General features: G+C 41.4%; 1 protein-coding gene across 2 annotated transcripts; it reads left to right on the top strand.

Annotated features, from left to right (window-relative positions):
* Window positions 1-34,295: 34,295 nt before the first annotated feature.
* On the top strand, window positions 34,296-57,702 carry CBY2 (chibby family member 2). 2 transcript variants are annotated; one of them, XM_037147359.2, is made up of 3 exons: window positions 34,296-34,370; window positions 34,642-34,722; window positions 56,476-57,702. In XM_037147359.2, the coding sequence occupies exons 1-3, from the start codon at window positions 34,296-34,298 to the stop codon at window positions 57,700-57,702; spliced, it is 1,383 nt and encodes a 460-aa protein (XP_037003254.2). The 2 variants fall into 2 exon arrangements, with proteins under 2 accessions (XP_037003254.2, XP_037003255.2); XM_037147360.2 differs by lacking the exon at window positions 34,642-34,722.
* The last annotated feature ends 14,387 nt before the right edge of the window (window positions 57,703-72,089 follow it).

Raw genomic sequence — 72,089 nt, 5'->3', positions numbered from 1 at the left:
CTCAGACAAAGGTTTAATCTCCAAAATATACAAAGAACTTACACGACTCCACTCTAAGAAGACACCCAACTCAATTAAAAATGGGAAAAGGACTTGAACAGACACTTCTCCAAGGAGGACATACAGAACATTCAGAGACCCATGAAGAGATGCTCAATATCGTTAGCTATCAGAGAGATGCAAATTAAAACCACAATGAGATACCACTTTACACCAGTCAGGATGGCTATCATAAACAAAGCAACAAACAACAAATGGAGAGGTTGTGGAGAAAAGGGGACCCTAGTTCACTGTTGGTGGGATTGCAGGCTGGTACAACCATTATGGAAAACAGTATGGAATTTTCTCAGAAAAATAAAAATCGACCTGCCTTTTGACCCAGCAATTCCACTGCTAGGATTGTACCCCAAGAATCCTAAAACATCAATATCAAAGAACCTATGCACCACAATGTTCATAGCAGCACAATTTACAATAGCCAAGAGTTGGAAGCAACCTAGGTGCCCATCAGTAAATGAATGGATCAAAAAATGGTGGTACATATACACAATGGAATTCTATGCAGTAGAGAGAAAGAAGAAGCTCCTACCCTTTGCAACGACATGGATGGAACTGGAAAGCATTATGCTGAGTGAAATAGGCCAGGTGCTGAAAGACAAATACCATATGGTCTCACCTTTAACAGGAAGCTAAACAACAAAACAAACAAGCAAGCAGAATAAAAACAAAGACACTGAAATAGAGAACAAGGGGACAGTGACCAGAGGGGAGAGGGAAGGGAATTTAAGGGGAAAAAGGGGGAGGGATTTGGAGGAACTAGTATGAAAGACACAAGGACAAGAACTAAGGGGGGTGGAAATTGGAGGGAGGTGGAGAGCACGGGGCAGGTTGGGCTGGGATGGGAGAAATAGAAAACTGTACTTGAAAAATAACTAAATAAAAATTTTTTAAATAAAATAAATATTTGCAAATCAGTAAATGTAATATATCGCATAAACAAAATGAAAGACAAAAATCATATGATCATAGCAACAGATGCACAAAAAAAACATTTGATAAGGTGAGCACCCATCCGCAATAAGAACCTTAGTAAAGTGGGAATAGAGGGAGCATTCCTCGACATAATAAAAGCCATATAGGAGAGACCTACAGGCAACATCATACTCCATGGGCAAAAACTTAGAGCTTTCCCACTAAGATCAAGAACAAGACAAGGATCTGCTTTCACCACTTCTATTCAACATAGCATTGGAAGTCCAAGCCACAACAATCAGACAAGAAAAAGAAATAAAAGCCATCCAAATTGGAAAGGAGGAAGCAAAACTGTCATTGTTTGCAAATGAGATGATAGTTTACACAGAAATCCTACAGACTCTATCAAAAAACTACTCAGAGCCCTGGCTGGCATAGCTCAGTGGATTGAGCACGGGCCTGCGAACCAGAGTATCGAGGTTCGATTCCCAGTCAGGGCACATGCCTGGGTTGCAGGCCAGTTCCCGGTAGGGGATGCATGAGAGGCAACCATACATTGATGTTTCTCTCCCACTCTAGGCTTATGGGAAGATCACTTCGTAAACTATATAAATTTCTAACCACTATGCTGTATACCTAAAACTAATATAAAGTGAAATTTGCTATCGACTGTAATTAAAATATAAAAATAAATAATAAATTAAAATAAAATAAATACTGAAAACATAAATTTTCTAGAACCACTCCCCACTAAAAAAAAGCAAAAAACAAAACAAACAACCCCCCACCCCCACAAACCCACAGGGAGTATATTGGGGGTGGAACCTAAATAAGGTTTTCTTCTTAAAATTAAAAAAAATTATTACAATGTACAGCCAAATTTGGAATTCCTGACTTTATAAGACACATAAATGACCTTGAAGATTTCAAAGCAGGTCACACATCCCTTCTCACCCAAGCCCACCAGCACCAAGTTACTTTAAGAATCTCTATAAAGGGACTGCTTTTTGTATTATTACAGTGTCCTGTCTAGGGTAGCACTTAACAGTCAAAAAATATTATGCAATTTCTATCCTCACTAGTAATCCTTAGTATAGCAGAGCTTAGGGGTAAGTTTTGTACACTTGAACATTATTGTCCTTTTACCCTCTGAGTAGAAAATATATGTAATAGTTCTAAAAGAAAGATCTGATTCCTTGGAAACTCTTCAATGAATCCAGACTCTCAACTTTAAATGGTAGCAGGCTTGAGTGTCTAAAGGGATTTTATTTCCACAAGGATGATCCATTGGCAAGGCACATTATTCAGAAGGTTCACTTAAAGATGATTTGTTTTCATTAAAACTGAAGTGAAGTTAAAAGGGGAAAAATTGACAGTCTGAACTCTAGAATGTTGGTTTCAGAAATGCCATACAATGAAACTTACAAATTTCCTGTAATCCTCAAAGTGCTCTTAAAACTGAAATTGATTTTTGGAAACTGCTCTCACCTACATCATTCAGGAAAATGCCACTTTTAACTCAACTCTCAATAGGGAGGACATGAAGTATGCCCAGGAATACAGAATGTTAGGAACAGCAGGAGTGGAAGAGAAACAGAAGGTGTACTCCCAATCCAGACCTAGCGTTTGTCTGCTACTGTAGGTTCTGGGCCTAGCAACCGCTTTTTTTTTGTAGTGAATTTAATGGAGGAAATAGATACCTCATAATATCCAATCACACAACACAGTTAAATGGCAAGCTGTTTTCCACAAAAGTAGTTTTATAGTAAATGAAACAATAAAAGAAACTTGGACCTGTTCTGGGGGAAGGGGAAGACATTTATTTTCTTACATGGCCAGAATAACAAAAGACTTCATTTAACTGATGAAATTGGAGATGCAAAGTGTAGTTGGGTTCATCCATATAGTAAAATGGGTCACAAGGACCATGGTTGGAATTGCTAGACTCCTGGATCCTGTTCCCTGACTGTCTGCCATGCAATCTTGAGCCAAATCTCTTAAGAGTCTTCTATCAATTTCTCAACATAATAAATGGAAATAAAAATAAGCCTACCTTATAAAGCCTATCAGGGTCAAAATTCATTTTTCTATAGGTGTGTGTTACTATACCCAATAGTTATGTTCCAAACTGCATGAAATCCTTACAATGAATGAGAAATTAAATGGTTGTCAAGTGGTTTTTAATTACTCTCAGAGAACTGACTTTAAAAGAACTTACTTATGAGAGTGGCTAAAAGGCCATGCAAGGGACAAACAGCTCTGTCTTCCTACTATAGCAAGAACACATTTCTGCTGGATTACCAACATTTCTTCTTTCCCTCTAATTTCTGTTATTCCACAGCCTTCTCCATATGTCAAGACCTTCAACGTTTACTACTTGTGTGAATGACAGCTAGTCGATCACTTGTAAAAGCACCAAAAATAAAATGTGCTTCCAGCCCTCCATGGAGCAAAGATGTCACTGGGAAGTGATTGCTCACCCATGGACTGTATTTCCTAGTCCTCCTTGAGCTTGTTTAAGGCCATGTGACTGAGTTTTGCTTAAAAGAATGTAGGTAGAAATGACACATGCTACTTCAGGAACATCTCTGCCTGGTTTCTAGAAAGATGAGGAACAGAATAGGTTGCCCACTCAGGTGGGGAGTTTCCTTAAGTTCGTTCAAGAAAACAGATGTACACTGCTTTTCTGTGAGTGCTTCAGTGTCACATACTTCCCTGAGGATCAATGCAGCTGACTTCTTAGCCCAGACCTGCCACATGCTTCTTTAAAAATCAGACCAAGAACCTATTAAATTTCTATGATATGCCAAGATTTTTCACATACAATCACAAAACCTCATTTCAGAGAAGATGCTTGATATAATTTCAAACTTAAATTTATTTAGACTTGTTTTCTGCCATGACATGTGGTCTATCTTAGAAAACGTTCCATGTGCACTTAAAAAGTATGTATATTCTGCTGTTTTGGGGTGAAATGCTCTGAAGATATCAATTAAATCTGTTTGATTTAGTGTGTTGTTTAAGGCCACTGTCTCTTTGTTGATATTCTGCCTGGGAAATATATTCACTGAAGTCAGTGGGGTGTTAAAATCCCTGACTATGAATTCATTAACAGGTCTAATAGTTTTCATGTGGCATCTTTAGGGTTCTTTAAATAATGAATGTTTTATTTCTTCCTTTTTAATTTGGATGCCTTTTATTTCTTTTTCTTGTCTGATTGCTGTAACTAGCACTTTCAATACTATATTGAATAAGTATGATGAAAGTGGACATTCTTGTTAGATTTTAGATTTTGGATTTTCCTCACTGCTTTTAGGTTTTCCTCATTGAGTATGATGTTAACTGTGGGTTTCTTGTATATTACCTTTATTATACTGAGGTGCATTCCCTTTATTCCCACTTTTCTGAGAGTTTTTATCATAAATGGATGCTGGATTTTGCCAGGTGCTTTTTCTGCATCTATTGGTATAATGATATAGTCTTCAATCCTTTATTTTGTTTATGTGGAATGTCATGTTAATTGACTTGAGAATATTGAATCGACCTTGTATCCCAGTAATAAATCTCACTTGAACCTGGTGTGTGGTCTTTTTAATGTATTGCTGAAAATTATTTGCTAAAACCATTGAGAATTTTTGCAACTATGAGAAGGGATTCCCCCCAAACCAGAATTATCTTCTGAGGGTAGGTCCCAGCTTGTAGTACCAGCTTCCTCACTAGGTGAGTGTTCTAGGAACCCATCTGGGTGGTGGTGTGAGAAGCTGTGTTCAGCTTCAGTGAATTTTTTTTGAAGACTCCGCATGTTTGCTCATTTTTTGATGGGTGATTTACAAGCACACCTGCCCACACTGTGCAGAGTATTCAGCAGTATTTGAACAAAAATAGCTGAACAACATGCCTTATACTCACTATTTACCCGATCTTGTCCTGAGTGACTTTTCTTTGTTTCCCTCAGGTGAAAAAAGTCCTTAAATGGAAATGTTTTGCTGATGTGGAAGAGGTGAAACAAAAAACAGCAGAAGCACTAAAGGCATAAAAATCAATGAGTTCAAAACTGTTTTGAGCAGTGAAAAAAAAAAGCCTCAGTAGGTGTATTGCAACAAAAGGAGAGTACTTTGAAGGTGACTGGAGTTTAAACATGTAAGAATAAATACACATTTTTTAATACATAAGTTCCATTTTTTTAAATCTCCTCTCATATGTTCACCAATGATATTGGTTTCAAATATTCTTTTTTTCTAATGTCTTTGTCTGGTTTTGGAATCAGGTTAGTGGTAGACTTTTAAAATAATCTAGAGAACCTTCCTCTTCTTCAATTTTGTGGAATAGTTTGAGAGGAATAGGTATTAATTCTTCAAACATTTAGTAAAATTCACCTATGAAGTCATTTGGTCCAGAATTTTGTATGTTGGGGGTTCACTACTGATTTGATTTTATTGGTAGTAATCTGTCTGGTCAGATTTTCTGTTTCTTCTTGATTTGGTCTTGGAAGATTGTTTCCAGGAATTTATTTCTTCCAGGTTGCTTAATTATTTGGCATATAATTATTCATAGTATTTTCTTATAATCCTTTATTTCTGTGGTGTCAGTTGTCACTTCTCCCCTTTTATTTCTGATTTTACTTATTTTGCTCCTCTTTCTTTTTTTTAAAAAAATTAGTTTCATTATATATATATGTATATATATATATAATTTTATTATGTTATTACAGTTGTCCCATTTCCTCCCTTTATTCCCCTCCACCCTGCACACCCTCTACTTTCCACATTCCCCTCCTTCAGTTCATGTCCATGTGTCTTAAGTCTTCAGCTTTTACATTTCCCATACTATTCTTGTTCTCCCCCTGTGTATTTTCTGCCTGCCATCTATGCTACTTATTCTCTGTACCTTTCCCCCTCTCCTCCTCCCACTCCCCTTTTATTTTTTTTATTTATTTATTTTTTAATTTTATTTGGTTACTTTTCAAGTACATTTTTTTTTCTCTTCCCCCCCCGCCCGGTCTCCCCCCTCCCTCCCATTCCCCCCCCCCCCAGTCCTCATCTCTGTGTCATTCATACTTGTTCCTCGACATCCCTCCCCCTTTTTCCCCTTAAGTTCCCTTCCCTCTCCCCTCTGGTCGCTGCCCACTTGTTCTCTATTTCAGCGTCTTTGTTTTTATTCTGTTTGCTTGTTTGTTTTATTCTTTAGCTTCCTGTCAAAGGTGAGATCATATGGTATTTGTCCTTCAATGCCTGGCCTATTTCACTCAGCATAATGCTTTCCAGTTCCATCCATGGTGTTGCAAAAGGTAGTAGCTCCTTCTTTCTCTCTGCTGCATAAAATTCCATGGTGTATATGTACCACAATTTTTGGATCCATTCATTTACTGATGGGCACCTAGGTTGCTTCCAACTCTTGGCTATTGTAAATTGTGCTGCTATGAACATTGTGGTGCATAGGTTCTTTGAAATTGATGTTTTAGGATTCTTGGGGTATAATCCTAGCAGTGGAATTGCTGGGTCAAAAGGCAGGTCAATTTTTATTTTTCTGAGAAAATTCCATACTGTTTTCCATAATGGTTGTACCAGTCTACAATCCCACCAACAGTGAACTAAGGTCCCCTTTTCCCCACACCCTCTCCAACATTTGTTGTTTGTTGCTTTGTCTATTATAGCCATCCTGACTGGTGTAAAGTGGTATCTCATTGTGGTTTTAATTTGCATCTCTCTGATAGCTAATGATATTGAGCATCTCTTCATGTGTCTCTGGATATTCTGTATGTCCTCTTTAGAGAAGTGTCTGTTCAAGTCCTTTTCCCATTTTTTAATTGGGTTCGATGTCTTCCTAGAGTGGAGTCGTGTAAGTTCTTTGTATATTTTGGAGATTAAACCTTTGTCTGAGGTATCATTGGCAAATAGGTTTTCCCATACAGTTGGTTGTCTTTTTAATTTAATACTGTTTTCTTTAGCCATGCAGAAGCTTTTTATTTTGATGAGATCCCATTTGTTTATTCTTTCCTTTATATTCCTTGCTCTAGGGGACATATCCGTAAAAATGTTGCTGCGTGGAATATCTGAGATTTTCTTGCCAATGTTCTCCTCTAGGACTTTAATGGTGTCATGGCTTATATTTAAGTCTTTTATCCACCTTGAATTTATTTTGGTGTATGGTGTAAGTTGGTGCTCAAGTTTCATTTTTTTGCACGTAGCTGTCCAGTTCTCCCAACACCATTTGCTGAAGAGGCTATCTTTACTCCATTTTATGTTACTGCCCCCTTTGTCGAATATTAATTGACTGTAGAGAGTTGGGTTGATTTCTGGGCTCTCTGTTCTGTTCCATTGGTCTATGTGCCTGTTTTTATGCCAGTACCAGGCTGTTTTGATTACAGTGGCTTTGTAATACAGTTTGATATCAGGTATTGTGATCCCTCCTACTTTGTTCTTCTTTCTCAAAAGAGCAGCTGCTATTTGGGCTCGTTTATGATTCCATATAAATTTTCGAAGTGTTTGTTCTATGTCTCTGAAATACGCCATTGGTACTTTAATAGGTATTGCATTGAATCTGTATATTGCTTTGGGTAGTATGGACATTTTGATGATGTTAATTCTTCCAATCCATGAACACGGTATATGTTTCCATTTGTTTGTGTCTTCCTTGATTTCTTTCTTCAGTGCTGTGTAGTTTTCTGCATACAGGTCTTTTACCTCTTTGGTTAGGTTTATTCCCAGATATTTTATTTTTCTTTTTGCTATATCGAATGGGATTTTTTCCTTGATTTCTGCTTCTGCTGATTCGTTGTTTGTATACAAAAATGCCTTTGATTTCTGGATATTGACTTTGTATCCTGCTGTTTTGCCAAATTCATTAATTAGTTTGAGCAGTTTTTGGGTAGAGTCTATAGGATTTTCCATGTACACTATCATGTCATCTGCAAACAGTGACAATTTTGTTTCCTCCTTTCCTATTTGGATGCCTTTTATTTCCTTTTCCTGCCTGATTGCTGTGGCCAAAACTTCTAATACTATATTGAATAGGAGTGGTGAAAGTGGACATCCTTGTCTTGTTCCTGATCTTAGTGGAAAAGCTTTTAGTTTTTGTCCATTGAGTATGATATTGGCTGTAGGTTTCTCATAAATGGCCTTTATTATATTGAGGAATGTTCCCTCTATTCCCATTTTGCTGAGTGTTTTTATCATAAATGGGTGTTGTACTTTATCGAAAGCTTTTTCTGCGTCTATTGATATGATCATGTGGTTTTTGTCTTTGCTTTTGTTTATGTGATGAATTACATTTACTGTTTTGCGAATGTTGAACCATCCTTGCATCCCTGGGATGAATCCCACTTGGTCATGGTGTATAATCTTTTGGATATATTGTTGGATGCGATTTGCTAATATTTTGTTGAGGATTTTAGCATCTATGTTCATCAGCGATATTGGCCTGAAGTTTTCTTTCTTTGTTGTATCTCTATCTGGTTTTGGAATTAGGATTATGCTGGCTTCGTAAAAGGAGTTAGGGGAGTTTTCCATCCTTTTGGATTTTTTGGAATAGTCTGTGAAGAATGGGGGTTAGCTCTTCCTTAAATGCTTTGTAGAATTCTCCTGTGAATCCATCTGGTCCAGGGCTTTTGTGTGATGGGAGTTTTTTGATTACTGCTTCAATTTCTTTTGCTGTTATTGGTCTATTCAGGTGTTCTACTTCTTTTTCATTGAGTTTTGGGAGATTATATTTTTCTAGAAATGTGTCCATTTCCCCTAGGTTCTCAAATTTCTTGGCATACAGTTCTTCATAGTAATTTCTTACAATCCTCTCTATTTCTGTGGTGTCAGTTGTAATCTCTCCTCTTTCATTTCTGATTGTGTTTATTTGTGTCCGTTCCCTTCTTTTCTTGATGAGCCTACTTAAAGGCTTGTCTATTTTGTTTATTTTTTCAAAGAACCAACTCCTGGATTCATTGATCTTTAGAATTGTACTTTTAGTCTCTATGTCATTTAGTTCTGCTCTGATCTTGGTTATTTCCTTCCTTCTACTTGCTTTGGGCTGTTTTTGTTGTTGTTCCTCGAGTTCTTGTAGGCGTAGAGTAAGTTCATTTGTTTGAAATGTTTCTGTTTTCTTTAGGTAGGTCTGTATTGCTATAAACTTCCCTCTCAGGACTGCCTTGGCTGTATCCCATAAGTTTTGGGTTGTTGTGAGATCATTGTAATTAGTTTCCAGAAACGTTTTGATTTCTTCCCTAATTTCATTCTTGACCCATTCATTGTTTAATAGCATACCGTTCAGTCTCCATGATTTTGGGTGTTTTGGGTTTTTTCCTTTGGGGTTGGTTTCCAGTTTCAGTCCCTTATGGTCAGAGAAAATGCTTGGTATGATTTCAATATTCTTGAATTTGTTGAGGCTTGTTTTGTGCCCTATCATGTGATCTATCTTTGAGAATGTCCCATGTGCATTTGAAAAGAATGTGTATTTAGCTTCTTTGGGGTGAAGAGCTCTGTATATATCAGTTAGGTCCATTTCATCAAGGGTGTTGTTTAATGCCGCAATGTCTTTGTTGATATTTTGTTTGGAAGATCTGTCCATTTTTGATAGTGGGGTGTTCAAATCCCCCACTATAATTGTGTTGCTGTCTATATCTTTCTTGAAGTCCTCTAATATTTTCCTTATATATTTTGGTGCTCCTATGTTGGGTGCGTATATATTTATGATGTTAATGTCTTCTTGGTGGATTCTTCCCTTGAGTATTATGAAGTGACCTTCTGGGTCACTCTTTATGGCTCTTTTTTGAAGTCTATTTTGTCTGATATGAGAATTGCTACCCCAGCTTTTTTTCTTGTCCATTTGCTTGGAAAATTTGTTTCCAGCCTTTGATTTTTAGTCTGTGATGGTCTTTTGTCCTGAGGTGGGTCTCTTGTAGGCAGCATATGTGTGGGTCATACTTTCTTATCCATGACGCTATTCTGTGTCTTTTGATTGGAGCATTTAATCCATTTACATTTAAGGATATTATTGATAGGTACTTATTCATTGCCATTTTTGTACCTGTGTTCCTCTCTGTCTGTCTCTTTTCCTTCCTTTCCTTAAAGCAGACCTTTTAGTATTTCTTGTAGAGCTGGCTTGGTGGCAGCAAATTCTTTTAAACTTCTTTTGTCTTGGAAGCTCTTTATTTGGCCTTCTATCTTGATTGAGAGCCTTGCTGGGTAAAGTAGCCTTGGTTGTAGGCCTCTGTTTCTCATTACTTGGAATATTTCTTGCCAATCTCTTCTTGCTTGGAGTGTTTCCATTGAGAAGTCAGTGGCTAACCTTATTGGGATGCCCTTGTATGTTATTTCTTTTTTCTCCCTTGCTGCCTTTAAGATTCTCTCTTTGTCTTGGAAGTTTGCCATTTTAATGATGATGTGTCTTGAAGTGGGCCTCTTTGGGTTCCTCTTGAATGGGACTCTGTGAGATTCCTGGATTTGTGTGACTTTTTCTTTTGTCAAATTAGGGAAATTTTCTCTCTTTACTCTTTCAAATATGTTTTCTATCCCTTGTTCTTCTTCTTCTCCTTCTGGTATTCCTATTATTCGTATATTATTACGTTTCATATTGTCTTGCATTTCTCTTAATCTCTCTTCATTCTTTCTGAGCCTCTTTTCCCTTTCCTGTTCTTTCTGTGAGATGCTTTCTACTTTGTCCTCCAATTCACTAATCCGATCTTCTGTTTCATCCACCCTATTTTTAATGCTTTCCACTGTGTTTTTTAATTCAGAAATTGTATTCTTCATTTCCTCTTGGCCCTTGCTAATAATTTCCATTTCCTTTTTCATGTTGATATAGTTCACAGTGAGATCATTGTAACTTCCCTGTAGTTTCTGGTAGCTGATTGTGAGCTCTTTGAACTTCCTGATCACCAGTGCTTTGAATTCAGTATCTGATAGTTGACTTGCCTCTGTTTCATCTAGCATTCTTTCTGAGGATTCCTCCTTTCCTTTCATTTGGGGATTGTTTCTTTGTCTTCCCATTGTTTGTGAGACTCTTCTTGTTAGCCTCAGCTTCTTAGATTAATCTGTTTTGACACCCTGGGTTTATGGTATGAACTTTTGTGGTGGAATGCCTGTGAATTTCAATGGTGCAGCCTCTTTTGGTTATCCTGTTGTTCTCTGCTTCCACCTACTCAAATATGCAGCAACTTGTGGCTTCTCTCCTAGAACAATGTGCAATTTGTCTCTCTGATTCTACTATTGGGAGGCCTCTTCTATGGGTCCAGCTCTGGTCTTTTTATATTTTCAAGTTGATTGTGACTCTTGTGGGTAAAAGAAAGAAATGATAAGGAAAGAAATAAAAGGAAGAAAGAAAAAAAAATGGTAGGGGAATGTAAGAGCAATAAGTTTAGAAAGAAAAGAAAAAGAAATAAAACAGGAAATCCGGGAAAAGAGGACAAAAGTATGGAAAGAAGAAACAGTAATAAAGTTTAAAAGAGATATCAGATTACTTTAAAAAAGCAAAAAGATAAAGAAAAGGAATGGAGAGGGGAGAAAGGTAAATAAAGAAAAAAGAAAGAATAAAAATAAAATAAAGAAAAGAAAAGAAAAGAAAAAAAAACCCAAAAAACGCACCAAAATAATCTCTCAAAAAAAAAAAAAAAACCCTCAGAAAAAGGAATGTCACTTGTTGGCTTCAAACTAGCCAAACCGGTTTTTCTGGTTGCAGTTGGCTGAGGGTCGATTGTGGTGATTTTTTTTTTCAGCCAGCCCCTCTCAGGATCCAGACACTTGGCGCCTCTCCCCCAGCTCCCTACAATGGGGAGGTAGGACTTTCTCGCAGGGCTCCCTTCCCAGAGTCTACCGGATTCAGTGCCCCAGGCTGCACCTCTGAGCTCTCCTGGGCTGGCAGCCACAGAGTCTTTGGTTGGGGCCCTTTGTCCTCCGCACCCTCTCTGTAAACTCTATCAAACAAGTCTCTTCTGGCCCCCCCCCCCCCCCCCCCCCCGCTTGCTTGGCCGGAAAGGGAGGGGGTTGAGGGTCTCAGCTCTTTTCCCAGGACCCCTCAGCGTCCCGGGCTTCCAGATAGTCTGAGGGGGGGAGACTGGAAGCCGTCTGAGGGGGGGAGACTGGAAGCCGGGAGCCGATCTGAGGACTGGGCGCAGACCTAAAAACTCTGTGTGCTCGTCATGGCACGCTGCGTGGTGTGTATCCCTTCTGCTCCTGTGTTTGTCTGGGTCCCCTGGCCAATCTCGGGCACACTCCCGGGCTGTCCGGGACTGCGCAACCAGCGCTTCCCGGTCCCGCGCCGGCCCCGAACCCTTCCCGGTCCGCACCGGCCCCAGCACTTCCCGACCCTAGTGGCGTCAGCCTAGAGTTCTCTGAGCCCCAGCTCGCACGCGAAACCCGAAACCGTCTGGCGCTAGGACCAGTAGCCCCGGTTCAAAGAACCCTGCGCCAGTGCGCGCCAGAGTCCGTCTATGGGTGCGAGCAGGAAACCGTCAGGGAGCGTCTTTGTCCTGCGGCGCCTCTCTGAACTCTCCGCGCCCCGCGAGCTCTCCTTCTGGGACTGGCGTAACGGGCAGCGGCAGCGGGCTTCCCAGTCCCCTGGAGTTGGCTCAGAGGCCTCCGCTTCCAACAGACCTTCTGGGACCCGGAGTAACCGGCAGGGCGCTTCCCATTTGTGTGGCTAGTCCCCAAAAGCTTCCACTTTTCCCCTGGCTCGCTGCCAGGCCGGATAGGAAACAAGCCAATCTGCCTTGGCAGGAGAACACCTCAGTCCACTTTCAATAAAACAAAACAAAACAAAACTTTCCGGACATCCTGTCTCTCATTCCTTCTCAGTCCCCAACCAAACCCGTGAGGCTAATGCGTCTCTGGATTCCTCCCAGGCTTGCAATCACAGAGTCTGCAGTTGAACCGGGCCCTGTGTCTTTGTACCCCTCCCCAAAAATGCAAGCCGGCAAGCAGACAGGTCTCTACCCGGTGTTGTCCAGTTTTGCTTATACATGAAGCAGGGGAGCTGCTGGCCCACGCTGGTGGCCACTGGAGCCGCTGGGTGCCCAAGCTCCTGTGGTAGACCTCTCTGGTGTTGGTCTCAGACCGATGGTTCTGGACCCCGGCTGTAGATGCAGCACCGGGGCCACCTGGCCTGGGGCACCAGCCCCCGCCGCTGCTTTGTCTTTAAACGGGTCCCCAAAGCCCCACTGACCTGCCGCTTTCTGGTGTTTCAGCGTCCAACAGAGTCTCTGTTCTTTTAGTTTCACAAATGCTGGATAACTGATGGATTGGTGCGCTGCTTTTCTATAGATCTGCCAGGATTTTCACCCGCGAGTGCGGGAGCTAGAATCCGCTCCCTCTTACTCGAACGCCATCTTCCCCCTTCTCCCCACTCCCCTTTTAATAACCCTCCATGTTATCTCCATTTGTATGGTTCTGTTCCTGTTCTAGCTGTTTTCTTAGTTTGTTTTTATTTTAGATGTGATTGTTAGTAATTGGGAGCTTGCTGTTGTTTTAGTATAGATATTTTCTCTTCTTTTTCTTAGGTAAGTCCCTTTAACACATCATAAAATAAGGGCTTGGTGATGATGAACTCCTTTAACTTGACCTTGAGAAGCACTTTATCTGCCCTTCCATTCTAAATGAAATCTTTGCTGGGCAGAGCAATCTTGAATGTGGGTCCTTGCCTTTTATGACTTGGAATATTTCTTTCCAGCCCCTTCTTGCCTGTAAGGTCTCTTGAGAAATCAGCTGACAGTCTGATGGGAACTCCTTTGTAGATGACTGTCCCCTTATCTCTTGCTGCTGCTAGGATTCTCTCCTTCATTTTAATCTTGGCTAATGTAATTATGATGTGCCTTGGTATATTCCTCTTTGGGTCCAACTTCTTTGGGACTCTCTGAGCTTCCTGGACTTCCTGGAAGTCTATTTCCTTTGCCAGATTGGAGAAGTTCTCCTTCATTATTTGTTCAAATAAGTTTTCCACTTGTTGCTGTTCCTCTTCCCCTCCTGGTGCCCCTATAATTTGGATGTTGGAACGTTTAAAGATGTCCTGGAGGTTCCTAAGCCTCTCCTCATTGTTTTGAATTCTTGTTTCTTCATTCTGTTCTGGTTGAATGTTTCTTTCTTCCTTCTGGCCCACTCCTTTGATTTGAGTTCCTGCTTCCTTCCCATCACTATTGGTTCACTATTTCTCTTAGTTTGTGACTAAAATCAACCAGTTCTGTGAGCATCCTGATCACCAGTGTTTTGAACTGTGTATCTGATAGGTTGGCTATTTGTCACTTAGAAGTATTGGCTCTGGGGCTTTGAGCTGTTTTTCTTGAGCCATAATGTTTTGGTCTGTTTGTACCTGTTATGTATGAGGGGCGGAGCCTCAGGTGTTCACTAGGGTGGGGCAACCCAAGTCACTGGGTCATGATGCTGTACGTGGGGGTGGGGTCCAAGAGGGAAAAAATTGATGCTTTGCTCTGCTCTCTGTTGCACCTCTGTCCCTTCCACTGCTTCCCCCAAGCAAACTGGGCCTTTCTGGTGCTTATTCCCATGTGCCCGGGCTTGTGTTCATTCTAGGACCCTGTGGGTTTCTCTAATGAACTTTCCTGTAAGGGTCGGAGTCTCTTCCTGTGCCTCAACCCCCACAAGTGTTTTCAGTCAGTGTTTTGAGGCTTTATTTCCCAGGGCTAGGACCCTGGGTTGCTCAATCTGTCTCGCTCCCCAGTTAGCTGAGCATGAATGTGGGACTGCTGCCTGGTCAGCCAGCCACCTTGCACATGGTGCCCTGTTTCTCAATCACCACCTCCCTGTGTCTGCTCATTGCCACCCAATGCCTGGGGTCTTCCAGTCACTGCTTGGGTGTTCAGGGTCTGCCTGGTGCCACCTTGTGTACCCAGTGTCACCGCTTCCTGTGCTGTGACCCCTCTCTGCTCGGCAGTCCAACTCTGCCCCACCTACTGGTCTGGATGAATGTGTCTATTTTAACTTTTTGGTTGTCAGACTTCCATACAGTTCAATTTTCTTTCAGTTTTGGTTGTTACTTTGTTTCTGAATTGTTGTCCTTATTTTGGATGTTCAAGGAGGCACTGTGTGTCTACCTACACCTCCATCTTGGCCAGAAGTTCCTTTTTTTCTTGATGTGTCTGGTTAAAGGCTTTTTTTCCCCCTCAAATTTTATTTACTTTTTAAAAAACTGGCTCTTGGTTTTATTGACCTTTTGTAATTTTTTAAACTCCATTTTGTATGTTTCCACTCTAATCTTTATTATTTCCTTCCTTCTGTCCACTTTGGGCTTTGTTTTTCTTTTCTAATTTCTTTCAGTGTAAGGTTAGGTTGTTTGAGATTTTTCTTGTTTTTTGAGGTGGCCCTGTCTTGCTATGAATTCCCCTCTTTTGGCTACTTTTGCTGTGTCCTTTAGGTTTTGGGCCATTGTATCTTTATTTTGATTTCTCAATATTTTTATTTCTTTTTTCTCTTTTTAAGTATTTTTATTGATTATGTTACTATGGTTTTCCTAATTTTTCCCCTTTATCCCTGCTCTGCCCTGCTCCCCCAACCCTTCTGCATTGCCCCCACTCTTAGTTCATGTCCATGGGTTGTACTTATAAATTCTTTGAATTCTGTTTTCTATACCATTTTTATCTCTCCCTGTCTATTTTATACCTACTAATTATGCTTCTTCTTCCCTGTACTTTCCTCCCTGGCTATTCTTCCATTCCCCCTCCCCACTGAAATCCCTACATTTGATGTCCATTTCTCTGATTCTGTTCCTGTTCTGGTTATTTGCTTAGTTTTTCTTTTCTTTTAGATTCATTTGTTGATAGTTGTGAGTTTGCTGTCATTTTATTGCTCATATTTTTTATCTTCTTTTTCTTAGATAAATCCCTTTAACATTTCATATAATAAAGGCTTGGTGATGATGAACTCCTTTAACTTGACTTTATGTAGGAAGCACTTTATCTGTCTTTCCATTCTAAATGAAAGCTTTGCTGGATAAACTTGGATGTAGGTCCTTGCCTTTCATGACTTGGAATACTTTTTTCGAGCCCTTTCTTGCCTGCAAGCTTTCTTTTGAGAAATCAGCTGACAGTTTTATGGGCACTCCTTTGTAGATAACTCTCTCCTTTCCTCTTGCTTCTTTTAGGATTCTCTCTTTATATTTAGTCTTGGGTAACTTAATGATGATGTGCCTTGGTGTATTCCTCTTTGGGTTCAAGTTTTTTGGGACTCTCTGGGCTTTCTGCATTTTCTAAAAGTCTATTTCCTTCATCAGATTGGGAAAGTTTTCCTTAATTATCTGTTCAGATAAAATTTTAATTTCTTGCTCTTCTTCTTCCAGCATCCCCATGATTTGGATGTTGGAATGCTTGAAGTTGTCCTAGAGATTCCTAAGCTTCTTATTTTTTTTGAATTCTTGTTACCTCATTGTTTTGGTTGAAAGTTTATTTCTTACTTTTGGTCCAAATAGTTAATTTGAGTCCCAGTTTCCTTCCTTTCACTGTTGATTCCCTTTATATTTTCCTTTATTTCACTTTTTATAACCTACATTTCTTCATTTTGTGACTGAGCTTAATCAATTCTGAGAGCATCCTGATTACCAGTGTTTTGAACTCTGCACTAGATCAGTTGTCTATCTCCTCGTCATTTAGCTTTTTTTCTAGAGTTTTGATCTGTTTCTTCATTTGGGCCATATTTCTTTGCCTCAGTGCACCTGCTACATTTGTAAAGGGCAGCACAACCTTCTTTGCTGCATTGTGGCACTGTCTCTGGAGGAGGGGTCAGAGATGAAACAATGCTGTTCTCTCAGCTCTTGCCCCATTTTCCAATGAACTGTCCTGTGAGACAGAGTTATTTCCACCTTTGGAACCCCCACAGGATTCCTCATCCAGAGGTTTTGAGTCTTTAGTTTTTCAGTCAGCCATACCCTGCGTAGCTACATGGTCCACTGCCTTGCTGTGGGTCCTCTTTGTCCAGCTGCCCATCTCCACCGCTCCTATAGTTCTTGATGAATGTTTCTTTAATTCCCTGATTGTCAGAGTTCCATACAGTTTGGTATTCTGGCAGTTCTGGTGGTTTATTGTTTTTAAATTGGTTGTTATACTTCTTTTGGTTGTGTGAGGAAGTGAAGCGTTTTTACCTATGACTCCATCTTGGCCAGAATTCTTGTATATTAGATTTTTGTAAGGTGATACTTGCTTGTAACTTGGGTGTAGGACACTTCATTGGGCAGTGATGTGTTCCTGAATTGGCTGTCACTGGCCTACCACTCCTTTCCTCTGCATATGCCATAATAATGTGGAATTGGAGGTCTCTGCCTTAAAAGAGGCTGAAGGTACACAAGAGGGCTCCAACTGACAACCTTTAGAGGTAAACAATTGGACATAATTGAGACAACAGGACAGCCCTTTCATGAGGCTCAGATGTTGGTATTGTGGTCTTGATGCAGTTTCTACATATGGTATTGTTACCAAACCTAGCCAGTGTGGGGAGGGTGGGGTCCTACCACTAGCCAAGTACCAGGCAAATCTCCAAAGATGGAGTTTGGTGGAAAAGAAAGAAATCTTTTATTTAACAGCAAGTTTCTGTTTTTCTGGGTCACAAAAGTAAGGGGAAAGGAAGAGTCAGTGTGATACCAAAAAATAGTTATTTAAATATTTGTTATTACAATTACTACATAGGTTCAAGAACTGAAAATAGCACAAGAACAAACATCTTCTTGCAATGCTCACTATTATCACCAAGGTCTTTAGAAATAATGGCAAGTTTCTGCCTCGAAGCTTGTTCCCTCTGAGACACCCAAGGAAAAATCACCCTGTCACCCTCTGCTAGCTCAGTTCAAGGTTGTGCCAGGAACCTCTTCTTCCACACAGAAGTATCATGAATGTAGGTAGCTTACCTTGTTTCCAGTTGCGGTTCAGCTTCAAGCATCTATTGGAATCTGTGACCCCAGGCCTCTGCTCACAGGCCCACACTGGCCACTGTTGGCAGGTCTGCTGGTGACCATTGACACACCCCCACTGGGGGAGGGGAAAGAACCAACTTTCTTTTTGCTTTCTGGTGCCCTTCATTTTATGTGCACTGAACGCTAGTGGGAGTGTCAAACCTTCCAAACAATGAGAGTCAGTGTTGGCCATGTTTGCCATTGCCTCTCTTCCTACCACCATGTTTAGCAAGGGGGCAAAGTCTTCAGCCACATGTTCGCAGATCAAACCCCTCCCCCATTTCCAGGGAAGTATGCCCCCCTTAAGGTATAATAAATATGTATATTTGGTCTTTGTTCTCAGATCCTGGCACAAAGCTCCTAAAAACCTGAAATTTTTAGGGTGATAGATGTGTCTTATTATTTGTAAGAAGATGGTTTGGAGCACATGAGTTTCTGCTAATGAGGTGACTCTTGGTGGGGCCCCTAGATAGCTTTGGGATGGGGTCTGATTGCCAGATGAATCAACGACTTGGTTAGAGGAGGCTTTCAGCCCCCTCCCCAACCTTCCCTTCCACCTCTGAAAAAGAGGATGGTAGCAGCCTGGAAATTTTCAATTACCAAAGACCAACGATTTAATCAATTGTGCCCATGTATTAAAACCTCAATAAAAACCCCTAAACAATAGGGTTTGTAGAGCTTCTGGTTTGGTGACCATATGGAGATGCTGGCAGGGTGATGCACCAGAGTAAGGCATGGGAGCTCTGCATCTCTCTCCCCACATATCTCATTCTAAATAACTCTTCCATTTGGCTGTTCCTGAACATATCTTTTAAAATAAAACTATAAGTATAATAAGTTATTTTAGCCCTGTGAGCAATTTTATCAAAGTATCAAATTTGAGGAGGGGTTTGTAGGAATTTCTGATATAACCAATTAGAAAGATTGACGACTCAGACTTATGACTGGTGTCTGAATCAGGGGCAGTCTTGTGGAAATGAGCCCTTTGACTTTGGGCCCAATTTCAACTCCAGGTAAATTTATTTATTTATTTATTTATTTATTTATTTATTTATTTATGTTGTAAAAAATTTATTTATATGTTGTTCAAGTACAGTTTTCTTTCTTTTACTTCCATCCCAGCCCACCCCCCCAGTGCTACCCACCTCCCTCCCATTTCCCCCCTACTCCACCTTAGTTTTTGTCCATGTGTTCTTTATACTTGTTCCTGTAAACCCTCCCCCTTTTCCCCTGAAATTCTCTCCCCTCTTCCCTCTGGTCCCTGTCAGCCTGTTCTGAATTTCAGTGTTTTTGGTCATATTTTGCTTGCTTATTTGTTTTGTTGTTTAGATTCCTGTTAAAGGTGAGATCATATGGTATTTGTCTTTCACCACCTGGCTTATTTCACTCAGCATAATGCTTTCCAGTTCCATCTATGCTGTTGCAAAAGGTAGGAGCTCCCTCTTTCTCTCTGCTGTGTAGTATTCCATTGTATAAATGTACCATGGTGTTTTGATTCACTCATTTACTGATGGGCACTTAGGTTACTTCTCACTTGGCTATTGTAAATTGTGCTGCAATGAACATTGGGGTGCATAGGTTTTTTGGATTGGTGTTTCAGGATTCTTAGGTATAATTCAAGCAGTGGATTTGCTGGGTCAAAAGGCTGCTCCATTTTTAATTTTCTGAGGAAATTCCATGTTTTCCACAGTGGCTGCACCAGTTTGCATTCCCATCAACAGTAAACTAGGGTCCCCTTTTCCTCACAACCTCTCCAACACTTGTCTGTTGCTTTGTTTATGATGGCCATTCTGACTGGTGTAAAGTGGTATCTCATTGTGGTTTTAATTTGCATCTCTCTGGTAGCTAGCGATATTGAGCATACTTTCATGTATCTCTGGATATTCTGTATATCCTCCTTGGAGAAGTGTCTGTTCAAGTCCTTTGCCCATTTTTTAATTGGGTTGCTTGTCTTCTTAGAATGGAGTCATGTGAGTTCTTTGTATATTTTGGAGATTAAACCTTTGTCTGAGGTATTATTGGCAAATGTGTTTTCCCAAACAGTTGGTTCTCTTTTTATCTTAATACTGTTTTCTTTAGCCATGCAGAAGCTTTTTATTTTGATGAGATCCCATTTGTTTATTCTTTCCTTTATGTCCCTTGCTTTAGGGGACATATCAGTAAAAATGCTGCATGCAATATCTAAGATTTTCCTGCAAATGTTCTTTTCTAGGACATTAGTGGTGTCATGACTTATATTTAAGTCTTTTATCCACCTTGAATTTATTTTGGTGTAAAATGTAAGTTGGTGCTCAGGTTTCATTTTTTTGCACATAGCTAGCTGTTCAGTTCTCCCAACACCATTTGTTGAAGAGGCTTTTTTTTTTACTCCATTTTATACTACTGCCCCCTTTGTCAAATATTAGCTGCCCATAGAGACTTGGGTTTATTTCTGGGGTCTCTGTTCTGTTCCATTGGTCGATGTGCTTGTTTTTATGCTAGTACCAGGCTGTTTTGATTACAGTGTCCTTGTAATACAGTTTGATATCAGCTATTGTGATCCCTCCTACTTCGTTCTTCTTTCTCAAAAGTGCAGCTGCTATTTGGGGTTGTTTATGGTTCCATATAAATTTTTGAAGTGTTTGTTCTATGTCTGTGAAATATGCCATTGGTACTTTAATAGGTATTGCACTGAATCTGTAAATTGCTTTGAGTAGTATGGACATTTTGATGATGTTAATTCTTCCAATCCATGAACACGGTATATGTTTCCATTTGTTTGTGTCTTCCTTGATTTCTTTCTTCAATGTTGTGTAGTTTTTTTTTAATCTTTTTTATTTAGATGATTTTTGTAATGCCACCTTCTGAGTACCTGTCATTTTCTTCTGTGCATATTTTACATTTCCTTTGTGGTTGGGGCAGGAATTACATATACTGTCTTAGTTTTATAACAATATATTTAAAACTGATTGGTCTTGAATGCATAATTTAGTTTGTTAGAGCATACTCCCAAAATGCCAATTTTGCAGGTTTGATCCCTAGTCAGAAAACATACATGTAACAACCAATGAATGCATAAATAAAGTGGAACAATAAATTGATGTTTCTCTCACTTTCTGTCTCACTCTCTCTAGAAATCAATCAATTAAAAAATGATAGCAACTTCAATCATATTCAGAAGCCCTACTTCTTTAGAGTTCCATTCCAAACTTCATTATTAATATGACAAATTACATCTTTAAATATTGTATACCCATTCACATAGTTATAATTATGCTTATGCTTTTGTCTTTTGAACTCTAGGAACATAAGAAGTAATGTTTTGAATGAAAATGATGATGATGTTGGTTTTTACAGATGTGTATGTATTTATCTTTACTGAAGAACTTTATAATTTTGTGTAGGATTGAGTTACTCTCTAGTTTCTTTTAATATCATCATGAAAATTCCTTATAGTATTTCTTTTTTTAAAATTTTTTTATTGATTATGCTGTTACAGTTGTTCTATTCCCCCCTTCATTCCCCTCCACCCTACCCCCCCATCACCACCATTACCCTCCCTTTAGTTTATGACCATGTGTCTCAAGTCCCTTAGATTCTATATTCCCCATGCTATTCTTGCCCCCCATCTATTTTCTATCTACTGTCTATGCTACTTATTTTCTGTATCTTCTCCCCTCTTCTCCTCCTCCCACTCCCCTGTTGCTAACCCTCCTTGAGATCTTCATTTCTATGTTTCCACTCCTGATCTAGTTGTCCTTTTAGTTTGCTTTCATTTTAGGTGTGGTTGTTAATAACTGTGAGTTTGCTGTCCTTTCACTGTTCATGTTTCTTTAACTTCTTTTTCTTAGATAAGTCCCTTTAACATTTCATATAATAAGGGATTGGTGATGATGAACTCCTTGAATTTGATCTTATCTGAGAAGCACCTTATCTGTCTTTCCATTCTAAATGAAAGTTTTGCTGGATAGAGCAATCTTGGTTGTAGGTCTTTGGATTTCATGACTTGGAATACCTCTTTCCAGCCCCTTCTTGCCTGTAAGGTCTCTTTTGAGAAATCTGCTGACAGTCTGATGGGGACTCCTTTGTAGGTGACTGTCCCCTTAGCTCTTGCTGCTTCTAGAATTCTCTCCTTCATTTTAATTTTGGCTAATATAATTATGATGTGCCTTGGTGTGTTCCTTCTTGGGTCCAACTTCTTTGGTACTCTCTGAGCTTCCTGGATTTCCTGGAAGTCTATTTCCTTTGCCAGACTGGGGAAATTCTCCTTTATTATTTGTTCAAATAAGTTCTCCATTGGTGGCTGTGCCTTTCCCCCTTCTGGTACCCCTATAATTCGGATGTTGGAGCATTTAAAGATGTCCTGGAGGTTCCAAGACTCTCCTCATTTCTTTGAATTCTTGCTTCCTGACTCTTTTCTGTTTGGCCATTATTTGCTTTCTTCTGGTCCACTCCATTGATTTGAGTCCCAGTTTCCTTTTCATTGCTATTGGTGTCCTGTGCAATTCCATTCATTTCAATTAGTTCCGCCTTCATATATTTGTCTAATTTGTCAGTATAATCAACCAGTTCTGTGAGGATCCTGATGACCAGTGTTTTAAACTGTGCGTCTGAGAGTTTTGCTATTTCTTCATCGCTTAGATCTATGGGCTGTGGGGCTTTGAGATCTTGTGACATTTTTGGTCTGTTCTGGCCCTTTAAGTGTGAGAAGCAGTGCCTTAGACTCCCAGGTCGCTGGGTTGTGATGCTTTATGTGGGGGCGTGGTCAGAGCAGGGAAATGGCGGCGCCCTCTACTGCCGCTTGCCGCGGGGACCTGCTGGCCCCAGTCCAACCGCCCACTCCCTCGCCTGTCCGCTCGCGCACAAATGGGCGACCACAGTCAACACGCAGCACTGTTTCCCCACTGTCTCCTCTGCGGTTGCTCGCCTGGTGGCTCGCTCGGTCTCTCACTAGGTCCAACCCTGTGCCTGGGTTCCGCGTGTCTGGATTCCGCGCCTGAGTCTGTCTGACCGAGTCCTCCTGTGCAACCCCTCACCAGCCGCTGGTTTCGCCCCTTACTGGTCAGGCTGAAGAATTTGTTGTTAATGGACTTCCGAAAAGTTCAATTTTCCGTGTTCTGGCTGTGTTTTCTGTTGCTAATATATAGTTGTCTCTAAAGTTGGTTGTGTGAGAAGGCACGGCATATCCACCTATTCCTCCATCTTGGCGTAAGTCCAATGTTGTGTAGTTTTATGCATACAGGTCTTTTACCTCCTTAGTTAGGTTTATTCCAAGATATTTTATTTTTCTTTTTGCTATATGGAATGAGATTTTTTTCTTGATTTCTGCTTCTGCAGTTTCATTGTTGGTATATAAAAATGCCTTTGATTTCTGGATATTGACTTTGTATCCCACTATTTTGCCAAATTCATTAATTAGTTTGAGAAGTTTTTGGTTAGAGTCTATAGGATTTTCCATGTGCACTATCATGTCATCTGCAAACAATGACAGTTTTGTTTCCTACTTCCCAATTTGAATGCCTTTTATTTCCTCTTCTTGTCTGATCACTGTGGCTAAAATTTCCAATACTATATTGAATAGAAGTGGTGAAAGTGGACACCCTTGTCTTGTTCCTGATCTTATTGGAAAGGATATTAGTTTTTGCACATTGAATATGATTTTGGCTGTAGGTCTCTCATATATGACCTTTATTATGTTGAAGAATGCTCTGTCTATTCCCACTTTGCTGAGTGTTTTTATCATGAATGGGTGTTGTACTTTATCAAAAGTTTTTTCCCCATCTATTGATATGATCATGTGATTTTTGTTTTTGCTTTTGTTTATGTGATGTATTACATTTACTGATTTGCGAATATTGAGCTATCCTTGCATCCCTGAGATGAATCCCACTTGGTCATGGTGTATAAGCTTTTTAATGTATTGTTGGGTGGGGTTTGCCAATATTTTGTTGAGGATTTTAGTGTCTATGTTCATCAGTAATATTGGTCTGAAGTTTTCTTTCTTTGTTGTGTCTTTATCTGGTTTTGGGATTTGGATGATGTTGGCTTCATAAAAAGAGTTTGGTAGTCTTCCATCATTTTGGATTTTTTGGAATAGTCTGTGAAGAGTAGGGGTTAGCTCTTCCTTAAATGCTTTGTAGAATTCTCCTGTGAAACCATCTGGTCCAGGGCTTTTGTGTGGTGAGAGTTTTTTGATTACTGCTTCAATTTCTTCTGCTGTTATTGGTCTGTTCAGAATTTCTGCTTCTTCAGTGAGTTTTGGAAGCTGTATTTTTCTAGAAATTTGTTCATTTCACCTAGGTTTTCAAATTTCTTGGCATACAGTTCTTCATAGTAATTTCTTACAGTCCTTTGTATTCCTGTGGTGTCAGTTGTAATCTCTCCGCTTTAATTTCTGATTGTGTTTATTTGTGTCGCTCTCTTCTTTTCTTAATGAGCCTACTTAAAGGCTTGTCTATTTTGTTTATCTTTTCAAAAAAACAGCTCCTGGATTCATTGATCCTTACAATTGTGCTTTAGTCTCTATGTCATTTAATTCTGCTGTGATCTTGGTTATTTCCTTCCTTCTGCTTGCTCTGGGCTATCTTTGTTGTTGTTCTTCGAGTTCTTGTAGGTGTAGGGTTAGGTTGTTTGTTTGAAATGTTTCTATCTTCTTTAAGTAGGCATGTGTTGCTATAAACTTCCCTCTCAGGACTGCTTTTACTGTGTTTCATAAGTTTTGGGTTGTTATGAGTTCATTTTCACTTGTTTTCAGAACCTTTTTAGATTTCTTCCCTAATTTCATTCTTGACCCATTTGTTGTTTAATAGCATGCCATTCAGTTTCCATGATTTAGGGTGTTTTGGGTTTTTCTTTGGGTTTGTTTTCCAGTTTCAGTCCCATCTGGTTGGAGAAAATCCTGGGCATGATTTGAATTTCCTTGAATTTGTTGAGGCTTGTTTAGTGTCCTATCATGTGGTCTATCTTTGAGAATGTTCCATGTGCATTTGAAAAGAATGTGTATTTAGCTTCTTTGGGATGAAGGGCTCTATATATATCAGTTAAGTTCATTTCATCTGGGGCGTTGTTCAATGCCACAATATCTTTGTTGATATTTTGTTTGGAAGATCTGTCCATTTTTGACAGTGGGGTGTTAAAATCCTCTAGTATAATTGTGTTGCTGTCAAATCTTTCTTGAAGTCCTCTAAAATATTCTTTATATATTTGGGTGTTTCTATGTTGGGTGCATATATAGTTATGATATTAATGTCTTTTTGGTGGATTCTTCCCTTGAGTGTTATGAAGTGACCTTCTGGGTCTCTCTTTATGGCCCTCTATTTGAAGTATATTTTGTATGATATGAGAATTGTTACCCCGGCTCTTTTTCTTGTTCGTTTGCTTGGATAATGTGTTTCCAGCCTTTCACTTTTAGTCTGTGATCGTCTTTTGTCCTGAAGTGGGTCTCTTGTAGGGAGCATATGTGAGGGTCATGCTTTCTTATCCATTCAGCTATTCTATGTCTTTTGATTGGAGCATTGAATCCATGTACATTAAGGTTATTATTGATAGGTACTTATTCATTGCCATTTTTGTAACTGTGTTCCTCTGTCTCTCTCTTTTTCTTCCTTTCCTTAAAGTAGTCCTTTTAGTATTTCTTGTAGAGCTGGTTTGGTGGAGGCATATTCTTTTAGACTTCTTTTGTCTTGGAAGCTCTTTATTTGGCCTTTTATCTTGATTGAGAGCCCTGCTGATAAAGTATCCTTGGTTGTAGGCCTGTGGTTCTCATTACTTGGAAAATTTGCCATTCTCTTCTTGCTTGGAGTGTTTCCATTGAGAAGTCAGTAGCTAACCTCTTTGGGGCTCTCTTGTATGTTACTTCTTTTTTCTTCCTTGGTGCCTTTAGGATTCTCTCTTTGTCTTGGAATTTTGCCATTTTCATGATGATGTGTCTTGAAGTAGGCCTCTTTCGGTTCCTGTTGATTGGGACTCTCTGTGATTCCTGGATTTGTGTGTTTTTTTTTTCTCTCATCAAAGTAGGGAAGTTTTCCCTCATTATTTTTTCAAATAGGTTTTTTATCCCTTGTTCTTTTTTTTTTCTCCTTCTGGTATCCCTATTATTCAGATATTATGACATTTCATATTGTCTTGCATGTCTCTCAATCCCTCTTCATTCTTTCTGAGCCTCTTTTCTTTTTATTGCTCTTTCTGAGAGTTTTTTCTACTTTGTCCTTCAACTCGCTGATCCGATCCTCTGCTTTATTGATCCTTCTTTTGATTCCTTCTACTGTGTTCTTCAGTTCAGAAATTGTATTCTTCGTTTTCTGTTGGCTTTTGCTGATAGTTTCTATCTCCTTTTTTATGTTAATATAATTTGCAGTGAGTTCATTATAGCGCCCCTGTAGTTCCTGGTAGCTCACACACTCTTGTGGGCTGTTTGAATTTCCTGATAACCAGTGCTTTGAATTCAATATCTGATAGTTGACTTGCCTTTATTTCATCTGACATTCTTTCCGAAGCTTCTGCCTTTTCTTTCATTTGTGGATCATTTATTTTTCTTCCCATTGTTTGTGAGACTCTTCTTAGCCTCAGCTTCTAAAATTGATCTGTTCTGACTCCCTGGGTGTATGGTGTGAACTTCTGTGGTAGAATAGCTGTGAATTTCAGTGGTGCAATCTCCTTCAGGTATCTTGATGTTTTCTGCTTCCTCCTATTCCTTTGTGTGTGTGTTATCAGTCAGAGGGGGAGGCAAAATGTTTTATGACAGCAGAAGAGTATTTTATGTTATTTACAGTCACAGCTAGTAGAGAAGAGATAGAAGATCTTTAGGCTCTATATAGTGTAATCTTCAACCCAACTTGCCACTTTCTAAAAAGGATGGACAAAAGATAAGTCTCTTGTTGGGAAGGGAAGGCTTGTGAGTTGGATCTAGAAAGCAGTGAGATTGTGGGCAGTCAGATTTTGAGGTAAGGTGAGAGTAAAGAATAGTAAATAGGTGTAGTGTGTGAGCAAATATAATTAATCACTACAGTAGTAGAATTCAGGAACCTCTAAATGTGCTAAGATCCAGGAGATGTGTTGTGAAGTATTTACAGTTGTATAGAACAGCTATTATTTACAATAATATTAGAGCAACAATCATATGACAGACTCTATGTGATCTGTCTGAGTCGGGTGTATAGAACTTTGGGTAGTGTTCTAAAGGGAAACAAGTGGCGTGAAGTATAGAAAATTAGCAATACACTGTGGAGGAGAGAACAAAACAGGGGAAACCTGTCAAATAATACAATATAACCCACCAAGACTAACAAGCCTATACAGAAAGAGGAAGAATACAAAGGTATTATTAATATATAAAAGAAGTGAGAAGAATGAAAAAAAATTATAATACAAATATGCAGCAACTCGTGGCTTCTCTGCTATATCAAAGTGAAATTTGTCTCTCTCTCTCTACTATTGGGATGCCCCCTGTTTGGGTCCCATTCTGATCTTTTCACGGTTCCCAGTTGTTTATGTCCCTTGTGGGTAAAAGAAAACAAAGCAACAAACAAAAAAAAGGCAGGAGAAGGGAGGAAAAAGTGATATGTTTGGAAAGAAAGGAAGAAGGACTAAACAGAAAAAAAGCAAGGAGAGGGAAAATTTATTGAAAGATAAAACTATAGTAAAATTAAAAAGATATAAGATTACTAAAAAAAAAAAGTTACTAAAGAAAAAAAACCACCCCAAAATCTCTTGTTGGTTTCAAACTGTCAAAACCAGTTTTTTTTTTAAAATTTTTTTTATTGATTATGCTGTTACAGTTGTTCTATTCCCCCTTTATTCCCCTCCACCCTACCCCCCATCCCCACCATCACCCCCCCTTTAGTTTATGACCATGTGTCTCAAGTCCTTTAGATTCTATATTTCCTATGCTATTCTTGCCCCCCCATCTATTTTCTATCTACTGTCTATGCTACTTATTTTCTGTACCTTCTCCCCCTTCTCCTCCTCCCACTCCCCTGTTGCTAACCCTCCTTGAGATCTTCATATCTATGTTTCCACTCCTGATCTAGCTGTCCTTTTAGTTTGCTTTCGTTTTAGGTGTGGTTGTTAATAACTGAGTTTGTTGTCCTTTCACTGTTCATGTTTCTTTAACTTCTTTTTCTTAGATAAGTCCCTTTAACGTTTCATATAATAAGGGCTTGGTGATGATGAACTCCTTGAATTTGATCTTATCTGAGAAGCACCTTATCTGTCCTTCCATTTTAAATGAAAGTTTTGCTGGATAGAGCAATCTTGGATGTAGGTCTTTAGATTTCATGACTTGGAATACCTCTTTCCAGCCCCTTCTTGCCTGTAAGGTCTCTTTTGAGAAATCCGCTGACAGTCTGATGGGGACTCCTTTGTAGGTGACTGTCCCCTTAGCTCTTGCTGCTTCTAGGATTCTCTCCTTCATTTTAATCTTGGCTAATGTAATTACGATGTGCCTTGGTGTGTTCCTTCTTAGGTCCAACTTCTTTGGTACTCTCTGAGCTTCCTGGATTTCCTGGAAGTCTATTTCCTTTGCCAGATTGGGGAAATTCTCCCTTTATTATTTGTTCAAATAAGTTCTCCACTGGTGGCTGTGCCTTTCCCCCTTCTGGTACCCCTATAATTCGGATGTTGGAGCGTTTAAAGATGTCCTGGAGGTTCCTAAGACTCTCCTCATTTCTTTGAATTCTTGCTTCCTGACTCTTTTCTGTTTGGCCATTATTTGCTTTCTTCTGGTCCACTCCATTGATTTGAGTCCCAGTTTCCTTTTCATTGCTATTGGTGTCCTGTGCAATTCCATTCATTTCAATTAGTTTTGCCTTCATATACTTGTCTAATTTGTCCGTATAATCAACCAGTTCTGTGAGGATCCTGATCACCAATTTTTTTAAACTGTGCGTCTGTGAGTTTTGCTATTTCTTCATCGCTTAGATTTATTTCTGGGGCTCTGAGATCCTCCTGCGCCATTCTTGGTCTGTTCGGGCCCTTTAAGTGTGAGAAGCGGTGGCTTGGATTCCCAGGTCGCTGGGTTGTGACGCTGTATGTGGGGGCGTGGCCAGAGCAGGGAAATGGCAACCCCCTCTGCCGCTTCTCACAGCTGGGTGAGGAGCAGTGCCTTAGGTGGTTCACCTGGGCCGGGCCACTCAGTGTCGCTGGGTTATGACGCTGTATGTGGAGGTGGGGTCAGAGCAGGGAAATGGCGGCGCCCTCCACTGCGGCTTGCTGTGGGGACCTGCCGGCCCGGTCCAACCGCCCACTCCCTCACCTGTCCACCCTCGCACAAATGCGCGACCTCAGTCAACACGCAGCCCCGGGCCCGGCTGTCTCCCCCGAGGTCGCTCGCCTGGTTGCTCGCTGGGTCGCTCACCAGGTCCGACCCTGCGCCTGGATTCTGTGGGCCTGAGTGTGTCTGGCCGAGTTTTCCTGCGCAACCCTGCTCCGCCAGCCGCTGGTTTCGCCCCTTACCGGTCAGGCTGAAGAATTTGTTGTTAACGGGCTTCCGAAAAGTTCAATTTTCCGTGTTCTGGCTGTGTTTTCTGTTGCTAATATTTAGTTTTCTCTAATCTTGGTTGTGGGAGAAGGCACGGCACATCCACCTATGCCTCCATCTTGGCGGAAGTCCTAAAACCAGTTTTTCTGGTTGCAGCAGGCTGAGAGTCAATTGGTGTCTTTCTGAGAGTGCTCTCTAGCCCAGCACCTCTCCCCAGTTCTCTACGAAGGCATTCTAGGTTCTTTCAGACCACCTTCCTTGGGGGGTCCCCTCTGTGGACTGGGGTGAAGGTGTGCACATGCCAGCCAGACTGCCAGACTGGGGTCCAGGTGCCCACGCACCCACCAGGCTACCTGGGTCTGGTGCGATCTGGCACAGTCCTTCCCAATTCTGTGGGGGAGCTCAAGAGCTTCCTCCCCTCCTCTGGATCACTTCCAGGCTAGGTGGGAAGCAAGCCAAGCTGCCATCATAGGAGAACATCTCAGTCCACTTTCCAAAAAACCTCTTCAGAAAGCCTGCCTCTCAGCCCAGTCCAATCCCCAGCCAGACCGGTGACGACAATGCGCCTCTCAATTTTCCCGGGCTGGTGACCACAAAGTCCACAGTTGAACATGGCCCTTTGTCCTTATTACCCTCTCTATAAACTCAAACAGAAAGGTCTCTCCCCAGTGTTGTCCAGCCTTGCTTAGATGGGGAGGGAGAAAGCTGATGACCCGGCTCTATCCCAAGGACCCTGCAGTAGGTCCAAGACTCCCAAAGAGTGTTCTGTAGACCCACCAGGTGCCAGAGCTCCTGAAGAGTCTTCCGTGGCAGGCGCCTCTGGAGCTGGTCACCTACCGAGGCCGCTAGGTGCCAGGGCTCCCATTGCATACGCCCCCAGCACTGGCCGCAGACTGATGCCTCTGGACCCTGACTGAGGCCACTAGGTGCTGGCCGAGGATGCTGGCTGCATCCGCAGCTGCTCTTGTCTTTACTCAGTTCCCTGAGACCCCACTGACCTGCCGCTGCCTGGTCCTTAAGTATCTGTCGTAATAACTGGTGTCTTATTTTCATAAATGCTGGGGAACTGTTGGTTTTTTGCACTGTTCCTCAGTAGATCTGCCAGGATTTTCTCCCATGTGTACAGGAAATGGAATCTGCTCTGTCCTACTCTGTCGCCATCTTCCCCTCCATACATTTAAGGTTATTATTGATAGATACTAATTCATTGCCATTTTCGTACCTGTGTTCCTCTCTCTCTCTCTCTCTCTCTCTTTCTCTCTCTATTCCTTCCTTTCCGTAAAGCAGTCTTTTTAGCATCTTTTGCAGAGCTGGTTTGGTGGAGGCATATTCTTTTAGACTTCTTTTGTCTTGGAAGCTCTTTATTTGGCCTTCTATCTTGATTGAGAGCCTTGCTGAATAAAGTAGCCTTGGTTGCAGGCCTCTGGTTCTCATCACTTGGAATATTTCTTGCCATTCTCTTCTGGCTTGGAGTGTTTCCATTGAGAAGTAAGCAGCTAACCTTAGTGGGGCTCCCTTGTATGTTACATCCTATTTCTCCCTTGCTGCCTTTACTATTCTTTGCTTGAAATTTTGCAATTTTAATGATGGCGTGTCTTGAAGTATGCCTCTTTGGGTTCCCGTTGATTGGGACTCTCTGTGTTTCCTGGATTTGTGGGACTTTTTCTCTGATCAAATTAGGGAAGTTTTTCATCATGACTTTTTCAAACAGGTTTTCTATCCTTTGCTGTTCTTCTTGTTCCTCTGGTATCCCTATTATTTGGATATTATGACATTTCATATTGTCTTGCATTTCTCTTAACCCTTCATTCTTTCTAAGCCTCTTTTTTCTTGCTCTTTCTGGGTAATTTTTTCTACTTTCTCCTTCAACTCGCTGATCAGATCTTCTGCTTCATCGATCCTGCTTTTTGATTCCCTCCCCTGTGTTCTTCAGTTCAGAAATTGTATTCTTCATCTCCTCTTGGCCCTTGCTGATAGTTTCTATTTCTTATTTCATGTTGATATAGTTTGTAGTGAGTTCATTGTAGTTCCCCTAGAGTTTCTGTTAGTTCATTGTGAGCTCTTTGGATTTCCTGATAACCAGTGCTTCAAATTCAGTATCTGATAGCTGACTTGCCTTTATTTCATCTTGCACTCTTTCCGAGGCTTGCTCCTTTCCTTTCCTTTGGTGATTGTTTCTTTGTCTTCCCATCATTTGTGAGACTCTTCTTGTTAGCTTTAGCTTCTTAAATTGATTTGTTCTGGCTTCCTGAGTTTATGGTGTGAACTTATGTGGTATAATACCTGTGAGATTCAGTGGTGTAGTCTCCTTGATCTTCCAAGCTCACTAGTCTTGGGTTGTCCTTTAAGTTGGCTCTAATTGTTTTGGGGTCCTTCCCACCAGCTGGTTAACTGGGAGTTCCTCTGTCTACCACCTCTTGTAATTTATTGTGCTGGTGAAGGCAGGTTGTGTTGAAGCTACACATTCCATGTGTACAAGGGTTTGAGGATTCTCTTTTGCTCTTGTTCAGTTTGTTGTACTGCGTAATTTCTCCACTATTTAGTTATATTTCCAAATAGTTCTTGGATTGAGGTTGGTGTGGTTTCTACTCCCTTCTTCACTTTCTTATGTTGTTATCTGTTGGTGGTTCCTTTGTTGTTGGGTTTCCTCTTCCAGTGGGTATCCTGGTGTTCACTGCATCCATCTTCTCTTTTATTTGTGATCAGTTGGAGGGGAAGGCAAAATGGTTTATGACAGCAGGAAAGTATTCTATGATATTTACAGTAGCAGCTAGTAAGGAAGAGATAGGAGATTCTTTGTCTATGTATAGTGTTAACCATGATCTTCCACCCAACCAGCCACTTTTTAAAAAGGATAGATAGAAGATAAGACTCTTGTTGGGGAGAGAAGGGTTGTGAGTTGGATCTAGAAAGCAGTGAGATTGTAGGAGGTTAGATTCTGAGGTAAGGTGAGAGTAAAGGATAGTAAATAGGTGTGTGAGAGAATAGAGTTAACCACTACAGTAATAGAGTTCAGGAAACTGTGAAGTGGGCTACGATCCCGGAGGGGTGTTGTGAAGTATTTACAATTGTATGGAACAGTTATCATTTACAATAATATTAGAGAAACAATATGATAGAATCTATGCGATCTGGATAACATGAATAGAGGGTATAGAACTTTGAGTAGTGTGCTAAAGGAACACACGTGACATGAAGGATAGTAAATTAGGAATACACTGTGGAAGAGAGAACAGGGGAAACTTGTCAAATGATACAATATAACCAGCCAAGCAAAGAAGACTATACAGAAAGAAGGGGAATACAAAGATAATATTAAAAAAAAGATGTAAATATAGTGAAAAAACAAGAATAAAAATATGCAGTAACTTGTAGTTTCTCTAGTATAGCAAAGTGAAATTTGTCTCTCTGTCTCTACTGTTGGGATGCCCCCTCTTTGTGTCCAACTCTGTTCCTTTCACAGTTCCAAGTTTTTTTCCCTCACTTGTTGGTATAAAAAAAGGCAGGAAAGTGAGGAAGAAGAGATAAGATTGAAAAGAAAAGAAGAATGAATGAAAGAAGAAAGAAGGAAAGAGAGGAAAAAGGTATTGAAAGATAAAACAATAATAAAATTAAAAAAATAAAAGATTACTTAAAACACACACACACACACACACACACCTCATGTTGATTTCAAACTGGCCAAACTGTTTTTTTCCGGTCTCACTGGCTGCAGCAGGCTAAGGGGTGATTGGTGTGGCCTTTCTCCCTTCTAGTCTTCGGCGCACTCTCCCAAGAGCTAGTCTGGTGCCTCACCCCAGCACCCCACACAGGGGGATCCAGGTCTTCTTCAGAGCACTCTTTCCCTGGGGATCATCACTGTGGGCTGGGGTGTGGTGGCGTGTGCTTGGCCAGGCTGTCTGGGTCCCGTGGGTTTGGGCAGGAACCCTTCCCAGTGCTATAGGGGAACTCAGGACATTTGGCCAGGCTGGGTGGGGAGTAGGTTGAGCAGCTGTCGCAGGAGAATCTCCGAGACAGTTTTACCTTTTGAGAAATTCCTCCTACTCAAGCCTGCCACTCAGTACAGCCCAATTTTCCAGCCAGTGACTATCGGGGTTAGAGCCTGACACTGTGACTCTCAACTCTCCCAGGCTGATGACCACAGACTCTGTGGGTGATCACGGCCCTTGTGTGTTTATCACTTTGTCCTTATTGCCCTCTCTGCAACTTTAAGCAACCAAGTCTCTCCCAGTGCTGCTCAAACCCTGCTTGGCCAGGAGGGAGGGAGCAGTTGACCTGGCTCTCTCCCAAGGACTCTGTGGTAGGCCCAGCGCCAGGTGTGGGGCTGAGGCTGCTGCTGCCCCTGTCCCTGTGCTGTTCCCTGGGACCTTATTGTCCTGTAGCCATCTCCTTACCATCTGGTTTTTCAGTGTCTGCTACAATTTCTGGTCTCTTATTTTAATATATGCTGGGGTACTATTGGCTGTTTTCTCTGTTACTCTGTAGATCAGCTAAATTTTTCTCCCATGTGTAGGGGGGAATGGAATCTGCTCCATCCTACTCTGTCGCCATCCTTCTAATCCCATTCTTTTTCCCAGGTATATTGTTTTAGAATTGAACTCAATTTCAGGATGTCCAGCTGGTGTCAGAGAATTGGAAGAACTTCTTGGTGTCAGAAAACATCTCATACTTAATTTCTTCTCTTGATCTGAAAAGAGTTCAATTTGGGTTTCTTTCTTCTTGAGTGATCCAATCAGAAGATGCCACCTCTGGAGAAAGGATAGGAATCTCAGCTCAGCCTAGCAGGAGAGATGTGAATGGCAGCCAGAATGACCAAACAGGGGGCTAAGTGATAAGTCTTCAACCTATTGTGTGTCACATTGACCATGACCAGCTATGTGGACACATCAGGATGAGCTTTTCCTGACTGCCAGGTGCCTCATTCCTGCCTGAGATGTTCAGAGATGTGCTGAAAAGCACTATGTTTTTTGAGAGACCATGAACCCTGGAAAGCACTATGATGTCACCTCTGGAATGTTCTGAGTGTTTTGGTGACCAAATTCTGCATAGGACATATACCTGGCACCTAACATTGGTATGACCTTTGACTTGAGATAAAAAATATAATCTTAGAAAAGACTTTTGGAAGGCTTTGATACCAACTACAATATCTATCTTAATTTTGTTCAGGTGTTAGTAAAGCCCCTTATCAAGTATCATCTTCACATTTTTTCAAACTCATTTTTTCATAATGTACATAACTTCAAGAGGAGATAAGTGATTAGAAAGTCCTCTGTTTTACAGGTGGGTAATTGAGATCCAGTGATGGGCTGGGAAGCAGACATGTTATTTTATCTTTTCTACAGCACTCGAGGCCACATTTTACAAGGAAAGGAGGTGCCAGATCTGAAAGCCTAGAGATTCCAATCAATGTGGTTCTACCTCAGGTAGGGATAATCACAGAAGGATGTAAACTATCAATTTTAGCCAGAAAAATTCTTCTCTTTCAAAAATGTGGCAAGATTTTATAGAATGGACAGAGTATTTAAGACCTTGATTTTAATTGCGGGTCAGCTTCCAACCAGCTGTGTGCATGGGTGAGGCCACTTAGTAACTGTGGATCTTGGAGCCCCTTATACCTCAAATGAAGAGAGTGGGTTAGGTGATCTGTAAGATCTTCGAGCCCATGAGACTTTGAAATAAGCCAATCTTCTCCGAATTATGTCTTTTGATACTTCTGTTTAACTACTCTGAATTTCTGGAGGAAAATTAGAACTGGGGCTTGGGATCAAATGTATGTAACTGAATCCATGAGAATAAAACCTAGTACATTATATCAAGGGGTACAGGGTCATTTGGAGATGTCAAGAGAATTAAGACCTGCTATATACCAATGACAGAGTATTAGTAGTATAAAGGGGTGGGCACAGGGATCAGAACAGTGGCCAATGAAAGGAGAAAGTCTTGACAGGCTAGAGATTCTCCGGTCTCCTTCTGCTTAGCAGCCACTTTCTTGATGGGGTTCTCCTGATTGGATTGTTTCTACTGCTGCTATGTCACAAAGGGGGTGACCTTACTTCTCCACAGTCACCTAAGGCCCTGTTGGAAGACCATGGCAGTGCCACCAGAGGGGCTGAAATGTAGGGTGGAGGAGTCCAATGCAGAGGTAACTATCTGAAAGCTCTGTCCGGGGAAGTGTTAGGGACAGTATTAATCACTCCCCTGTGGGAAGTCAGCTTTCATAAAGAGAGGGCTTTAGGAAAGCTCTTTTTAACCTTAAGGATTTTCAGAAGAACACCATTAGAAAGAAAACCTTCAGCATTCTTTCTATAAGTGGAGGTAATTGTAACAATCTAGGTAAGTATGTTCAGCAGGAGGAAAAAATATAGGACAAAAACATTCTGGCTATTTGTTTTCACATTTTCCTATAACTTCATGATAAACAGCTACTTCTCTGTTTCAGCTCATGAAGCTTAGAATACCAGCTCATTTTCTCTGGATCATTAGACAAGATGGCTTCCCACAGGGTTCCTATAGCTGTAGGAACCTAGATTTAGGTCTAATTCTTTCTACCTGAAATACATGTATCACTCTGTTGGCTACTACCCTCTTGATGGTGGGTGTTGCTCCTTTGATTTGTTCACAGCTCAGATAAATCAATGTTTGTTTTGCCAAGGGACAGGTGGAGGATGCCAACCTAAGGATGGGGTTGGGGAAGGGGGCCCAGAACAGGATTTGAAATAGTGATTATATGATAGAGTGATAGGCAAGTCTTCAACCTAGCATAACTCTCCCTGCCTACCTCCCAGAAACAACTCAGCATTAAGAAGGAGAGAAGGGGGAACAGAACTGGAGAGTGGTTTAAAAAGGCTCGAGTGCCCTGGCTGGTGTGGTTCAGTTGGTTGTAGTGTTGTCCCACAAACTGAAAGGTTGTGGGCTTGGTCCCAGTTAGGGTACATGTAAAAGGCAACTAATCGATGCTTCTCTTGCATTGTTATTTCTCTCCCTTTTTCTCCCTCCCTTCACTTGTCTCTAAAGTCAATAAACAGGTCCTCAGTGAGGATTGAAAATAAAAAAATGCTCAAGCCATCCACTTCCTGTGCTGCAGGATCCAATGCTGCTGTGGGGGTCTGGGGGGGGGCATGGAGCACAAGGGTGAGAGGATACCTGCTGCCTGGGCATGTGTACCCCTTGTGGGAAGATGTGGCCTCATTGGTACATCAGCCATGCATAAGTCTTGCACCAGGTTTCAGACACCTGCCAGGATGCTCTAGGATGGTGCACTGGGGGAAGGGTGTGGGCATTTACAAGTTTAAATTATCTGAACTGTGCCACCACCAGGGCTATGAGAGGGACCGAAGAACTCATTGGACCTACTTCAATGAGATGGTGGGTCGGGGGATTGATGTGGTTCACAAGGGGAGAGAACAATCAACCAAACATTAATTTAATGAGATGTTGGTCACTGGGCCATGCAAATGTGAGGCAGAGGTTGTATAGGTATGAGAACTGGGTACCCCATGAACCATATTAGTAATAAATAGCAGAGCCGGAGTTAGGGGCTTGAACCCAAGTCAAAACCCACTCTCTTTGCTACACCCACTCTCTCTGCTGGGCATATACCACCTGGCTGAACCAGGTCATATTTTAGGCCTCTGCTTCTTCTCTTGCTGTTAGGAGATTCCACCTCTTCTCTCCACATCTTACTGTTTGCCAGAAGCTCCCTGTATTTATTTGTTCCATGCTGCTTCATTCTGGATCTGAGTCCATTTATTTTAAAAGGGAATTATATCACCAGTTATATGTCCCCAGAAAATGCCTCTGGCCTCCAAGATCCCAATCATGCTGGTTGTTCGGGCTTCTCAATTACATTCCTAATACTTATGATTCACTATCTGTTATCACCCTGAGGTCTTTTCAGGTCTTACTGATTTCCAGTTTTTCTTTCTCACATTAAATATTTGTGTTTTCTGATCTATTTCCTTCTAACACATTAACTTGCAAGCCATCAATGTCATTTCCTGCCCAAGCTAGCCGACCTTGTTCCTTTTGTACATAACATGCACAGTGATTCAGTTCTCATGGGCATTAACATTTCCTTAATTGAGCACTACCTGTGAGTTACATGAAGGTGTTGTTTACTGCTAGATCATTAATGAAGGATCTATACCAGTCCAGAAAGCACCCACCAGGCCCCCTTCATTTCAACCCCCAGCCAGTTGCCTTTTCTCAACCCATTTGTTTGAGCTTGTTTTCTGGAAGTTATGGAGTCTACTGACAATACCCACATCTCTGAACTGACTGTTAGAAGGAAGATTTCATGAGATTCCATGTTAAACAATTAGCTGAAACTACCATACATGATGACAAGTTTATCTTCTTTCTGGGTAACGTTATAATTCTATCAAAACCAGTCATATTCACTTATAAATTATCCTCTTACCTGTTCACATTTATTTATTTTATTTTTTAAAATATATTCTTTATTTATTTTTCAAGAGAGGGGAAGGGAAAGAGAAAGAGTGGGAGAGAAACATCAATGTGTGGTTGCCTCTCATGCATCCCCTGCCGGGAACTGGCCTGCAACCCAGGCATGTGCCCTGACTGGGAATCGAACCGCGATACTCTGGTTCGCAGGCCCACGCTCAATCCACTGAGCTATGCCAGCCAGGGCACCTGTTCACATTTATTAAAACCCACATTAAAAAAAAAATCAAGTGAAGAATACATACCTGTGGAATAGGATACACTTATAGTTCAATAAAAACCAGCTTGCTGTAAGTGCATACATGTCAAAGAAAAAAAAAATAAAACCCACATTAACTTTTTCAGGGTATAGGGAGCTGAGTTAATATAAAAATATGATAATGAACCTCAGCTTTGTCACCTCATCTGAAAATTACTAGCATATCTGACTCTTCCTTTTAGTATTCTGGGTACCTCAGATGGCTGAGTGTTCTTTGACCGTAACCCTCAGTACTGTTGGCAAAGTATGTATTTAAAATCTTGGTCAACACCAGGATTTGGAAATCTCTTCTCATCTGCCACACTTTTCTGGAGTGGAGAGACTCTTTAGAGTGTCAGCTAAGCCTGGCTAGTCACTATTCAGTCCTGTCCCCAAACCATTTGATGGGAGGCCACTAACACCAGGAACTCCATTCCAGAAGGCTCCAGTCAGAGTTCTGTTCCTTCGAAATTCTGTAGCATCAGTAAGAGGCTTTGGTCTTATCACCTCTCCTTTGCCCTTTGCCATCTCTCCCACCATTGGACAACTTTCCTCCATGTTCCCCACACATTATGAAGCTGGTGATCTGACAAAGTCACCCAGTCACTGGTGATTTCAAGCATTTTTCTTTCAGGCCCACTTGTGTTTAAGGAGATGATAGAGAGAGGGCCAGGCCTGGTACTAAGGAAGAACATCAACCCATAGATGACATTCAGGCATCTGTGATGGATATGTTTGTGCCCAGGGGGCTCTTCCTGAATCCCTGGCATTAATACATCTTAGGTCACAACTGTGAGTATATTTACCTGAGGGCAGAGTCTCTTAACCATTTCCTAATAAGTCCTGATGGGAAGGTATCATGAACCTCATAGCCAGTTGTATTTCTCTCTTGTATCTACCCTCATATCCCATTCTTGCATGAAGAAGCCAACATTTTCTTCTCTTTTTTACTAGATATGTCCACATATGAGAGCATTTCCCATAGACCAAGGAGGAGATAATCTTTTCTTCATGGGAAACTTGGGCCTTGTTTCTCTGGAGGCTTGCACTGTGCTGCCATAGGCTTTAACTCTGTTCCCAGGCTTAGCAGAACTTTCAGGGATGTTCTAGGGGCTTTGTTGGCCCATATCTCTCTTTAAAATGGAAAAGGGAGGGAGAAAAAGAGGGAGAGAAATGTCAATTGAGAGGGAAACATTGATCAGTTGCTTCTTGTACACTCCATGACCAGGGACCAAACCCGCAACCCACGCATGTGTCCTGACAGGGAATTGAACCAGTGCCTTTTTGGTTTGTGGGACAAGACCCAATCAACTGAGCCACATTTGTCAGGGCAGCGCATATCTCTTGTTAGGCCTTGAGGACATCAAGGACTGATTAGTTTCACTCATGAAACCAAGCCAGTGAAAACACTGGTCAAGGTGACCTACTGAGCAGGCTCTGGCTTCAAACATAGGCTAAGGAGGCTTGGGATTTTGTACCTCATGTACTTGCTTAGCTCAGATGCTCACTTTTGGGAAAGCCCTTTTGTAAAGAACATATTCATCATTTGCTATAGGTCAGGAATATTTGTTTAAGCCATACCAATAGAACTGGCCATCTGGTCTTTGGGGCAGCTTGCCTACCACTTCCTTGTCACCTTACCACCATCTCAGGAAGTGGTCAGGGCAGCTACATTTAAGTTCATTTTAGAGGTGTCATTCAGAGAAGTGAAGTGACTTTGAAGAGCACTCGAAGATATAGGACTTTTGAACCCAAAGTTGCTGAAAATTTGAGTCCTCTACACTCATTAGATTATAGGTTCAAAATGGTGATATGGACAATCAGCACACATGAGGCATGTGTAGGCAGGGGCAGCTGCCTTTAAGGACTACACAGATGAACCTACAGTTTTGTGAAATTCACATGAGTAGATCCCCACTGTTGTAGCATTTATATCATGCAGCAACAGCTCTGCAGTTTAAAAATATAAACTGAAATGAGAACACAGCTTTATTAAGTGCTCTAAGTATATTAAAACAAACAAAATAATCATTTTTGTAATCCAAAACTGGTACAATGTTAACAGTTTCACCTAATAATTTCTCCTTACCTTTTAGTTTATTTTGGTTGAGTCATTCATTAACAAGGACTCGTTATACCTTCATTGTATACAAAATGTGCTGTTCTTTTTTTTTTATTGATTATGCCATTACATTTGCTCTATTCCCCCCCTCCATTCCCCTCCACCCTGCATACCCCTCCCCCACCATTTCCCCCTTTAGTTCATGAACACGTGTCTCAAATTCTTTAGATTCTGTATTTCCCCTACTATTCTTACCCTCCCCCCTATCTATTTTCTATCTACTGTCTATGCTACTTATTTTCTGTACCTTCTCTTCCCTTCTCCTCCTCCCACTCCCCTGTTGCTAACCCTCCATGAGATCTTCATTTCTATGGTTCTGCTCCTGATCTAGCTGTCCTCTTAGTTTGCTTTTGTTTTAGGTGTGGTTGTTACTAACTGTGAGTTTGCTGTCCTTACACTGTTCATCTTTTTTATCTTCTTTTTCTTAGGTAAGTCCCTTTAACATTTCATATAATAAGGGCTTGGTGATGATGAACTCCTTGAATTTGGTCTTATCTGAGAAGCACTTTATCTGTCCTTCCATTTTAAATGAAAGTTTTGCTGGATAGAGCAATCTTGGTTGTAGGTCTTTGGATTTCATGAATTGGAATACCTCTTTCCAGCCCCTTCTTGCCTGTAAGGTCTCTTTTGAGAAATCAGCTGACAGTCTGATGGGAACTCCTTTGTAGGTGACTGTCCCCTTAGCTCTTGCTGCTTCTAGGATTCTCTCCTTCATTTTAATTTAGGCTAATGTAATTATGATGTGCCTTGGTGTGTTCCTTCTTGAGTCCAACTTCTTTGGTACTCTCTGAGCTTCTTGGATTTCCTGGAAGTCTATTTCCTTTGCCAGATTGGGGAAATTTTCCTTTATTATTTGTTCAAATAAGTTTTCCACTGGTGGCTGTGCCTTTCCCCTTTCTGGTACCCCTATAATTCGGATGTTGGAACGTTTAAAGATGTCCTGGAGGTTCCTAAGCTTCTCCTCATTTTTCTGAATTCTTATTTCTTCATTCTTTTCTGTTTGATCATTTTTTTCTTCCTTCTGGTCCACTCCCCTTGATTTGAGTCCCAATTTTCTTTCCATTACTATTGATTTCCTTTGTATTACCATTCATTTCAATTAGTTTAGCTTCCATATGTTTCTCTAATTTGTGACTAAAATCAACCAGTTCTGTAAGGATCCTGATAACCAGTGTTTTGAACTGTGCATCTGAAAGACTGGCTATTTCTTCATCGCTTAGATCTATCGGTTCTGGGGCTCTGAGTTGTCCTAGAGCCATTTTTGGTCTATTCGTGCTGTTAAGTAAGCAGAGCGAAGCCTTAGTTGTTTACCAGGACGGGGCGACCCAGGTCGCTGGTTTGTGAAGCTGTGTGTGGGGGCGTGGTCAGAGAGGGAGCAATGGCTGTCCTCTCCGCTAGCCCAGCCCGTCCAGTCATACCACTCGCCAAGGGCTTGTTTATCTGATCAGAATTGTATGAGCCTGCTGCCCCGCGCAGGCTTCCCTTCTCACTGGTTTCTCCACACGCAGATGCGCGCGACTGATGGCAGACAGCCTGCAGCGCCTCTTCCCTGTGCGCTCCCGTAGCTAGCTCGCAGCGCCTTCGGCTGCTCTCGCACCGCGCACCACCCAGGGATTTTTTCTTGCTAACCTGCTCTGCTGCTGGTTTCGCTTCTCTTACTGGTTTAGCTGAGCATTTAGTTGTCCTCTGGACTCTGTATTGTCGATTTTCCGTGTGGCTTGGTTGTGATTGTTGTTAAAAATAGTTGTTCTTAGATTTGGTTGTGCACAGAGGCAAGGTGGTTCCTCCACCTACGTCTTCATCTTGGCGGAAGTACAAAATGTGCTGTTCTAATTTCTACAACTAGGGATGTCAGAAATAAGGGACAAGTTACTGTCTTATAGAATTGCAATTTATTCATCTGGGGAGAAGGTGAGACAGAACATAAGAGAAGCAAAGTTAATATTACTGCAAAATAATATTAACAGATGCAAAATAAAGCATCTGGTCATTGTGAAGAGCTAGGATGAGCTTGCAGTTTGGAATCAGATATCCTGGGTTTAAACTCTGGCTTTGACCCTTAATGGCTAGGTGATCTGAGGCAGAACCATTGTGGCTCTTTTTGGAAAGACAATATATATTAATAAATCAATTAGCATATTATATAATAGTCATTCAGTAATATTATTTCCTTTTTCTTGTTCTGTAAGTTTTTCTCTAAGAAAATACTAAGAAACTTCTGTTCTAAACCAAAGTACATCCTCGTATATCTGTAGCTCTTTATATACAAAGAAAATATCATATTTTATTCTATTTTTATTGTTAATTGTACAACAAACTGTGAAATAGGGCAGATGGTTGCACAGATTGTGTACTGCAACAACAGTTGTAAATATCACCCTCTAAATTTTGTCATTGTTCAACCTGCTCGAACACATGGGGTGATCATGCCAGTATTCACATATTCTATATATGGAAATGTAAGCACAGAAATTAAGTGATCTTAAAAGGTTATACACTCATACAGTGCAAGCCAGGACTCTCCAGGTTTTATGATGTCCAGCCCCCAGATGTCCATACCTTACATAATGCTTGTGGTACTTTGATCTTGCTCATTGGCACCAAGAAGTAATCACTACTAATAACTGAGTATTCTTTCTTTTTTATTGTTCACATGTTTATTTACAAATAGAACACATATACACATATACAGGTATCACTGGGACATTTCAGGAGGCTTGGAGCTGAGAACAAACCTTCCTCTCCTGACTGAGCATGGGCTCTCTAGAAAAGGGCTTCTGTCACTGCCTTGCTGGAAAGCTTGTGGGTATACTTCTTGGGCTCTCACTGCTGATCTCACATCCACATCAGTTGTCCCAGTGGGCCATGGTCAAGGGGCTGTGAGCCTTTTCTCAGTCACTCATGTCCAGGCCAAATTCTGGATACAACTCTTGTGGTAACATCTCAGATCACGGCCAGTTTTCCCAGTAGCATCTGGCTTATATCCTTGATGTCATCGTATTCATGGAGCTGGGAGGTGTGGTCCTCTAGTTCATCCACTCTGTAGTCTTCAGATATTAATTGGCAAATCTCCCTGTCCAGCATGTTTCTCTTTTTCTTCAGCTTCTAAATGTCGACATGCAGAGAATTCTTTCTGACCCATCATACTTGGAAGTTGGCTACTTCTGAGCCCTGGGGTCCAGGACCCCCTGTTTTGGGGGAGGAGTCTGCAATGCAGGAGGGTCCAGGGAAGGGACAGGAGAGCTGCCTCTCAGGTCTGCTAGTGACCAGGTATAGCCACATAGCAAGCTGCACTTGCACACAATAAGGTCAGGCCCTGCCCTTAATAAATGACTTCTCAAATTGACTTGAAGTTCCCTGAGGGCAGGTCTGAGACCAGATGCTAAATTAATGTTAGTTGATTTGTTAACATAAATGTGGAGGAAGAATTGGTACAAGAACATTCAGAGTAGGACTAGACTAGGATAAGGAGTTTTCACAAGGCTAAGAAAAAGCTTTCATTTGAGCACTAAGTCCAGCTGGTCTGATTACAACTGGGGAAATACCACAGGAAGGAAAGAATTTGTCTTGGCATAATGTTTTCCTAAAGTTCAGTCAGGACTCTTGGGATATCTGAAATGCCTAAAGTTCAATCAGGACTCTTGACATATTTTTCCTTAAATTTTCTCACTTTCAGAAACAGAAAAGGTTCACTTCACTTTAGCTTTACATTGGATAGATGAGGCTAAAGTGATTTCTGTGTTCTAAGAAACTAGGCCATGAGTCAGTAGTGAATCTGACCTCTTTCTTCATTCTGTCTGGGGATAGGAGGAAAGATAGTAGGACTCAGTTGATAGGGGAGGATTTGGTTTCCTGGGTAAGGAAGTAAAGGAACCTATTAGCCCATTGACATTTTCTGGATCAGAAGTGGTGGGTATGAAACAGAAAACACCAAAGGATCTGCTTGGGAAGTGTTGACCATTTAAGGAAGGAGACAAGATGTCAACTAGGTTGATAAAAGAGGTATGCTAGGGGCATAGTTGTGCCCATTTACAAATATGGATGGCATGCATAAGGACAAGGACCAGATAGCCAGATTGTCCATAACTAGGGATCCACCACTACATGTTTTTTTTAAGTGCATTTTTTTTAAGTAACAGTAATTTCTTTTTAAAAATATTTATTTATTTTTAGAGAGAGGGTAAGGGAGAGAGAAAGAGAGGGAGAGAAATATCAATGTGTGGTTGCTTATTGCACATCCCCCACCAGAGATCTGCTTGCAACCCAGGCATGTGCCCTGACTGGGAGTTGAACCAGTGACCCTTTGGTTCACAGGCCAGTGCTCAATTCACTGAGCCACACCAGCTAGGGCTATTTAGTGCACCTGTTGAGGGGAGAGTAAAACATTCATTGAGTACCCAGTTCAGATTGTGAATATAGTGTAATGGCAGCTGAATAGGATAATTTAAAGGTCTCCAAAATTTCTCTAAACAGGTATAAAACATTATAGATTCCTCTTTGGATGTTTAGTCAGATAAGGAAGAGTATCTCTCTGATTGAAACCAAACAATCCTAAAAGAGAAATAAGACAGTCGGGGATATTTGAACACTGACTTGGTATTTGTTGTTAAGAGGTCATTGTTAAATTTTATTTATTTTTAAATATATTTTATTAAATATGCCATTACAGTTGTTCTATTCCCCCCCTTCATTCCCCTCTACCCTGCACACCCTTCCCCATCATTCCCCCTTTAGTTTATGACATGTCTCAAGTTCTTTAGATTCTATATTTACCATACTATTCTTGCCCTCCCCCCTATCTATTTTCTACCTACCATCTGCACCTTCTCCCCCATTCTCCCACTCCCCTGTTGCTAACCCTTCATGTGATCTTCATTTCTATGGTTCTGCTCCTGATCTAGCTGTCCTCTTAGTTTGCTTTTGTTTTAGGTGTGGTTGTTACTAACTGTGAGTTTGCTGTCCTTTCACTGTTCATCTTTTTTATCTTCTTTTTCTTAGGTAAGTCCCTTTAACATTTCATATAATAAGGGCTTGATGATGATGAACTCCTTGAATTTGATCTTATCTGAGAAGCACTTTATCTGCCTTCCATTCTAAATGAAAGCTTTGCTGGATAGATCAATCTTGGATGTAGGTCTTTGGATTTCATGACTTGGAATACTTCTTTCTAGCCCCTTCTTGCCTGTAAGGTCTCTTTTGAGAAATCAGCTGACAGTCTGATGGGAACTCCTTTGTAAGTGACTGTCCCCTTAGCTCTTGCTGCTTCTAGGATTCTCTCCTTCATTTTAATTTAGGCTAATGTAATTATGATGTGTCTTGGTGTGTTCCTTCTTGGGTCCAACTTCTTTGAGACTCTCTGAGTTTCCCAGACTTCCTGGAAATCTAGTTCCTTTGCCAGATTGGGGAAATTCTTCTTTATTATTTGTTCAAATAAGTTTTCTACTCATGACTGTTCCTCTTCCCCTTCTGGTACCCCTATAATTTGGATGTTGGAATGTTTAAAGATGTCCTGGAGGTTCCTAAGCCTCTCCTCATTGTTTTGAATTCTTGTTTCTTCATTCTTTTCTGTTTGGTCATTTCTTTCTTCCTTCTGGTCCACTCCCTTAATTTGAGTTCCAGTTTCCTTTCCATCACTATTGGTTTCCTGTGCATTGCCATTCATTTCAATTAGTTTAGCCTTCATTTGTTCCTCTAATTTGTGACTAAAATCAACCAGTTCTGTGAGCATCCTGATCACCAGTGTTTTGAACTGTGCATCTGAAAGTTTGGCTATTTCTTTATCTCTTAGATTTATCGACCTGGGGCTCTGAGTTGTTCTTGAGCCATGTTTTGATCTGTTTGTGCCTGTTAAGTATCAGGAGCAGAGCCTTAGATGTTCACCAGGGCGGGGCCACCCAGGTCACTGGTTTGTGATGCTGTATGTGGGAGCGTGGTCAGAGAGGGGCCACCCAGGTCGCTGGTTTGTGATGCTGTATTGGGGGGCGGGGTCAGAGAGGGACAATGGCAGTTCCCTCTGCCACCTCCTGCCTCTGGGTCCTGCGTGGTCCATCTCGCTGCTAGCTCCTTCACTGGTCTATCTGCACATGAATGTGTAACCAGGATCAGCCCCAAGTGGCTCCACTGCCTTGCGCCCTCAGTGGGTCCGCCTGCTTCTCCACACCTGGGATCCGCCTACGGCTGCTGGCACACCTGGGTCTCGCGCCTTGGTTGGTCCGGTGGATCTTTCCTGCCTGACCCTGCTCTGCTGCTGGCTCTGCCTCTCTTACTGGTTTGGCTGAAGGGTTCATTGTTGTCAGACTTTTGTGTAGTTCAATTTTCTGTGGTTTGGCTGCGTTTTTGTTGCTAAAACTTTATTGTTTTTAAACTTAGTTGTGCGAGAAGGTGCAGTGCTTCCACCTACGCCTCCATCTTGGTGGAAGTCCTCCTTGTTAAATTTTAAAAGGATGAATTAACCCAGTCAGAGAAAGACAAATACCATATGATTTCACTCATATGTGGAATATAATGAACAAACTGAACTAACAAGCAAAATAGAGACAGACTCACAGATAGAGACCAGGATGACAGTTAAGTGGGGATGGGGTAGGATTAGGGGGTGCAGGGATTGAGAAAAAATGCAAAAGGACTTATGAACATGGGCAACAGTGTGGTCATTACAGGAGGGTGAGGGGTATAAGAAGACTAAATGGTAATGAAAAAATACAGTAAAAAATAAGCCACAAAAAATAACAGGATGATAATGGTATTGTGGTTTTGTTTAAAAGATACACATTGATGTATTTATGGATAAAATAAGAATATTACTGACTGTATTTCCTATACTGTACTTTCCATCCCCATAACTATTCTGTAACAAGCAATCTGTACTTAATCCCTTCATCTTTTCACTCATCTACCCAACCCCCTTTCATTTGGCAACCATCAAAATGTTCTCTGTAGTTATGAGTCTTTTCTGTTCTGCTTGTTCATTTATTTTGTTTTTTAGATTCAGTTGTTGATAAATGTGTATTTGTTGTTCATTTTTACTCTTTTCTTCTTCTTCTCAAAGAAAACCCTTTACTTAACAGTTCATATAATACTGGCTTGATGGTGATTAATGCCTTTAGCTTTTCTCATCTAACAAACTCTTTATCTGTTCTTTAATTGTAGCTGTAAGCTTTGCTGGGTACAGTAATCTTGGTTGTAGCTTCTTACTTTTCATCACTTTGAATGGTCCTTGGCTAACCCTTCTGGCTTGCAAAGTTTCTTTTAGAAATCAGCTGACAGTTTTATGGGAGTAGGTGAGTAACTGCTTTTTTTTTTCTTGCTGCTTTTAAGATTTTCTCTGTCTTTATTTAACCTTTGTCATTTTAATTATGATGTGTCTTGGTTTGGGCCTACTTAGGTTTATCTTCTTTGAGACTCTCTTTGCTTCCTAGACTTGTATGTATATTTCCTTCAGCCAGTTAGGGATGTTCTGTTCTGTCATTACTTTTCAAATAGGTTTCCAATTGCTTTCTCTCTGTCACCTCCCTCTTGTACCCCCATGATATAAATGTTGGTATGCTTGTAGTTAAAGCTCCTTAAACCATTCTCACATTTTTGGACTTTTTTTGTTTGTTTTGCTGTGGGGGCGACTTTCTTGAGAGCCCCCCCCCAGTTGCCACAGATGAAAATGAATATGACAGAGATATGACATCATCTGCTTGGGGAGGAGAAGTGGACAGTGGCCAGTTTCTCTGAGGAGAAAAAGGCCCTGAGCCCCCCTGCTCCATAGCTTTTTATTGGGTTGTAATACACAGGAATACAGGATGGCAACAATCAAACAGTAGATAACATTTCAAAGAAATCTGAGGGCTTCAGAGTCTGTCAGGAACAGAGTTTTAGGGTTTCTTGCTCAAACACTTGACATATGAATGAAAGCACTCTTAGCAGAATAGATTTCACATGTTTATCAGGGAGTCTTTGTGATGCCTGATTTTTCCCCAGGACATGCTCTAGCAAGGCAAGGAGCTGCACCTCTCCCCAACAGGTATTCAGGCTTAAGGGGATTAGAGGCAGTAAGCACTTCTCCCAGAGAACATGGGGACTCGGGCTATGTCAAAGCCAGGGGGTGAGAGTCCATTGCTCCTTGTTGCAGCCCTCCAGGTCCTTCCATGAAGGCCTCCCAAGTGATCCAGTCTGGCTTATGTTGCTCCCTGCTGTGAGGGGTCTTATGTGTCATTGACTTCCAACCAAGCTTTGGGGGCAGGGAGAGGGACTGAGGCAGCATTTGCTACCAGAGACAAGCTGTGTTTCCTGCGGCTGGCACTCCAAAGCTCGTCCCTTGCCCTTAGCCACAAGGGGTAGAGATACAATTCCTAAAACCAGGCAGAGTGGTCTGCAACACTTTGCTGTTCTAATTGGGTGTTTTTTGCTTCCTTATATTCCAAATTGCTGATCTGATTCTTGGCTTTATGTACTCTATTGTTGATTCCATGTAATGTAGTTTTCATCCCATTGTATTCTTCACTTCTGACTGGATCTTTTTTATGCTGTCGAGGTTCTCACTAAGTTCATTCAGCATTCTCAATGAACTCTGCATTCAGCATATTGCTTGTCTCTGTTTTGTTTAGTTCTGTTTCTGGAGTTATATTCTGTTCCTTCATTTGGGACATATTTCTTTGTCTCCTCATTTTGGCAGCCTCCTTATGTTTGTTTCTATGTATTAGGTAGAACTACTGTGTCTCCCAGGCTTGGTTAAGTGGCTCAGTGTAGTAGGTGTAGGGTCGAGCAACATATCTTCCCTGAATACCCAAGGGTCTTCTTGAGATGTGCCCCCTGTGTGGGCTGTGTATACCCTCTTCTGTGGTTAAAACTTGATTGTTGTTGGCTCCTCAGTGAGAGGGATTTACCCCCAGGCTGATTGGCAACAAGGGTTAGCTACTGCCACTGACCTCTGACCATCTTGGAGGATAAGCTGTGCAAGAACCTACCCCAAAGAGCAGGACTTACTTCAGTGCAGCTCTAGTGCCTGCTGAATCCACCCCTTGAATATGTTGCTTATGGAGGTCATTGGGTGGTTATGCTTTGATGTGGTCTGAAGTGGTCCACTGGATGCACTGGCTCTGGGGCCTCCCAGGAGGTGAAGGCCAAAGTCATCCACCACCTGTGTTCTTCCTGGGGCCACCCAGCATTAGCTACCAAGTGAGCTGTAGATGGCTGCTACTTGTGCTGATCTTGAAGGTGCCCAGGTGTGGACAAATTGTGAACTGAGGCTGACTGCTGCTTATGCCAAGCGTAGGGCCAACTTAGTAAGAGGTATAGGCATGCTGAGGCCAGATGCTGCTTATTTGAGAGATTTTAGAAAAACCTGAAGCATGAGCCAAGATAGGTCATTTGTACAGAAAAGCCACAGGAAACAGCTTCGGTGGGCCTGAAATTTGGGTGGGTCAGGGCCTCAGAGAATCACCAGGGTTGGGCCAACAGTATGAGCCAGATTTTATGGTGACTCAGGTAAGGTGCCCGTTTGCCAGCTATGTGGGGGAAGGGCTTATCAAAGAAACAGTGGCCTTCGCTAATCCTTCTGTCTGGTAGAAGCTGCTTCCCCTCAAATCTCACCCTGATACTGGATAATTAAGTTCATCCACATATGTCTCTGGTACCTTTCTTTTTAAACATTTTTTAAAATATATATTTTATCGATTATGCTATTACAGTTGTCCCATTCCCCCCTTCATTCCCCTCCACCCTGTACACCCTTCCCCCACCCTTCCCCCCTTTTAGTTTATGTCCATGTCTCACAAGTTCTTTAGATTCTATACTTCCCATACTATTCTCCCCTTCCCCCTATCTATTTTCTACCTACCACCTATACTACTAATTCTCTGTACCTTCTCCTCCTCCCACTCCCCTGTTGCTAACCCTCCATCTGATCTCCATTTCTATGGTTCTGCTCCTGATCTAGCTGTACTCTTAGTTTGCTTTTGTTTTAGGTGTGGTTCTTAATAACTGTGAGTTTGCTGTCCTTTCACTGTTCATCTTTTTTATCTTCTTTTTCTTAGATATGTCCCTTTAACATTTCATATAAGAAGGACTTGGTGATGATGAACTCCTTGAACTTGACCTTATCTGAGAAGCACTTTATCTGCCCTTCCATTCTAAATGAAAGCTTTGCTGGATAGATCAATCTTGGATGTAAGTCTTTGGATTTCATGACTTGGAATACTTCTTTCTAGCCCCTTCTTGCCTGTAAGGTCTCTTGAGAAATCCGCTGACAGTTTTATGGGAAGTCCTTTGTAGGTGACTGTCCCCTTAGCTCTTGCTGCTTCTGGGATTCTCTTCTTCATTTTAATCTTGGATAGTGTAATTATGATTTGCCTTGGTGTGTTCCTTCTTGAGTCCAACTTCTTTGGGACTCTCTGAGCTTCCCAGACTTCCTGGAAATCTAGTTCCTTTGCCAGATTGGGGAAATTCTCCTTTATTATTTGTTCAGATAAGTTTTCCACTTGTGACTGTTCTTCTTCCCCTTCTGGTACCCATATAATTTGGATGTTGGAATGTTTAAAGATGTCCTGGAGGTTCCTAAGCCTCTCCTCATTGTTTTGAATTCTTGTTTCTTCATTCTTTTCTGTTTGGTCATTTCTTTCTTCCTTCTGGTCCACTCTCTTGATTTGAGTCCCAGTTTCCTTTCCATCACTATTGGTTTCCTGTGCATTTCCCTTCATTTCAATTAGTTTAGCCTTCATTTGTTCCGCTAATTTGTGACTAAAATCAACCAGTTCTGTGAGCATCCTGATCACCAGTGTTTTGAACTGTGCATCTGATAGGTTGGCTATCTCTTTGTCACTTAGAAGTATTGGCTCTGGGGCTTTGAGCTGTTTTTCTTGAGCCATAATGTTTTGGTCTGTTTGCACCTGTTACATATGAGGGACGGAGCCTTAGGTGATCACCAGGGTGGGGCAACCCAGTCCCTGGGTTGTGATGCTGTATGTGGGGGTGGGGTCAGAGAGGGGCAATGGTGTTTTTTTTCTGCTCTCTCTCAGATTTCGGACCCCTCTGCTGCTTCCTGCAAGCAAACCAGCCCCCCCCCTCCTGTTGCCTGCTCCCAGGTGTGTGGGCCTGTGCACCCTCCAGGACCCTGTGGGTCTCTCCAACAAACTCTCTGTGAGCCTGGGAACTTCTCTCAGCACCTTGACCCCGAAAGTTTTTCCAATTGGTGCTTTTAGGCTTTAATTTCCATTGCTGGGGCCTTAGCATGCACAGTCTGTTTCACTGCTCACTCCTTTACCTGTTTTATCTGGGTGTGAATGTGTGACCGCGGTCAGCCAGCCGCCTTGTGCCCCCACTGGGTCCAGTCCCCCACTGGGTCTGCCCATTGCCACCCCACACCTGGGATCTGCCAACCACTGACTGAGCGCCTGGGTCAGTCTGGCCACTTTTTTCTGCTCAACCTCGCTCTGCCAGCTGCTGTCCCCACCCCTCTTACCAGTTTGGCTGAATGGTTCATTGTTGTTGGACTTCCATAGAGTTCAATTTTCTGTGTTTTAGTTGCATTTTTGTTACTAAAACTTTGTTGTCTTTAAACTTGGTTATGCAAGGAGGCACAGTGTTTCCACCTATGCCTCCATCTTGGCCGGAAGTCCCTACCTTTCTTTTTTAAAAGCATATTTTTATTGATTATGTTATTATAGTTGTCCCATTTTTGCTTGCCTTTATCCCCCTCTGCCCTGCACCTCCCCTCCCACCAGCATTCCCCACCATCTTAGTTCATGTCCTTGGGTTGTACATATAAGGTCTTTGGCTTCTACATTTTCTATACTGTTTTAACCTCCCCCTGTCAATATTGTACCTACCAATTATGTTTCTTATTTCCTGTACCTTCCCCCACCTTCTCCCTACTCTCCATCCCTGCTGACAACCCTCAATGTGATCTCCATTTCCGTGATTCTGTTCCTGTTTTAGTTGTTTGCTTACTTTGTTTTGGGTTTTAGTTTCAGTTGTCAATAGTTGTAAGTTTGTTATCATTTTAATATTCACAGGTGTGATCTTCTTTTTCTCAGGTCAGTCCCTTTAACATTTCATATAATAAGGGCTTCGTGATGATGAACTCCTTGAATTTGATCTTATCTGAGAAGCACTTTATCTACCCTTCCATTCTAAATGAAAGCTTTGCTGGATAGAGCAATCTTGGATGTAGGACCTTGCCTTTCATGACTTGGAATACTTCTTTCTAGCCTCTTCTTGCCTGCAAGGTTTCTTTTGAGAAATCAGCTGACAATCTTATGGGAACTCCTTTGTAGGTAACTGTCTCCTTTTCCCTTCCTGCTTTTAAGATTCTCTCCTTATCTTTAATCTCGGGTAATGTAATTATGATGTGCTTTGGTGTATGCTTCCTTGAGTCCAACTTCTTTGGGACTCTCTGAGCTTCCTGGACTTCCTGGAAGTCTATTTCCTTCACCAGATTGAGAAAGTTTTCCTTCATAATTTTTTAAAATAAATTTTCAATTTCTTGCTCTTCCTTTTCTCCTCTGTCACCCCTCTGATTTGGATGTTGGAATGTTTAACGTTGTCCCAGAGGTTCCTAAGCCTTTCCTCATTTTTTTGAATTCTTGTTTCTTCATTTTGCTCTGGTTGAATGTTTATTTCTTCCCTCTGTTCCAAATCATTGAGTCCCAGTTTTTTTTCACTGTTGGTTCTCTGTATATTTTTCTTTATTTCCCTCTTTATAGCCTTCACCTCTTCCTTTATTTTGCATCTGTACTCAATCATTTCTGTGAACATCCTGATTACCAGTGTTTTGAACTCTGCATCTGATAGGTTGGCTATGTCCTCATCACCTAGTTCTTTTTTTTTTTTTTTTTTTTTTACTTTTGATCTGTTCTTTCATTTGGGTAATATTTACTTGTCTGGGCATTCCTGTTATATTGTAAGGGGCAGATCCCTAGGTATTCACCAGGGCAGGGCAACCCACTTTGCTGCATTGTGGCACTATATGTGGTGGAGGGGTCAGAGAATGAACAATTTGCTTGCTCAGTCACTTCTACTGCTATCTGCAAGCAAATTAGGCCCTTTTGTTTCTGATTCCCTAGTGGGTGGGCTTGTGTATATTCTGGGACCCTATGGGTCCCTCCAATGAACTGGCCTGTGAGGCTGAGAGTTTCTCCTGCCACTGCAACTCCCACGGGTTTTTCCAGCTAGAAATTTTGAGCCTCTCTTTTCCCGTGCTGGAACATTAGGTTGTGTTATCTGTCTTACTCCCCAGTTGTTCCTCCTAGATTAGCAACACAGGAATGTTGGACCCCCTGGTCCACCAGCTGCTGCCTCACCTGGCCCTGTCTATCACCTTGCTTCACCCTGGCTGCCTGACTCTGCCCCTTCTTCCAGTCTGGATGAATGTTTCATCTTTAACTTCTTGGTTATTGATTTTCCATATAGTTTGATTTTCTGGCAGTTTTGGTTATATTTGGTTTTTAAACCGGTGGTTGTCCTTTGTTTGGTTGTACAAGGTAGCAAAGCATCTCTACCTATACCTCCATGTTAACCTGAAATGCTGTGGTACTTTTCAAGCTGCTTGCCCCATCACTGGAGCTTAAAGGATGCATCTGAGTAAGAACATGTGTGGGCTCTTTAAGAGGAACTGTTTGGGACTCCAGAGGCCTTCTATCTCCCTCAGCTTCAATCCCTGCTGGTCTTTACAGCCAGAAGTTATGGGAACTTCTCTTTCTGGCTGTAGAACCCTGGGCTTGGGGGCCTGGTGTGAGGTGGGTACCACTCACTCCTCAAGGGGGACATCCACTGCTGAGATATCCCTCCTGATTTTTACACACCACACTTGGCATGGGACTAGTTGCTTCCACGTCTGCATTCCTACCAGTATCAGTGTGGTTTCTTCTTTCATTTTTTAGTTGTAGGACTTTCATTCAGTTAGACTTCAGGTGGTTCTGAATGATGGTTGTTCTGTGATTTAGTTGTAATTTTGATGTGGTTGCAGGGGGAGGTAAGTACTGTATTTACCTATGCTGCCATCTTAACTGGAAGTCTACACTTTGTTTTAAAATGACCCAGTGACAAGGGAGTGCTGTGGAATTGGTTGATGGTATATGTGAAACAATGTGGCTTTAATTTGATAATTGCTGAAGTTAGGTAATGGTTACATGAAATAAGTTACCCATCTAATAATAATTATTTTTTCTCTTTTTATAGATGTTTGAAATTTTCCATAATAAAAAGTTAAGGAAAAGGTATCTTGAGCCCCAAAAGTACTGCCAATCCTTTGATAAATTCATGGTGATCTCTCATGTGTGCACTTTATACATATAAATTCAGGGAGACAGAACTGGGTTTGTGACAATAATTAAGTGATACTAGTTATTTAACTTCCTTGACTCTCAGTTTCTCCATCTATAGAATGGGAATAATAATAACACCTTATTAATTCAGTGTTGTGAAGTAATTTGGTAGGTAGAATGCTCAGCTTCAGGCCTAGCACAAAATTGAGATTCAATATTTGTTTCTGTCTCCCTATTCCTTCTCAAGACTGGGATACACACTATTGACTAAAACCACATTTTTCACAATAATATCATCTAAGGTAAGATGCTGTTGAGATGGAGGCCTTCATTAGTTATAATTTGAGGATGGAGAGAACCCTCTCCAGTTTTATTCCCTATTGTCCTTGGCTAATATTCCCAAAAATTCAGATCAAGAAGCCTTCAATTTACAAGGATATGGTGTGGACTATCCACAGTGAAGTTCATTCTGATCATAGGTTCAGCCACAAGAGCTGATGTGCATGCTTTCCTAATTAAGAAATATAAAACTGTAGAGGCTGGATTTATTTAAAGCAAATAAGGTTCTAATTACAGAATTCTCTTACACCCTTGATATATGGAAGATTAAGCACATACTTACAAAAAGGTAATGGCATGTGCTTATTGCAAAGTTAATGGCATAGAACTGTGTTATCTACTTATCTAACTCTTTGGGTCTTAAAAAATTCTAACCAACTTTATACACTGTGCAAATTATTTCTATATACACACACTTTATATAGTACATGTGTAGAAATATATAATTATATACATATATACATTATATATATATATATATATATATATATATATATATATATATATATATATATATATATAAAATTATCTAGTATGTAACCTGACTTGTTTTCTATCTTCTCTACCTGTAAAATTGTGAAAATAACCTCAGAAATAAGAACTTTACATTTGGAGATCATTGCTTGGATGAAATGCTTTTGGTATATTCAGAAGTAGCTATCATGATCTTACTTTATTTAAATTTATTTCTGTAGTTGTTGCCTCTTCCACCTGTTCACCACTTTCTGAATACATCTCAGAATTCTTCCATTACTGAAGCCTACTTTTCTTGATAACAATACCTTACATTTCTATGGCAATTGATGGTTTTAAAATCACTTTTACATTCATTATGTCATTCAATCCTCACACAGTGTTGTGAACACATGTTATTATTTCCATTTTCCAGGCACATTTCACTGACTTGCAGTGTTAGAAAGTGCCTAATTTAAGATCATGCAGTTTGACTCCCTCTTTGTTACTAGCGAAAAATCTCAGTCTCAGAAAGGGTGAGAAAGAGGCTTCGGTTTCACATGCACATCAGTGACAGATCATAATTCTTATTGATGAATTCCATATTTGTGAATTTCCTTAATTTTTTTCACAAAAATTTGTTTGTAACCCCCAAATCAATACTCATGACTCTTCCATGGTCATTCACTGACATGCACAGAGTGATGAAACACTTGAGTGACCTGATGCAAACAGTCTCAGCTGAGGAACCTTCTTGTTTCAGCTCTCATAGTGTAAAACAATGTTTACTTCACAGTTTATTTAGTACCAGGTTTTTCACATTTTTGTGCTTTTTGTGTTGGTGATTTTACTGTCTAAAATCACCCTCAAGCATAGTATTGACATGCTGCCTAATCTTTCTAAGCACAAGAAGGTAGTGATCAACTTTACAGAGAAAACAGTTGTGTTAGATATATTTTCAGGCATGAGTTTCAGTGCCGTTTACGTTTATGTATTAGATGGCTGATGAAAATATGACCAGAGGCTGGCAGGAACCTAATTTTGTATTTTTCCTAGCAGCTATAGTTCAGTATTCACTAATTAGGTGTTCTCCACAATTTTATAGAACATAACTACAGGGGATAATGAGGATCAACTGCATTTCCTTGTGAGGACCCCAACAGCCCAAGTGCAAAAGTGCCTACTGAGGCCAGGCCAGAGCAGACTTTCAGATTGGGTTTATTGTGAGGTGTCCTGGCCTCTTACTTTGTCAGCCAGCCTCAGGTATACCAGCTCCTTCACTAACTCTGAGCTTCCCCATTCTCTCCTGCAGCGGGGCACAACCGAGCCCTTCTTGAGGCTCCACAACCTGTACTCAAGCCCGCGCTGCGCCAGGCAGGCCACCCTGCCCAGGCTGAGCCGCAGGGTGGCCAGCCACCACTCATACCCACTGAATCGCTTCTCCTCTGTGCCTTTGGATCTGATGGAGCGCCCCACCTCCCAGGCGGACCTAGAGCTAGACTACAATCCTCCTCGCGTGCAGCTCAGCGACGAGATGTTTGTGTTTCAAGATGGGCGGTGGGTCAATGAGAACTGCCGCCTGCAGTCGCCCTACTTCTCCCCCTCCTCTTCTTTCCACCACAAGCTGCACCACAAGAGGCTGGCTAAGGAGTACCTGCTGCTAGACGAGAACCGGTCCCTGAGGGAGGAGAACCGCGCCCTGCGAGAGGAGAACAAGACCCTCCGCAAAGAGAATAAGATCCTGCAGGTCTTCTGGGAGGAGCAAAAGCTCCCGCTGGGCCGCGAGGACAGCAGGGTCTCATCACCGCTGCTGCGTAAGGACAGCACGGCTTTAGAGGTGGCGAAGAAGGACCTGGCCCCACACGGGCACCGCAGCAAGGAGAGCAGCACGCTTCAGCTCCTCCAGGAGGAGAACCGGACCCTGCAGCAGCTGCTGGAGCAGAGGAAGGCCTACTGGGCCCCGGCGGAGGAGAAGACGGGTCCCTCGGATGAAAGGAACCCGGACCCCTCGCCTCATGAGGAGCCGCGAGGTTCTAGGCTTCTGACGGATCCGGGCCCAGGCCTCCCCTCTGCGTTCGAGGAGTCCAAGGGACCCTCGAGCCCACAGGAGGATTCTAAGACACTCCGTGCCCTGCGCGAGATGGTCAATAGCCTGGCTGGGTCCTCCCGGGAGGAGAGCCAGGCGGGCCCGGGTACGGGCCCCAGCATAGTAGACAGCAGCCAGCCCCTGGAGCTGCTGAGGGAGATGAGCCGGGCGCTGCAGGCCCTGCGGGAGGAGAACCAGAGCCTGCAGGCCCTACGCGAAGAGAACCGGCTCCTGCAGGAGGAGAACAGGGCCCTGCACGCGCTGCGCGAAGAGCACCGGCTGTTCCAGGAGGAAAACAAGGCCCTGTGGGAGAACAACAAGCTGAAGTTGCAGCAGAAGCTGGTCATCGACACCGTGACCGAAGTCACTGCCCGCATGGAGATGCTCATCGAGGAGCTCTATGCCTTCATGCCGGCCAGGAACAAGGACCCTAAGAAGCCTCCCAGGGTCTGAGGTCGCTCTAGTGCACAGAGGCACCAAGCTTGGGGCACAGAACATTTCCTGCCTTTCTTTTGTCTTCCTTGCTTTCACCCACCAGCTTGTGCCTGTGGAAGAGCAGAAAGATCTGCCTTCCTAAATTCAGAGAAGTAATAAAGGCATGAGGAGGCTGAGGCCAGTTAACACAGTGCTGCTCTTTCTTTTTTTCCTTTTCCTTTCCCTTCCCTTTCTTTTCTGCTTTCCTTTCACCCTCCCTCCTTTTCCCTCCCCTCCCCTTCCCTTCTAGAGCAATTTAAGTTCACTCAAAATTGAGCAGAAGGTACAAAGATTTCACTTATACTTCCTGCCCCACACATGCACAGCCTCCCTCATTATCAACATCCCCCACCAGAGGGTGTAACAAATGTTACATTTGTTAAAATTTCTGAACCTACATTGGCACATCAGAATCAAACCAAAGTCCATAGGGATTTGGACAAATGTCTAATGACAAGTATTCACTTATGCGTCATACAGAGTATTTTTACTGCTCTAAAAATCCTCTGTGCTCCACAGAAGGATATAAAATTGGAATTATACAGAAGCCTTTTCAGAATTGGCTTCTTTCACTTAGTGTTATGCATTTAAGATTCCCCATGACTTTTCATGGCCTCATAGCTCATTTCTCTTTAGCCCTGAATATAAAGTATGACTGACATGGAAAGAATTTTCAAATTTGACCAAGACCCTTACCATCTGTGTTTATCTTTACTTTTTGGATGTATCACAGTTCATTCACTCACCTACTGACATCTAAGTTGCTTCTAAGTCTTGGCAGCTATGAATCTGGCTTATTTTTCTTCTCTTTTTTCCCAGTCTGTTCTTTTATTATATTCTGCTTTTTATTTCTGAGGGGAACTTTGGCCCTCGAGGTTCCCGGGACCACCACAGATGAAAATCAAGAGTCATCCCAGAAACAATCTTGTTGCTCCAGTGGGAAAATGGGTAGCGATTCCCTCTAGTGGAGATTGCCTCCAGCCTTTCTCCAACACGACTTTTATTAGGGTTAGGAAGTGCAGGGGGATACAGCACACATGCATAGCTTATTAATCAATGTCCAAAAGGCTATAGTAGATAAAAAACTAACACTATCTGTAGATAACAATTGAAGAAACACAGAAATCTTTTCAGGTTGGGGTCTGTGAGACATGCAGGTGCCAGATGGCTATAAAGACATATACCACAAGAGACTTCCGCCAAGATGGAGGCATAGGTGGAGATGCTGTGCTTTCTCACACAACCAAGTTTAGAGACGATGAAATGTTAGCAACAGAAAACACAGCCAGAACACAGAAAATTGAACTTTTCAAAAGTCTGATAACAACAAATTCTTCAGCCTGACCAGTAAGAGGGGTGAAACCAGCAGCTGGCAGAGCGGGGTTGCACAGGAAAACTCAGTCAGACAGACTCAGGCATGCGGATCCCAGGCTTGGGGTTGCAAAGGGCCGACCCAGTGAGCGACCTAGTGAGCAAGACCCAATGAGTGACCAGCGGATCCGGTGAGGGTAAAGGGCAGCGGATTGACTGTGCTGGCGCATTCCTGTGCAGATAGACCCGCGAGGGAGTGGGCAGTGAGATGGGACCAAGGGGGTCCCAGGGACAGGAAGCAGCAGAGACGGCTGCCATTTCCTAGCTCTGACCGCCCCCCCCACATACAGCGTCACAACCCAGTGACCTGAGCGACCCTACCATGGTTAACACCTAAGGCTTCGCTCCTCACCCAGCGGTGGGAAGCAGGAGAGGGGGACGCCATTTCCCCACTCTGACCCTGCCCCCACATATAGCATCACAACCCAGCGACTCCGCCCTGGACGCCCCGCCCCACCCCTAAGGCTCTGCTCCTCATACTTAATGGGTGCGAAGAGACCAAAAATGGCTCAAGAAGATCTCAAAGCCCCAGAGCCCATAAATCTAAGTGACGAAGAAATAGCAAAACTTTCAGATGCACAGTTCAAAACACTGGTGATCAGGATGCTCACAGAACTGGTTGATTTTAGTCGCAAATTAGCGGAACATATGAAGGCTAAACTAATTGAAATGAAGGGAAATGCACAGGAAACCAATAGTGATGGAAAGGAAACTGGGACTCAAATCAAGGGAGTGAACCAGAAGGAGGATAAAAATGACCAACCAGAAAAGAACGAAGAAACAAGAATTCAAAAAAAGGAGGAGAGACTTAGGAACCTCCAGGACATCTTTAAACACTCCAACATCCAAATTACAGGGGTACCAGAAGGGGAAGAAGAACAGTCACAAGTGGAAAACTTATCTGAACAAATAATAAAGGAGAATTTCCCCAACCTGGCAAATGAAATAGACTTCCAGGAAGTCTGGGAAGCTCAGAGAGTCCCAAAGAAGTTGGACTCAAGAAGGAACACACCAAGGCACATCATAATTATATTAGCCAAGATTAAAATGAAGGAGAGAATCCTAGAAGCAGCAAGAGCTAAGGGGACAGTCACTTACAAAGGAGTTCCCATCAGACTGTCAGCTAATTTCTCAAAAGAGACCTTACAGGCAAGAAGGGGCTAGAAAGAAGTATTCCAACTCATGAAATCCAAAGACCTACATCCAAGATTGATCTATCCAGCAAAGCTTTCATTTAGAATGGAAGGACAGATAAAGTGCTTCTCAGATAAGATAAATTCAAGGAGTTCATCATCACCAAGCCCTTATTATATGAAATGTTAAAGGGACTTACCTAAGAAAAAGAAGATAAAAAAGATGAACAGTGAAAGGACAGCAAATGCACAGTTATTAACAACCACATCTAAAACAAAAGCAAGCTAAAAGGACAGCTAGATCAGGAGCAGAACCATAGAAATGAAGATCTCATAGAGGGTTAGCAACATGGGAGTGGGAGGAGGAGAAGGGGGGAGAAGGTACAGAAAATAAGTAGCATAGATGGTAGGTAGAAAATAGATAGGGGGAGGGCAAGAGTAGTATGGGAAATATAGAATCCAAAAACCTGAGACGCATGAACTAAAGGGGGGAATGGTAGGGGTGAGGGGTGAAGGGTGGAGGGGAATGAAGGGGGAATAGAACAACTGTAAAGGCATAATCAATAAAATTAAAATTAAAAAAATAAAATACAAAAAAAAGACATATATGTTGAAATAGGGAGTTTGACACCTGGGTTATACCGACGGGGCTTATCACTGAGCAGAGCCGGCTTTAAAGGACAAAAGTGTACATTTCAGGCCTGATTCCCATGGGAGCCCTAAGTGTTAGAATTGAGTCATGCCTGCCACCTGCGTTATGACCTGGTTTTCCAGGGAGACTTACCAGCCCTTTCAGAGCTTACTCTAGTGGGGTTACGATCTCTGAAATCACACAGAGCTGTCCCCAACACATTTCCTCCCCCTTTTTCTTTCTTTTTTCCTCCTCTTCTCCTCTCTTTCTTGCTTTCCTATTGCCTTCAATTTTTATGGCTATGGCATGGGAGATGATCTGTGGGGGAAGAGGTGACTCTAGACAAGGGCTTTTTAACTGTGCTGCGGTTCAAATTTGGGTTGGGTAACTTTGTTGCATGGGCTCTCCATCACACTAGTATATTTGTCAGCTTCCTTTTCCCTTTGCTCACTAGATGCCAGTAACAGACACCCAGGCCTCAAGTGCTGACAACCAAATATGTATCCAGACATCACCAAATGTCCCCCAGAGGACAAAATCCCTGTACCCTACTTCCAACATTGCTCTAGGTTAAAGTTTATGCCTTGAAACACTAGTCCTTAAAATGCTCTGAAAAAAAATGAAGGTTTCCGGGAGGGGTGGTGGTAGAAATGCTGGTACAACCCTCTCTGGCAGATTCATAATTATACTCCACCTTAAAGGGTCTGACAAGTCCTGCAATGAAGAAACCTGCTAGTAGTGGTGAACCTAGAATAGCCTACTTTTATTTGATTGGGTTATCTCTTTTTATGTTGTTCTGCTGATCATCCAATTTGGGAAGTGGTGCTCTGTGTTCACCTGGACCCTAGGCTCATGTCCCTACTCTTGTGTGCCCTCTGCTTGCTCATGGGTCACACTTCCCAGCTGGATGTTAGATGTGGAGTGGGTGGCTGCCAGGCTTACTGGAGGGAGATTTAGAGGTTCAATTTTGCTGCTCTGGCCTTTGATTCCCACTTCAAAGTTGAACATACTTTAGAACAAAAAAGTTGAAACGTACCCTCAGGTGCCTATAGAAAGTAGACAGAGGATCCCAAACTTTGCTACATGGTAGAGTCATCTCAAGGTGTTTGAAAAATATTGATGCCTGGATTCTACCCCCAGACATTCTGATTTAATTGGCATTGAGTACAACTGGATATTGGGAGGGTTAAAAATTCTCCAGGTGATTGCAATGTGCAGCAAGTTGAGGAATCACTGTGGTGGGGTGAGTAAACCACCTGGTTCTCAATATAATGCTCTATTCACTAGTAATGGATATAAGTGAGTAGATACATGTAAGGGAAAAGAGTACTCATTTTGCTGATGGAAAAACTGATCATTATGACAGACATGAGTTTGAGACTGGAATATCCTCACTCTTAATCCATTGTTCACGCTTGCTAGATTTCTTAGTTTTGAGCAAGTTCCAGAAGTTGAACCAAAGGCAATAGCCCACACCCGCAGAACTCTTTGTCCATTGCTTTTCACTTGATGTGACTCTGTAATCTTCATCCTTTCAGGTGGGAATTATTATTTATCCAAAGCTCTGAAAACTGGAATGCCAAGGATTTGCTAGAGGTTAGCTAGTCAGAGCAAAACTGGGACTTCAACACAGACTTCATAATGGCAGATCTCAAACTCTATTAATGGCATTGCCATATGAACCTAGTCTCCAAAAATTGAGTTAAACATAGTTTTGGTACCCATTTCCTAGATTTAGGAAGTTGTTGAGTCTAATACAAGGGTGTCAAACTCATTTTCACCAGGGCCCACATCAGCCTCGTGGTTGCCTTCAAAGGGCTGAATGTAATTTTAAATCCTTAACAGTTAAGGAGTAGATATGTTTATACAGTCCTAAAATGATTTTGGCCCTCTGAAGGCAACCACGAGGCTGCTGTAGCCCCCAGTGAAAAGGAGTTTGACACCTCTGGTCTAATCCAAATTAGCACCAGAAATTTCAAATGAGGGAGAACAATGACAGAAGTATTTTCTTTCTCCAGCCAATGACTACACATCTAATCTGTGTAAAAAGGTGGAAGAGGAATGATGTGAAGGTAGAAGCTTAGTGATTTATTCCCCTATTGCCACCAAAATCTGATAAATAGAAAATGGTTACTAATGGGTCTCTGGTCCTTTGAAATTCTTCCACCCTGAATTTGGTAAATGCATCATGCATCATGAAATACCCAATCTAATAAGCCCATGGTGTAGGAGGGTTTTTTAAAAAATCTGTAATAAATGAAATCAAATTGATTTCTGTGATTCCAGACAACTAGAATGCAAAGGCACACTCCATACTTGTGTTACAAATATTTAACTTGGATTAAACTACATAAAAGTATTTGGAGGCTTTCTTGAAACCCACTGGAAATCAGAGAACTTAATGCTATTTAACAATGTCAACTTCATCAGGCAGAATCTAAATTGGTGAAAAATTAGCAAGATGAGCCATGGAATACAATTTTTATGGCAAAGGGGATGTTTACTTCAAAACAATATTTCATTGGGAACCTTTAAGATTTGCCTTTAGAGAGCTAAGCCTTCTACCTTCCTCAGTTTCTCCCATTTTATCTTCAGCTTGGTTGGCCGGCACTCTTGATTGCTGGGGTCAGCTACAAACCTTCAACTGAATTGCCTGAATCCTGTCCATAGGTCTATCTACTGACTGTAAGCAGAGAAGAACACCTACAACCTGAAACAACTAGCTACTTAATGGAAAATAAAGCTCCAATATTCCAATATTGGAGTGGATTCCAATAGGAAAATCATTTATGCAAGGACAGTCATCCTGAGTTTGGCAGAGTGGAAACAATAGGGCCAGAAACAAACAATTCTGAAGAAAATTTTGTGGGATTTTGTATGCTTAGATTCTATTATTGAACCTTTCTAAGGCCTTTTCTTAAAATGGAATGACCTCTATCTGCATGCAGTGAGTGTTTGTTGGAATCCTAGCAGGGAACGAGGTACTTTGGCACAAGGTATCTGACAGAGGAAGTCAGAAAGCCCCCTTAGTCCTCAATAACCACCAGTTTATTGTTCTTGGAGTTGAAAATCTGATTCATCATATGGGAAATGTCTTTTACTGAGGTGCTAGATCATTTTCAGAATATTCTGGATATACCAAGAACAGCTGCTGGAATCTCTATTCTTTCCTTTTCTAAATGGGAGCCTCTGACTGGTTTGCAGCAGGCAGAATGTTCTTGACCCTGGAAGACAAAAGGCACACTCTCCCTATTTGTGTTCCTTTCCTCATTCACATGCAAGCCTTCTCCAGCCTCAGTTCTTATCAGATTCTTTGGGTAAACAGTTCTTTCCAGATTCTTTACCCTCTTTGTTCACTCAAAAAATGGCCTTTGTAACCAAGAACAAAGTTAGGAGGTGGTGACAGATTATTGTCAATGCTGTCAAGACAAGTGGCTTTTAAATTCATGACATTTTCTAAACCTGCTTTTACTCTTTGCAGATAGAGTGGTTCTGAGATCTCCATCAGACATTACTTGTCTGATGAGCACACCAAGACAGACAGATTTGTCTGTCTTGGAAAACCAAGCCCAGACCTTTTCAGAAACTGATCAGTTGTTACTCAGGAACACTGTGTGGGATGGAATAGAATTTCTTGGCTGTCATTTACTTTTTGTGAACCTGTGGTAGGGCTGTTCTCAACTCTTCCCTCTCCTTTACTCATTCACTGGATCACTAGGTCCTGTTGATTCTATCTCCTAATAACCCTTGAACCCTTCTACTTCTCTCTAGTCCCATGAGTGTTATCCCAGTCCTGGCCACCACCATATTCTGAGTGACTGCTCTAACTCTGAACTGATATCCTTAGAGCCAAGATTAATATCTAGCATTCTCCACATTGCAGCCAGACTGATTTTCTTTCTTTTTAAAATTGTTCAAGTATAGTTGCCTCCATTTCCCCCTCTCCACCCTCTCCCACCCCATCTGCACCTCCCACCCTTTATCCTACCCCCTTTGGCTTTGTCCATGTGTCCTTTATGCAAGTTCCTTGATGACCCTTCCCCTATTTTCCTCCATTATCCCTCTCCCCACTTCCCTCTGGTTACTGTCAGTTAGTTCTTTATTTCAATATCTCCAGTTAGATTTTGCTTGCTTGTTTGTTTTATTGATTACATTCTGCTTATAGGTGAAATCATATGGTATTTGTCTTTCACTCCAGAAAGACAAACTACCCAATTAAAAAATGGGCAAAGGACCTGAACAGACACTTCTCCAAGGAGGATATACACAGGGCCCAGGAACATATGAAAGGAAGTTCAGCATTACTAGCCATCAGAGAGATGCAAATTAAAACCACAATGAGATACCACTTCACACCAGTCAGAATGGCCATCATAACCAAATCAAAACAAATGCTGGTGAGGTTGTGGAGAAAAGGGAACCCTGGTACACAGTTGGTGGGAGTGCAGACTGGTGCAGCCACTGTGGAAAACAGTATGGAATTTCCTCAGGAAACTAAAAATGGAACTGCCTTTTGAGCTGGCAATTCCACTGATGGGATTATACCCTAAGAACCCTGAAACTCTAATCCAAAAGAATCTATGCACTCCAATGTTCATAGCAGCACAATTTACAATAGCCAAGTGTTGGAAGCAACCCAGGTGCCAATCAGTAAATGAATGGATGAAAAAAATCTATGGTACATTTACACAGTGTCATATAAATCCAGGCAGTGAAAGACAGACTGATTTTCTTAACTGTGTAAATATTATCACATTATTTCCTTATTAAAAATTTATCACTAGCTTTCTATGGCCTTCAGAATAAAACAAAACTTACTATGGTTCTCAGGCTTAAGTGTGGGTGCTACTTTATATTTTTCTGACCTTCTAAATTTAGTTAACACATCACTCCTTCAGAATTCAGCATAATTTAACCAAATTTCTGCCTTGTCTCTTGAAAGTTAGAGTTGATTAGAGTTGTTTTGCTAAAGATCTAGTAAATGGGGTAAGATTTTTAATGTGCAAGATCTCATGTTGTTACATCATAAGGATTCAACTCATAAAGGATTTAAACTGACAGTTTAAAGATAGGAAAAGATCTCACTCTCTTCTTAGACAGTAAAACTCAGTAAGACAAGGGGAAAAATGGAGTGTTTTAAATATTCGGAATGTTCCTGCAGGAGGCCCAGGTGCTGCAGTACTAGGAACAAGCCCAAGGCTAATATCTCCCCCACTCCTCTTCAGCCTCTATAAAAGTTGTCAAGGACACTAGATAATGAAACATCTCACTTTCGAGCACACTCAGAGAATAAAGAAATCACCAAGAATAAAAATGTGAGTGTACTTGCCAATGGAAAAACACTATCTGAAAATTATAAAATGTATTCATAAATTTGTTAACCTAAGAACCAATACTAATTACTTAATTTTAATTATCACTAAAAACCAGAGATTCTAACTAAATTGGGAAAGAATATATATTATAATTTTGGTAATAAAAAGTGTAAATTATGGTGCTATATTTTGGAGGAAATAGAATTAAAAGTAAATTTTTCTAATTTCTGGATGAGTTAGAAGGGCAAACTAAAAGGGACTAGGAAAATTACAGAGGGTCTGTGTAAATTGAAGAAGGATTGTGGAGAAGGAAGAAGCAAAAAAAGAAGCAAATGAGAAAATCTTGTGCTTTCTTTACACAAATTGGTCATTCAAATTGTATGCATAGTATTTATGTGTTTAGTCTTCATGTGTATGGTTTTTAGGTGTTCATCTGTGTGATACATGTGGTGCATTTTCTGTCTCTGGATGGCATAACTAGGATGTAATATTTTATTGGCCTAAAGAAAGTAAACACATATAAGTTAAGCAGGATCCTGTGGTCTGGAAAAATTATTTGATGTGAAAACTGATCTCAACTGTAAGTGTAATCTAATGAAAAAAAATTGACTAAGAATCAAAATACAACCACAGGTATGGAAACATGGAGCATTCTGAAAGTGAGCTGAGGAGAGCAATCATGGAAAGAAGGGGAAGGGACTAGACAAAGAACATGTATGAATCACCCACAGACATGGAGAACAGTGTGGAAATCTACTGTGGTAGTGGAGGATAGGATAGGTGGAGAAGAACAAAGGGGGGAAATTGAGACAACTGTAATAGAATAACAACAAAAAATGATAAAAAAGAAGCATCTACATTTAACTTTAAAAAAAGTTTAATGTCAAAGATGGTGGTGAGGTAGGTGGGAGCAGAGCCCAGTTCTCCTTGTGCCCAGATGGAATACCTAGCTGATCTTCTGAGGAACAGAGTAAATAGCCAATGGAATTCCAACTTATATGAAGTTTGGAGGCCAAAAATTGTAGAGGAAATTGAAAAACAGATGGTGAGGAGATTGTGCTGGGACAGTAATGTCCCTGGGATCTGTGTTTGGGTGGTAAGGTCTCGGGGATCTGCATGGGGACCTAGGCCACTGTGGCTCCCAGCCTGGCTCCTGCCACAGGATACAAGGAGGAGAGTTAGATCACCAGCTCTCTCCCCTACCAAAGCAGGAGGGCAGCCTGGCACCAGGAGGGACCTGGATGCTGGAATTCACTGGAGGGAATAGAGACAAAGTGAGAGACACACAGAGGCGGTACACATCCACTGGGACTGTGGACACTGACACCAGAGAAATTGAGGTGTTGGGCAACACGTGGAGAAAAGAGGAGTTGGACCATGTGGGACCGTGATTCAGAGAGTCTCCAGATTGTTTAGAAAGTTAGGCTGTGTGAAAAGCCATGTGCTTGTTAAGAATGGTGGACAGCTGCTTTGTAAGGAACTCTCCAGCAGCAATTGGCTCACCCTGAGGGTGATTTGAGCTGCTTGCCCAGAGATCGAGTGGCTGATTTGAGTCTGGCAGCTCCCAGAGGACCTGGGCCAGAGGCTGGGCAACTGTAAATATTTCTGCCCAGACCACCTGGTCCCCATCCTCTAAAAACCATAGGAAAGGAGAAAAGCGAAGCCCAGTCCCCTCTTCCTGTGGCATCCAGGGAGACCGGGAGAACTCACTCAACAAGTTTAAAGTCAGCAGGAGCCTTATGTTTTTAATTTCCTCTGTCTTTTTTTTTCCTTTTTTTTTCTTCCCTCAAGTGAAACAATAAGGCTGGAGTTATGAAAGGTCCAGAGACAGATTCAAAGGGGAGCACAAGGCTAACCCCCAAAATTGAAAAACAGACAAATGCCACTTTGCTATCCCATATAGATGGCTTTTTATTACTTATTTGTGTTATTATGATTTTTCATAATTTTTACTACTTTTATTTGATTAGTATTTTTTTTAATTTTTCTTACTTATGTTTAATTTTCCTTGTTTTATTTCTCTGTTTAATTGCATTGTTTGACTGGTTTTCCTTATTCTCTCTTTACTGTACTTTAATTTTCCTTCTTTCACTTTACCCGTGTTCCAATAACACACTGCTCTTGATCATGTACTTCCTATTCTGGTTATCTAAATCATATATTTCTTGTCATATTATTATTGTTCCAGTACTATTATAAATAATTGTTGTTCCATACAATTGTACATACTACACAGCAACCCTCCATGATCTTAGCCCACTTCACTTTAATCCTGAGCATTATTATTGTTGTGGTAAACTTCATTCTCTCTCACATTTCACCTACTTTCCATCCTTTATTATCACTATATCTCATCATCTAACCTTGCACAAGCACTCTGTTTTCTAGGATTCAGCTCACAATTCTTCTCCCCTTTAACAAGAGTCTTATATCTCTCTTACCTTTCATAAAAAGTGGCAAGTTTTGTGAAATATCACAGTTAACACTATACTTATCCAATGAATCTCCTATCTCTTCTCCACTTGCTATAAATCCTATAAAATACTATTCTGCTACATTAATCCATTTTGCCTACCTCCTGCCACTGATCACATACAAGAATAGGTGGAGCTGGGAACATCAGTATACTTGCAAGAGGAGAGAAACCACCAACGAAGGAACCACCAAAAGGTAAAAACCCAAGTACAACAAGAGAGCTCACACAAACAGAAAAAAGGGCAAACCTAGAGCGTCCAGACAAGGAGATCAAAGAGACCATACCACTGAACCCCATAGAATTCCTACCATAGAAGTTCATTCTACAAAGGCAGCTAGCAAAGTAAAAGCACAGGGAGCACAGAAACAAACAAAAAGAGTCACCTAAAATGGGGAGACAAAAAAAGAACATACAGTCAAAATGAATGGAAGACTCCCTGATGTGTGCACTGACAAGCAGTGCCTGCAGCATCATGGATGAGATATGAGGTAAATTCACATGGACTACCGAATCCTGTGAAGGAAAAGGGCTGGCAAGGCTACTCCCTTAAATGGGGGAGAGCCTCAGAAGGGCCTTGCCACCCTCTCAAGGGGAGAGCAGCTTGCAGCGGCTGGGCAACTGTCTTACCAAGGGAGAGAGAGCGCCCAGACTCTTGCCTAGTCAAGCTTTTATTGGGATTTTTTGCACAGGCATTCAGGTACAAGCTTATTAATCATGGATAGACAGTAAACAGTAGATCGTATACAAAAAATATTGTCCTTAAATCAAGGTCTATCAACTAAAAGGCTATAAAGCTATGGGAAAATAGAAACATTTAACTAAAAGCATTCCTAGTAGAGAGGATCTCACAGATTTGTTAAGAATTCTTTATCTTGCCAGATTACCCAGACCCTGTGCTAGCTGGTGAAAGGTTGCACCATTTTTTCATCACAGGTATTCAGGCTTAAGTGGACTAGAGTCAGGAAGCAATTCTCCCAGAGAACATGGGGACTGGGCTATGTTATAGTAGCCAGGAGATGGTGGTGAGGGCCTATCACTCCCTCCTCGTCACAGCCCCCCAACCCCGAGTCCTGCCATGATGGCCTCCCAAGTGATTGAGTCTGGCTTAGGTTGCCCCCCAGGGGTCTTACCTGTCATTGACTTCCATCATGCTTTGGGGGCAGGGGGATAAAATAGGGGCAGCATCTGCTGCCACAGACTAGCTTTGTCTCCTCAGTGGCTCGCCTTCCAGTGGTCACACACTCGGCCTTAAACGGTTGCAATTCTTGAAACCAGGCAGACTGGTTCCGACAATTCCCCACTAGAAGAGGTAAACAAAACATAGGTAACCAAACAATCAAATATAGAATTCAAAATAATGGTTATAAAGATGCACAGACAACTACAAGGAATTGAGTGAGAAATACAAAACTATAAAAAAGGAAATAGAAAGTATAAACAAAACCCAGGAAGAAATGAACAATAAAATCCTGGAAATAAAAAATACAGTAGAAGGAATAACAAATAGGCTGGATGAAGCAGAGGATAGAATCAGCCAGCTGCAGGACAAGGTAGAAAATAACTCCCAGAAACAGAAAGAAAAGGAAAAGAGACTTAGAGAGAACAAAGAGGTCTTAAGGGAAATGCAGGACTACATGATATGAAATAATATCTGTATCAAAGAAATACAGAAGGAGAAGGAGAAGAAGAGCAAGGGATAGAAAACCTGTTTGAGAAAGTAACGATGGAAAACTTTCCTAATTTTATGAGAGAAAAAGTCACACAAACCCTGAAAGCAGTGTCCACATCAAGAGGAAACTAAAAGACACCTTATCATTAAAATGGCAAAATTCAAAGACAGTCTAAAGAAATACACCTCCACCAAAACAGTTCCGCAAAAGATGCTAAAGAATCTGCTTTAAGAAAAGGAAGAAAAAGAGAGAGAATGGGGAACATAGGTATAAAAAAAAGGCAATGAATAAGTACCTATCAATAATAACCTTAAATGTAAATGGATTAAATACTCCAATCAAAAGACACAGAACAGCTGAATAAATAAGAAAGCATGACCCACACACATGCTACCTATAAGACACCTATCAGAAAAAAAGACCTACACGGACTAAAAGTGATGGGCTGAAAACAAATTTTCCAAACAAATGGACAAAAAAAAAAAAAAAAAAGCCTGTGTAGCAAAATTCATTTCAGACAGAATAGACTTCAACAAAAGAGCCATCAGAAAAGACCCTTCATAATACTCTTCATAATACTCAAGGTCACTTCATAATACTCAAGAAAAGAATCCACCAAGAAGACATAAACATTGTAAATATATATGCAAACATTGGCAAGAAAATCTCAGATATTCCACGCAGCAACATTTTTACGGATATGTGCCCTAGAGCAAGGAATATAAAGGAAAGAATAAACAAATGGGATCTCATCAAAATAAAAAGCTTCTGCATGGCTAAAGAAAACAGTATTAAATTAAAAAAGACAACCAACTGCATGGGAAAACATATTTGCCAATGATACCTCAGACAAAGGTTTAATCTCCAAAATATACAAAGAACTTACACGACTCCACTCTAGGAAGACATCGAACCCAATTAAAAAATGGGAAAAGGACTTGAACAGACACTTCTCTAAAGAGGACATACAGAATATCCAGAGACACATGAAGAGATGCTCAATATCGTTAGCTATCAGAGAGATGCAAATTAAAACCACAATGAGATACCACTTTACACCAGTCAGGATGGCTATAATAGACAAAGCAACAAACAACAAATGTTGGAGAGGGTGTGGGGAAAAGGGGACCTTAGTTCACTGTTGGTGGGATTGTAGACTGGTACAACCATTATGGAAAACAGTATGGAATTTTCTCAGAAAAATAAAAAATTGACCTGCCTTTTGACCCAGCAATTCCACTGCTGGGATTATACCCCAAGAATCCTAAAACATCAATTTCAAAGAACCTATGCACCACAATGTTCATAGCAGCACAATTTACAATAGCCAAGAGTTGGAAGCAACCTAGGTGCCCATCAGTAAATGAATGGATCCAAAAATTGTGGTACATATACACCATGGAATTTTATGCAGCAGAGAGAAAGAAGGAGCTACTACCTTTTGCAACACCATGGATGGAACTGGAAAGCATTATGCTGAGTGAAATAGGCCAGGCATTGAAGGACAAATACCATATGATCTCACCTTTGACAGGAAGCTAAAGAATAAAACAAACAAGCAAACAGAATAAAAACAAAGACGCTGAAATAGAGAACAAGTGGGCAGCGACCAGAGGGGGAGAGGGAAGGGAACTTAAGGGGAAAAAGGGGGAGGGATTTTGAGGAACAAGTATGAATGACACAGTGATGAGGACTGGGGGGGGGAAGGGAGGGAGGGGGAGACTGGGCGGGGGGGGGAAGAGGGAAAAAAAATGTACTTGAAAAGTAACT

The sequence above is a fragment of the Artibeus jamaicensis genome, unplaced genomic scaffold (genome assembly GCF_021234435.1).
Source record: "Artibeus jamaicensis isolate MK-2021 breed Jamaican fruit bat unplaced genomic scaffold, CSHL_Jam_final contig_414, whole genome shotgun sequence".
In the NCBI taxonomy this organism is placed as follows: domain Eukaryota; kingdom Metazoa; phylum Chordata; class Mammalia; order Chiroptera; family Phyllostomidae; genus Artibeus; species Artibeus jamaicensis.
This window is presented reverse-complemented; position numbering and strand designations above follow the sequence as displayed.

Excerpts from the sequence above, each read along its gene's own strand:
- CBY2 (XM_037147359.2), top strand. The coding sequence starts at position 34,296 with ATGTCACCTCTGGAATGTTCTGAGTGTTTTGGTGACCAAATTCTGCAT. Across the intron at positions 34,371-34,641 it reads ATACCTGGCACCTAACATTG|CACTCGAGGCCACATTTTAC; the intron begins GTATGACCTTTG and ends TCTTTTCTACAG. Across the intron at positions 34,723-56,475 it reads TCAATGTGGTTCTACCTCAG|CGGGGCACAACCGAGCCCTT; the intron begins GTAGGGATAATC and ends TCTCTCCTGCAG.